Genomic DNA, 72,089 nt, shown 5'->3' with positions numbered 1-72,089 from the left:
TAGTTAGTGGGCAGATCACTTTATTCTCTCTCATAGGTGCTTTGCTAGGTGGCTGCAGTCTTCTCTATCTTGGTTGTGGACAATAGGCTGCACACTTTTCGTCTCCGTCATCACTGTCACCATCAAGGTGTTATCATCATCATTTGGCCTGATTTGGTGCTCTTATTGATACCTTGGGCTGCGTGCAGGGAGTGAGCAGTCCTCATTGTATTCAACTTTCTTCTTTGTTCAATGCAGATCTTTCTTCCCTTCTTGCTTTCTCTTCTTCTCTCTTTTGCCCTCTGTGTTTGTGATTCTCTTCCATTGCGCTCTCATAGGATAGTGTCCTCTCATGGGACTTGTTTACTTGCCCTAGCACCCTTTTACAATCATAATCATCTAGAGGATGCAGATCATGGTACAATGTACAAATCGCATTGCCAACAACTTCAAAATGGTAGCTCGGATTGCGATTTTGATGGCACCAACAACTTTGAAAGGGGGGCAAAATTTCAGTTTGATTGTGAGTGTGATTGGCAAGCCCTCCTCTTCTATCACGGTCTCTTCCTTAGGTAGAGAAGGAAACTTGTTGCCCCTCTTGTCATACTGCGTGATTAGTTGTTGCTTGGCTTAGAGCTAATTCGACAGCCCTAGAGTGGACCAAAAATGGTCAACTTGGCTGGAATGATTCTTGCTCAGCTTCTCTCTACCTTTTGAATGGTTGCCACCGCCCTCCACTAGCCCCAAACAGCCTTTCCTCAACTTGCATGGGCAAGTTTTCCAAGTAGCCTTCTAAAAGGAATTTCCAACATTAAGTAATTAGTTTTCAAAAATAAACTTCTAAAAATCAATTAATTATCCATTTAACCTTGCACAATAATTGGCTGGTGCCCATCCCTTTGGAGCTTCAAGTTGTTCCCAACATTAATTGGCCTTAGACTGGCATTAATTAATTAAATTAATGCCTAGTCCTAGTGTCACAAGAGGGCATTTTAAAGGCCTATTTAATGCACTAGGTTGAATTAACACCAATAAACCACAAGTATTTGTCTAGTATAACTCAATATAACTTTTGCCAATTTCACCTACTACACACTTAGGGTATTTATTCTGTCACCGTAGCAACTACTATACCTTTAGGAATTTACTTAACTTCACTCATTTTTTCTTTCATTGCCTTTTCACTCTAGCTTTGCTTGGCTTTCTTAGCTTAGCAAAGCATCTCAATATGAAATGCTAGCATGTAGATTGCTTCTTGCGGTAATTACATGTTGGGTTTTGAATTTCATCTTGACAGTCAGCCATGTATTGTCCTTCTTCCCAAAGCAGTGGTGCTGCCTTGTCAAGTCTATGCTTCTTAACTCCACAAAGCTTGTGTTTTCCCTTCTTTATAACCACCACCTAGAAGCTGAAATTGATTTCCCCTAATGGCCTATGGTTTTCTAAGGTCCTCTTCATGAAGTGCTACAACACAATTTTTAGGCTCTTCCATAGTTAATCTTTGAAGTTATAAAGATGATGCTTCCTTCTTCCAATTGCAGTCGGCTCACATTGATTCATGGTCACGACCAGCTCTTAATCAGCATGACACAAAAAAGATGATCACGGTCGGCGGCAACTATCATCACAATACCATAGGGGTCACATTGATTCCCACCTTTAAACTCAGTCAGCTCAAGATGATTGCAATAATACAACTCTTGTGCATAACCAAGGATAGCCATCACTTGATGTAGCACAGTCAACAGGGTTAATCAACCTTTTGCTCCCCTTCTTTCATCAACAAATTCCACTACCACTACTACTGTCGGTGCTCCCCATGATGCTTTCCTTTAAGAACTAACATTGCAGGTATGCGTTGGTCTTGATTGGGACAGAGGTATGGTTAGTTGGTGATTCCATGGTGGCTTCATGATCTCTGTTAGTTGAGCTCTTGTTTCTTCAATTGGCATGGAGACTTCCCCTCCCAAGGTCAAGCTTTAGGCATCTCTTTTATGCTATCAGGGTGGCTATTGCTTTGACATAGCTCTTCTAGCTGAGGTGTTTCTTCATTGACTTCTTCATTAGGTCCACATAGCCGACATTAGCTTCTCCTCTTTTGGCATCAACTTCCATGTATCACTATCACTATTTGGGAAAGAATGAGCAGCTACATAGCTCACGTATTGCTTCTCCTATTGCTTGCCCTTCTTTCTTTTTGTAGCGTTGTTCAATGGCGTGACTAATATGTTTGCAGCACGTACGCTTTGGCAGCTTGCTCTTTGTGTAAAAAGTGCTAGCGACTATATCAGCATTCTTGTTGTTCCATTCATCATCTAGGAGGACGGTGGCCATTTCTTTAGATTCATCTCCCTAGCAAATTTGGGGGTTGTCACAATCTCACTGAATTTATCTTCTTTTGTAAGTTTGTCAAGGAGAACAACCTTCTTATTAGTGTCATCCAAATGATTGTTAAGAGTGGTCAATTGTTCAAAGACAAGGCTGAGGTGTTTGAGAGAATCAGTGGGATTATATGGTTGGCTGTACAATTGCGAACAACCTTCTTATCAGTGTCATCCAAATGATTGTTAAGAGTGATCAATTGTTCAAAGAGAAGGCTGAGGTGTTTGAGAGAATTGGTGGGATTATATAGTCGGCTGTACAATTGCATCTTCGAGAACAATTTCGAATTTTTTATATCACCTTCAAATGTTGGAGCAAGAGTATCCTGTACCTCTTATACTGTTTTGGTAAGATCAAGATGATGGAGCAAATTGTTGGAGAGGCCAAGCCCAATGATGGTTAGTGCTCTCTTGTTCTTTTCAAGCCAATCTTGATGAAGCTAGGGATCCTCTTGAACATTTTCGGTTTCTTCATTGGACACAACCTTCCATGCGCCTTCCTGCATAAGGATGAGCTGAATCTTTATTTTCCATATCGAGAACCTGACATTGAAGAACTTCTAAATGGTGATGCAATATCTCAACATGCTGATGGTGGACATCATTGTTTGCTGGTCGGTGGCGGCACTTCTTTTTCTTCTTTGTCTGCTGCTGTTGCTGCAGTACTTCAAAAATAGGCTGGAGTTAGGCAGCACATACTGAGATCAGAGTTGGGGCAAGCCTGTTTGAGGCATTTTACAAATATTCCACCAGTTTGCAGCAGTTTGTAGGGGCAGCATGCTAGTGGTGATGACCAAGAGGAGTAGGAGGCATTCACACAGGTGACAGTGGCCAGTTAGTGATGCTGGCACAGGACAACTGCGTGGCGCAGGTAGTAGTGGGTGGTGCTGCTGGCTGAGGTGGTGCCAGATGAATAGCACACATGGCAGTTGGGCGGTGCAAGTAAGGTGCAGACAGGGTGGTGTCTCAGGTGCACAGGGCAGTGGCATTGGCGAGGGAGACAGCGCGCAGCTGTTCAGGGTGGTGGCAGAGGCAGGCAGCGGGCTGCTGTCAGCTGGGTGGTGTTGAGAAACCACTTCTTCAGTTTACACACTTCATTTAGGGTTTCGCACTGACAGCCCCAAAAAGGGCTGGTGTCCACATTTTGGCCACTTTTTCAGTGGGCGCCTACATAGTGGTGCACCACCCTAGTCAGCTTATGCCTATAAATAGGCAATCACTTCATTCATTCCACCACTCTCTCTTCAGTCATTCTTGTTAGCAGTCATGTTTGTCATGCCTTGTCATCTCCTACCTGTGAGCCTCAGTCTGAGTCAAATGAGGACTTTAGGAGCTTTGACTTGTCTATCACTTGTTTTGACGGAGGAGGTAGCTCATTCTAGAGCACTCAGTTTATTGCATTTCAGTGCATTTTCTCCTCCAGTCGGGATTTTATGTGCATTTCCCGGGGTAGTTTCTGCATTCTTCAGCCTGCCTCACCTGCCGGACATTGTCCACCCTTTCCGGGATTTTTCTGAGCATTCCTGGCATTTTTACCAGCGTTAAATGCTGGTCGGACATATTTATGGCCTCAAATTTCAGGTCGGCCAGTTTTTGGGTTTTTTTGGCTATTTATAGCCATTTCCCACTTGGCAGTCAGTTGTATTATCATCTTCCCTCCTTCTTTGGCAGGTGCACACTCCGACTCCGTCATCTTCCTCCGTCTTCGGTGCTGCCATCATCATCAGCCTGATGTGGTGCCCTCACTGACGCTTCGGGCTGCGTGCAGGGACTGATCAGTCCATTTCAGTGTATTCAGCATTCATTTCAGTCAGTGCAGATTTTCTTCCTTCATTCCCTGCTTTCTCTCTCTCCTCCTCTGTGTTCGTGTTCTTCTTCCGTTGCGCACTCTCACAATTCTTCACCACCTTTTTCGGTCACCACCACTTGCCTTCTCTCACTAGCTCCTTCCACTGCCCTCACACCCCCTTCAGGAGGACATTGCGGTTCGTGGCTCGTGGCTGCCTTCACCCTTCTCTTTTGCTTTAGGCGCCCTGTTCTAGCATGAAGCCTTGCATTTGGAGCATCTTCCACATGGCGTCACAATCATCTGCTTGGCATCAGCACCCTTCTCCTTCAGGCTCCACCTTCACCCGTGTTTTTCAATCTGGAGGTTTTCTCCTTACTTGGGGTCATCATCTCCAGCTTGGCATCAACATCCTAGTCTCTGGCGACAGTCTACATCACCTAGCGTCAGTGATTTCATCACTCATCTATCTTAGGGGTTGCTAGGACTTGCATTTTTGCAGTGTGGCTCCTCCTCCATCACTTGGCATCATTCATCTGTCACAGAGGCTACTAGGACTTGCGTTTTGGTAGCTTGGCTCATCCTTCATCATCTGGCATCATCATTATCCACTTGATATCAACATTTGGGCTGCTCTCCCTGTGCTTGACAGCTTCAAGACTTTGGGATTTGCGTTTTGTTGCCCCTTTGAGTATTGCTTGTCAACATGAGTTGCTACTTCACAAGGCAATTCCATGCACAACTCTTTTAAAACATTGCCCTTAATCCATAGTAAGCAAATCATTGCACATATCACATAGGACGTTTTTACATAATAAGTTATTCTAATAAGTACATCAACGTCAAAGGAGCTTCAATACTCAATGTCATAGGCAAGGGCTTCTTCATGCAATCTTAGACTTAGAACTTGCAAGTCAACATAAGTGAATCCTTGGTTGTTCTAGCCCATATTTAGGGTCTCCATGAGAAATACCAGCCTGTTTTTATTAAAAATGATGTACAGGGCTGCTTTGTGGTAATCGAAGTTTTATTTGAAGGAGAGATCTTATGGTTGCTGGGCCTCTATGCTCCGAATGACCCTTCATCTCGACAGGATCTTTAGAAGACTTTGCAGAGCTCCATGTCACTTGGCAGAAGGGGTTTTTTGATGGGGGATTTCAATATGTGTGTTGACTCTTCTCAGTCCACTTCAGGGCATTCGGTGATGGATGCTCCGGAAAGTCGGGTGTGGAATGCCTTTGCTCTTGAGGTACTTAAGCAAGATCTCTGGTCTTGGCTCCACCCTTCTTCTACAGGGTTTACTTTTCATTCCGCACAATATGCAACTACATGGTCGCGGTTGGACCGAATGTATATAATGCAGGATGATGATTTTCTTCTTGAGATGCTGGAAATGAAAGTCTTGCAGCAATATGCCTTGTCGGACCATTTCCCTCTCCAGCTTGAGATACTTGCACAACCCATTGCACCTTTTATGCAGTTGCAGACTCCCTTTACGTTTCAACTCGTCTTATTTGAAATATCCAATCTTTCAGGGCTATATGCAGCAATTGATTGAGAGGTTTTTATTGGACTTCGCCTTTGAGGGCTCGGCTTCCTTTGCATGACTGCTCTCTAATGTGCAGCGGGTTGCTCGGCAGTATGGGATCCACCATGCCTCTATTTGTCGGCGGCGTCGACACGCAGTGGAGGACTTACTGGCTTTGGTTCGTTCGCTGCTGGTGGACACCCCAGATGATTAATTTCTGCTATCACTGGCGATGCGTTTGGCTGATCTTATTAAAGAATTTCAGTTGAAATCTTATCAGCAGACCAAACTGTACAACTTGACTAACAGTTTGCAAGATAGTGCTTGTCAAACTCATAAGTTCTTTCGCGCCTTGCATGTTTCTCCTGCTCGAGAAAATATGACTAGACTCCAGGATTCAGAAGGTCGCATGGTCACTGATCCGCAGACCATTGTCAATATGTGCAAGAATTATTTTCTGGATCTTCTTGGTTCTTCTCCGTCGCCTTCTGACCAGGTTACGCATGCACGCTCAGTCTTCTATGATTTGGTCCGCCATCAGGTTCCACTTGATATGCAAGCTACTTTGGAGGCAGATATTTGTGAGGAGGAGGTTATGGATGTTTTGTTACACCTGCCTAAGGATAAAAGCCCTAGTTGGGATGGTCTCACTAATGAATTCTTTGAGAGCTCGGCTACCCAATTGGTGAGGCCATTGGCGGCTATGTTTCAGTAGGTTTGGGAAACAAGGGTCATGCCTTCCTCATGGAAAGAAGGCCTTATCAAACTGCTTCCAAAGGTTCCTTCGCCGTCAATGTTGCAACATTGGAGACCAATTTCTTTGATGGGTTCGATGTATAAAATCTTTTCCAAAGTGCAGGCGAATCTGCTCCACAAGCACCTTCCAGCTATTGTGCATCCTCTTCAATATGGTTTCATTAAGGGCCGCAACATTCTGCATGATATCTTAAATGTCCAAATGGCTATTGACTATACAAGGCATTCTAGTCAGGAAGTGGTATTGATTCAATTGGATTTGGAAAAGGCTTTTGACTATTTAGACTAGTCTTTCATTGCAGAACTTATATCTGCTATGGGTTTTGGTACTCGGATGTCTCGATTGATCTACACCATTAGTGCTGCGGCTTCTTTGCGCGTTATGCTCAATGGTGGGGTTACAAAGCCATTTGTCCTTGCACGCTCGGTGAGACAAGGTTGCCCTTTGAGTCCTCTCTTCTTTGCCCTGGCGATCCACCCGGTTCTTTCAATGTTATCTTCAATGGCAGCTTCTACTCAGCTGGCCGGATTGTCTCTTCCTTTGGGACAGCACTTCATTAGCCAATCTTTGGCTGATGATAGCTTTATGATTTTGCGTGCGGACAAGGACAACATTCGCAAGGCATTAGATGTTTGGACGCTCTTTGGTCATGCTTTTGGTCTTCGCATCAATGCCTTCAAATCAGCCATTCTCAGTTGCACGAAGTTTGATTTACAGTCATTGGGCTGACAGGGTCAGGTTGTTTCCCGTGGCTCCATTGTCAAGCATCTTGGGTACTCGTTGGGTGTTGATGTTCGGCCAAAGCAACTACTGGAGTGGATTTCACACAAACTGGCAGCTAAGTTTATGTATTGGAAGTCGCAAGCGTGGCCCTTCCATGTTTGCCTCAAAGTGGCTCAAACAATTATGCTGCCAATGCTCACATATTTCTTGCCATTGCTGCCGTGGACTCCTACTACTTTGAAGGCTCTCACTCGCCCCATTCGTTTCATGTTATGGAAGAATGATTCATTGCACGCAGGTATTTCATGGATTTCGTGGTCACATACATGTACCCCCAAACGCCTAGGTGGTGGAGCTATTTTGGATGCCGAAACTCATATACTGGCACTTTGTTGGTCTCTTTTTCGTGCTGTGTGTGTGGATCATCACCCGTGGGCCATTATAGCCCATTATTTTCTTGAGGACAGCAGGCTTCGGCATGGTAATACACAACTTCGGAGCTCCTGGTGGCATGTCCTTAATGCAGACTCTCAGTTTTCCAGTCCGTCCTCCTCTTTGTTACTGCATTTGGTCAGCTCCTGGAAAGTGGTGCTCCAAAAGGCGCGTTGGCATCCAGTGGGGTGGAGGACCGCTTGCATACTAACTCCTTTCAACTGGAATTGTTGGCAGTCTCGAGATTACTTTCATGGGAAGACAAACATGAGCTCAGATCAAAATTTAACTGCATGGCCCGTTTGGGTGTGACTTCAGTTGCGGATGCCACCCTTGCCAGTCGTAATGTCTTCGCATCGTTTCGTACTGCCAGGAAACTTTTCAGAATCCCGCGTGGATACCGTGATTTATGGGAACAGCTTTTGTTAGTGCTTCAGGGCAGACAACCCTTTCCTGCCCTTGCTGTGGATCGTCCTTGGCAGGACTGGGACCTTGCAGGCCGGTTGAGTCTGGAAAAGGCCTCTGCTAATTAGGTGTATCATCTTCTGATTAAAGATCATCAATGGCTGGGTGTTAAAGCTAATACTGTATGGGGATTGCAGAAATCTCAGTCATGGTGGAAGGCAACTGTGATGGAGGGCTGGTTGAATAAGACACCTTTCAAATGTAAGGTCTTTCTTTGGCGGGTGATGATTGGTGGTCTTCCTCTTGCCTCGACCCTTTCCAAGCGTCGAATCTCGAATGGCAATTGTTTCTTCTGCACCACTCATGTGGAATCGGCCCGACATCGATTTATTTCTTGCCCGCTCGCTAAGAATATCTGGTCGCTCTTGTCACAGGTTTGGCGTGCGGTGGTGGGGTCCTCACTTACCCCTTTCGATTGGGTTTTTGTGCGCCCAAATTACCCCACACCGCCACAGTTGCATCGTCCTTGGCAGGGCTGGGACCTTGCAGGCCGGTTGAGTCTGGAAAAGGCCTCTGCTAATTAGGTGTATCATCTTCTGATTAAAGATCATCAATGGCTGGGTGTTAAAGCTAATACTGTATGGGGATTGCGGAAATCTCAGTCATGGTGGAAGGCAACTGTGATGGAGGGCTGGTTGAATAAGACACCTTTCAAATGTAAGGTCTTTCTTTGGCGGGTGATGATTGGTGGTCTTCCTCTTGCCTCGGCCCTTTCCAAGCGTCGAATCTCGAATGGCAATTGTTTCTTCTGCACCACTCATGTGGAATCGGCCCGACATCGATTTATTTCTTGCCCGCTCGCTAAGAATATCTGGTCGCTCTTGTCACAGGTTTGGCGTGCGGTGGTGGGGTCCTCACTTACCCCTTTCGATTGGGTTTTTGTGCGCCCAAATTACCCCACACCGCCACAGTTGCATCGTCCTTGGCAGGACTGGGACCTTGTAGGCCGGTTGAGTCTGGAAAAGGCCTATGCTAATTAGGTGTATCATCTTCTGATTAAAGATCATCAATGGCTGGGTGTTAAAGCTAATACTGTATGGGGATTGCGGAAATCTCAGTCATGGTGGAAGGCAACTGTGATGGAGGGCTGGTTGAATAAGACACCTTTCAAATGTAAGGTCTTTCTTTGGCGGGTGATGATTGGTGGTCTTCCTCTTGCCTCGGCCCTTTCCAAGCGTCGAATCTCGAACGGCAATTGTTTCTTCTGCACCACTCATGTGGAATCGGCCCGACATCAATTTATTTCTTGCCCGCTCGCTAAGAATATCTGGTCGCTCTTGTCACAGGTTTGGCGTGCGGTGGTGGGGTCCTCACTTACCCCTTTCGATTGGGTTTTTGTGCGCCCAAATTACCCCACACCGCCACAGTTGCATATGAAGATCTTATTCCACCTTTTTAGATACTGGGGATGCTGGCACAATTGGACCCCACTCGGAATGCCTTTCTTTTTGATTCGGCCTCTAATGTACCGAGACACATTGCCAGGCTTAAAGGTCTCTTGCATTGGCAGATAGATCTCATTCGGCACTCGGACTTGCTCCCTCGGGAGGACTTACTTCCCTGGCATATGGCAATTTCCTCTGGGTCTTTGCCATGACTTGTGTAACTTTTTCGTGGCTTCGTACTAGGATTTTACACACGTTGGCTTAGAGCCCTCGTGTATCTTGTAATCATGTAAACTTGTACCTTTTTTTCGTAATTAATACAATTACCTTTTAGAGAGAGAGAGAGAGAGAGACGAAAAAAAAGAGAGAGAGAGAGCATTTACGAGAAAAAAAAAAGAGAGAGAGAGAGAGCATGTGCTCCAAGCTGAATAAATTGATGTGATAGTTAATGATATGAAAGTACAGGGCTAGGGGTTTACTTTATTGTCTTAGGTCTCTCCCAAACCTTGACCCTAGTCTTTTACACATTGAGGTGTGTTCACATCCTAAAACATAGTAATGTGTGTTCACACACGAAGGTGGTAGATAACTAACATACTTTGCGTGCTGTGCTTCGTTCTTGATTTGTTAGGTGCTTGTTTTGCGCTATTGTCAGCTGTGTGGTTATGTTTTACTCAGTTGGTGGCAGTCAATTGCTGTACCAATTGTGTTTTGAACAGCAGCTCTGGTGTGCTTTTTGAGGCTGTCTCTGTGCATGCTGGATGGTTTTGTGCATCATCAGCTTGTCATCAGTGTGGTCCCTAGGCTTAGTATCAGTTGCTGGTAGTTCAGGCTCGAAGCTTGGTCCTTAGCCAAAGGTTGCTATTTTGCACTTGTACTTGGGCAGACTGCTCCAAGTGGCCTCATGTAGTCCTCCAGTAGGGAACCACTGTGCTGGGGTTTTTAGGGGATGAGAAGGGGGGCTAGTGGGGGGGTGGGTTTATGAACTGATACATTGGTGACTCACTCACTCCACTTTACACCCTTCAATTTCTTTTGTTGTTTTTGAGTTATTCAATTGTACTTTTAAGCCTATCGTATATGTTCATTGTGGGAGACCAGCACCCATTTCTGAAGGTAAGGTTACAAGAATCCCTCTATATCCTCAAAGGATAACATGACACTCTTGCCTCAGTCTCTTTCAAGTATTTAACATAAAGTTGTCACTAGTGCATTAAAAACCTTACTGTAATTGAAGGTGGGCATAGAATTTCTACGTTGCAAACTCCTTGAGCCTGCTTGAAATCTGAATCTGTTGTTCCTCATACGGTTAAGTTATTGTGATGTCTTTAGCCAAGAGGCTCTGAGAGATACCGTTGATCGGAGGATGCTGTGGTGGAAAGAAGTTGAATAGTGATATCTGAGTCTTCTAGATATGGTCTCTTTCTATGAGAAAATAACTCTGGACTCTGATAATTGTCTTCTGGTAAATACTGCTTGTAAAAGGTCATGTTTTGAGGTGGTGAGTGCATGTACTACCAGTCAGATATGAATAGCTTACTGCCTAAAACACAGTCAGAAAAGCTTTTGCTTTCTGTTGAGATTCTGAGAATGGTCCTAACTCTGTGAGTAGTGTAGCCATCAAAGTATGGCTCTGAATAATTTCAAAGAAGTATATAACATGAAAATTTGGTAAAATAGGATGCTAGGTGATTATTTATGGCAGTGTGCAGGTGCATAAAAATGAGATGTTTTGCTCAAAGAATATATGTTGTATATTCAGGTTATGTGTTCAAGTATTTACAATTTATATGTACATAAGGGTATAAAATGAGATGTTTTGTTCAAGGAATATATGTTGTATATTCAGGTTATGTGTTCAAGCATTTATGATTTATATGTACATAATGGTATAGAATGAAGTTGTCAAGTACAATCCAAATGCATTCTTGAAGTTTGAGGATTTTTTCTTGATTATACAGGTACTAAATTCTTTGTGGTAGCCGAGCCAGGTGCACAGGGATTAGACTTTTTGCTTAAAAGCATATACGATCTGTATGTAGATTATGTGCTCAAGAATCCGTTTTATGAAGTGGAAATGCCCATAAAATGTGAGCTTTTTGATTTGAACTTGACCCAACTCATTCGTAAAGAGAAAAATATTTTGAGCAGTAGATCATAATGAGCACTGAATCAATTCACCCAAACTGTTTGCTGGCTTTTTATTGTAGAGCTTAGAACTGTTTCAGTTGTAAAACTGGAAGATTTACTTGATTAGAGGCTTGTGGCCTTTAAGCTCACTAGGTTTTATAATTTGCTATTGGGGCAAGTGAACTACTTGCAAGGCCTCTCAAGTATGACTTTACTGGAAAATGTCTCTTTGTATGTGCAAGAACCTGATGCTTCAAAGTGCTTTGCTTAAAGGTAAATCTTGTAAAGTGGTATGTGAGCATGTATCATACATGTATGAGATTATAAAAAATTACCTGTAGTACTAACTTTCATGGCATAAAGTTCTGTGCCATTTGAGTTAAGTCGTGAGTCACTTCCAGTCTCATATCATTTACTGTTGAAGCCAGGTGCATGTGCATACATATGTAAAAAGTAGTACTAACTTTCATGGCATAAAGTTCTGTGACATCGGAGTTAAGTCGTGAGTCACTTCCAGTCTCATATCATTTACTGTTGAAGCCAGGTGCATGTGCATACGTATGTAAAAAGTAAGATTCCCGTCCTTGAGAATGAATTGCCTTAGCATTTTACAAGCACATCTGTTGTGAACATCAAATGAGTCATGGTGGCTTGTGGTCTTTAAGCTCACTAGGTTTTATAATTTGCTGTTGGGGCAAGTGACCTACTTGAAGGCCTCTCAAGTATCACTTTACTGGAAGATATGCCTTTGTATGTGCAAGAACCTGATGCTCAAAAGTGCTTTGCTTAAAGGTAAAGCTAGTAAAGTGGTAAGTGAAGCATGTATTGTGCAAGTACGAGCTTTTAAAAAGTTACCTGCGGTAGTAACTTTCTGACATAAAGCTCTGTGACATTTGAGTTTAGTCATGAGTGACTTCCAGTCTCGTTATCATTTACTGTTGAAGCCAGGTGCATGTGCATCCATATGATACTAGTCACATTTGATTAGTGTGCCCTTGAAAAACGGTAAGAAGGTCAAAAGGCGAACAAAAAATGTTTTGGGGTTGAACATAGTAAAATTAGCCAGTGTAGCCATATGAGATGAGGGGAAGGTGAAAGGAAGAGAGAGAACTTTTTTTGGATCTCCAATGATAAGGAAATAGAAAAATTGTGTCATCTATCACCCATCTTTTTGTTTCAACAATTTCATTTGAAAATGATTTAAAACAAATGTTCTAGAGATTTTAAATCGCTAATACGATGATAAAGAATTGATTTACCTCTTTAGGCAGCTAGACCTGTTTTTCAACATGTCCAAGAATAAGTATTGAATTGCTTTTGATTTGCGACCTCAACCTTACATTGGTGCTAGAGATGAGGCCTTCCAAACATGCAATTGGAGGTTCAAACCTCGGGGCAAGCCAAATGCTAAAATTTTGATATTCACTACTAGGAAAAGAGGATGGTCAAGCGAGATGCTAAAATTTGATATTCTCTACTAGGAAAGGAAGATGAACGAGTTGTATGTGGTGGATCTCCCATGCATATTTATTTAGATCGCAATACTAAGGTGGCCTTGAGAGGGGTGAGTGGTAGGTTGGTGGTTTAGATTCATTTGTTGTTAGGGTGTAGCGAGAGAGTAACATCGTCAGGTGTGTGGTAGGTTGGTGGTTTAGATTCATCTGTTGGTAGGGTGTTGTGGGTTTGCACACACTAGAAGTAGAGTCTCTACAAGAGTAACATCGTCAGACTTTTACTAATATGTAGGAAGAATAGCATGTAAACTTGAGAAATGGTATTGATTGAGCCCAAGGTGAAGTTGATTGTACTTACGTTTGGCAAATAAATTTGGAAGCCATATAATTTAAGTTCAGCCAATCATTTCTAATGTACATGCAATCAATAACGATCCTCTCAACATAACAAATAAACTTGGGAGTTTTTCAATAATCGTATTAGTGCAATGTAGTTGTAGTTAGGTTTGTAGCGCTCAAGTAATCAAGTCCATGCTAACTCTTATAGCCACAATCCTAATCCTAGTAAGGTCATCCACCTACCAACTTTTTTTAGACAAGTTTATTTAACATTGCTTTTAGGCAAGTCTTGACCATCATTATTAAAACTCTCTTAAAGTACTTGTTTTGTTTAATGCCTTTTAAATTATATTTTCATTAAACATGTTTATTAATGTAGTAGTAAATTTGAGCTTTCATCAAGACTCTTGTGATGTAATACCCTTTCTTTGCCAATTTTGCATTGATGCAAAGCAATGGCCTCGAAATTGTTGTCTATTTGACCAATGCAAGGCTCAAGCAAATTTGGTCTTATGAGGTGGTCCCTATTGCATGGGTTGAGATAAGACCCCATGATTTGGCTCACTAGGCATAAATGCATGACTTGTGTGCCCACACTTAAAGGAACCTTTATTCTGTGACCTCCCATTGAAATCTCTTATACATGGATGATTAATATAAATGTAGCAATCCTTGCTACTAGTTCAATAGAGTTTCAAGAATGTAATATTTATTACAAACTCAAGATGATTCAATACGCCTTTGCTAAATCTAATGTTATTTGAGATAACTACTTTGTGACAATTCAAAATGATTGAGAGACAAATTGCCATTTTAGGATGTGGTCTTTCAAGCTTATATTAATTTAGAATTACCTTTTTTTTTTTTCAAATTAGGGTTCTACCTTTAGGGTACCTATTTACTTGTGAAAATGCTACTTTTAGAAAGAGACAGCTAAATCTCAAAATTTTGATGTTTTGTTAATTTATAATTTAGTCGATTGAATTTAAGTTTTAGAATTTTAGATAATGAAGATAGCATAAAAATATACCAATATAGACAAACACAAGGGAATGGGTTCGTTTGTGAAATGGCATGAATGTGTTGTGGCAAAGGATTTAATATGGGCTTGAGGCCATGTGCCCACTTGGGCTTGATGAGATGGGGGAGCTTTTTCAGAGACTCTTGTTCCTTTGACATATGGCACTTGCAATTGTCTGATCATAAGGAATGGGTTTTTATTTCTCCTTGTAGAGAGAATAATAGATTTATAAGGAAAACATATAAAATCAAGATATAAAATTAGACTAAAGGGTCTAGGGTGACCTTCAAGAACCCTATCCTAGTTATGAAGAGTTCCTACAATTGATTGTGAAAAAATATGAATGAAGGTGCTATCTTTGGGGTTGGAAAGCTAGCAAAGGGGTTCTACAACCTTTATAAGTAGTTATCTAGAATGTAAGTGCTTGATGGATGCTAAGAAATGGTCAATTGATTGCAAGACAAGATTTTCATAATACTCCACATGGATCTTAACCCAAATGGTAGCTTGGATGTCATGCATTGATTATGAGTAGGTATATTTTACTTTGATTGCTATTTCTGATTTAGAAATTAGATGCAATGTCCCAAAGATAAAGGTGCATGCGTAAATTAAGGGTTACAAAGTGTGAGGTAAAATTATAGAGTTTTGGTTGCTTCTAAATACTATGTTATAAAACACCAAACAGACTTCGCCTTTAGATTCATTTATGCACTTTTGACCTTAGGTTAAAACACATTTGATTGATGATTTGATTGCATCCAAGATAGTGTGTTGATATTGGGAGACTCTAGACATGAGCCTTTGGTTGAACTTGGACCTTAGTTTGCAAGAAACTTAGGTGTTAGAACCATTTTTTTGCCAAGTTGGACACAACTTGCACTATCTTATGATGCAATGATGTGCTTAGTAGTTACTACTTCAGTGACTTCATTAAAAGTTTGGCATAGAGGAACTTCCCAACCCTCATAACTCACTTATAAGCTAAAGTACTAGTCTACGAAAAAATAAGGAGGCTTAGCTCTAGACTACATAAATACTTGCTATCTTTAGTAAATGTTAGTTGTAATCACACAAACATTACCATTGCACATCATAATGTGACAATCATGTATAATGCGTGATTTATTTAATAACGATAAATGCTAGTACTTGGCTAACTTTTCATGATATCTAACATATACCAATTAATAACATTGAATACACTTGAGATGGCCATATTTTATACATGTATACTATCACATGAGTAATCAATAAAATAGTTTAGTATACAATGGCTTGCAATATATGTAAGAATGCATTGATATGCTCTCTTCTATAGTTAGGGATTGTGGTGGACAAATTCTAAGAGAGGAGATTACACATAAAATCATCCAACAAAAAGAGAACTTACATTGGGGGACATTAGAATTACCCCAATATTCTTTATAAGAGTTTTATATTTAGAGTCTTCAATGATACATGCATTTTCTTTTGATTAACCACCTAGAGGTACACATGGTTGAACATAAAATTTAGGTCCCAAATATCGTACAACATGCATATATTTTAACATAATTGATGGGAGATTCTTGAAACATACATATCAACCTTCATTACCTCTCCAACAAGCAACTTAATGAGCTAGTAGACAATGAATTGTTTGAAGAAGATGAACATAGAAAGTAGTAGTGGTTAATCAAGCACATAGTGAAGCATGTCATCCACATGACAATAGTTAGCAAGAGAATCTACACATTTTTGAAGGGAAGTTGGATTCTAGGTAGGTGAAGTCCCAAAAGGAGAGCTAGTGATGTCTTGGAGGGTTATGATAAAGTGTTAGAGGGGAAGAGGCTAGATATAATAGCAAGTTGGAGGATACTGGCACTCAATGAGTGAGGTATCCAAAAGAGTTGATTAATGCACATCACACGACATGGTTGAAAAGAAGTTAGGGAATCATGGATTGCATTTGCTTTTGATATTCTTACATTGTAGAATGAAGTGGACTACAAATTGTACTTCCTTAGAGATGGTTGATGCTTTCATCTTGGCACTTTGATTAAAATCCTCCTTGTAGCTCCATTATCAAGGTTGCTTGTGTTCTTTGCCTAGGATACAAGATGCACTACCTCTTATTTTGGTAGTGCAACACTCCATCATCAATGTTCTTTGTGCAATTTGACATCTAAAGTCATTAAAGATCCTGAAGTTTAAAGGACCTTATCAACATGTGTTTTAGTTTGTTGTTTATATATAGTGAATGACATTGACTTTAAGGATTAAGGAGTATGCATTAGCTACACATTTGTTTCCAATATCAATTTTGTGATTTTGATAGAGTTAGATCTCTTTAGCTCCTAGTAAAGGTAGAAAAACCCCACAATATGCACTCACACTTGTCAAGCATGTAGGCCCATAAAGCAAGTATGGTTGCAAATGACACCATTCACATGTAGCCCAAATATATGATTCTTACTCTCTCCACGATGCACCAAGAGGAGGAGGATGTTCTCAAGTGATTCTCTTGATAGTTTTAATGTAAGGATTGAACTTTCATTCAAAGGGATTCAAGGAAAGGATGAACATGAGTAAAGTAGGGTTTGGGTGCCACATCTTCCAATATGCATTGTGCTAATGGGGTGCTAATGAGGAGTGTAAAATTAACACTTAATAGTAGAAGTTGAAAGAGAGAGCTAAAAACTTTTGAGTTGTACTAAAGTATGTCTTAGATATTTTGGTTAGATACAAATGTGAAACATACATTGATGCCTCCTAGGAAGGCTAAAGAAGATGCTATGTTGTGTTTGGTGATGTAAAATTTGAGGAAAAATTCTCTTCAAAGACATCAAAAGTAAAACAAATATTGGCACCTCCTTGGGAGGCCAAAGATTATGATATATTGTATTTAGTAACATTTTGTTAGAGGAAAAGTTTTCTTCAAAGACAACACAAAAAAGTAATGTAACTATACAAGCATTCTAAATTACTAAGGAGCTTGCAAAGCATGACACAAGAAGAACCTACTTTTGCACGATGAGAGGGTCGTGTCGAAAAAGATATTATGTTAATGTGTTCAAACAATGATACAAAGGAGTTGTTAACTTCGTCAATGAGCTAGGACGAGACGATTCATGCCAAAAGGTAATGGGTGAGCTTAATTAAAAATGGAAACATAGTAAATGGATTATTTTGCAAGATTAAAAATCTTTTTAGAGGGAAAACCGACATCCAAAATGGAGGAGTTTCATAATATAATCTTATATCCACATAGGATTTGAGGATAATTCCACTTGGAAAACAAAGGGTATATGGCAGCAGAGATCATTATATTATACTTGCCATGTGGAGGTAGAATATGGCCATTGCAATCGAGGGTAATTCCACATGCAAAACAAATATATAATAGTGCCCTTATTTTTTTCTTGGCTCCCCTAAACCAAGTAGCACTTTAATTCCCACTAGCAAGGGCTTCGTTTCCCTTTGCTCACAAATAAAGAAGAAAATCATATTCGCTCATATCCCCTAAGTCTACCTCTTAACTCGAGAAAGCTAGAAGTAATTTTTGAACATAGATTCACCATGCCACTTTACAACAATTGTAAAAGCATATGCCTTAATGGGCAATGCTTAACAAAAGTTTTCTCTCTCTTGTGAAAAGGGATGCTTATATGAGTCCCATGAAAAGTTATACAACCACCAAAATGTATACATAGAGATGGAGGCTATTTCCACATATCTACATACAAATTGAGGCTATTTTCACACGGAAAACGAAAGGTACCTCAGATATGTCGTACAAAAAGAGGGGGTTATGCTGTATGTGTGTAATGTAACCCATATACCCACTGCCCACTGCCCACATAGGTAACTCCACATGGAAAGCAAAGGAACTCCCCCCATATTCAAGGAGGGAGATTCCCTTGATTTTTGTTGTTTCTTCGTTTGTTTGCCGCGAGTCTTTGCTTCATTGTGTTTGGTGGTTGGCCTATGCGGACGATTCCCCTCCTTCCCAATTGCCTATATGTTGTAATCACACTGCAATCTGAAGCAGCAGCAGCAGCCATAGGAAGAGGAGAAGAAGAAGAAGAATAAGCAGAAGAAAGAGTAGAAGGAGCAGAAGCAGAATCAGAAGAACTACGACAAGAAGAAGAAGAAGAAGAAGAAGAAGAAGAAGAAGAAGCAGCAGAAGAGGAATCAGCGCAGCAGGCCCCCAACAAGGAGATGGGCTGGGCTATCGCTCTCCACGGCGGTGCTGGTGACATCTCCCGTAACATGCCAGAGGACGCCCGACGCAATGTTGAGCTTGCCCTCCGCCATTGCCTCGCCCTCGGTGTCTCTGCTCTGCAAGCTTCTCACCCCGCCCTCGACGTTGCCGAGCTCGTGGTAGGCCCTGATCTTCTTCATTCAATATCCATTTCTTCTTCTGAATTTGAATTTACAGTCTGTGATTCTATGCAGGGTGAGCCTTTTGTTTGTGTCTGTGCACTTGGCATTGGCTTTTAATTGAATAGGATTTTTGCCCTCGGGAATTCTGTTCACAATAAACTGAGGCTCAGCAGCCTAGTCTGAGAACAGATCGTTGTCAAACTGGTGAATTTGAGGCCATCTAGCTATATTTTATGTGTCAAGCAGTTGGTGCAATCTGGGAATAAAATCTTCAGCATTTCCACTATATCAATTTAAAAGTGGTAAATTTGAGGCCGTTATAGTTGTATCTTGGCTCCAAAATTTTACACAAGGCTGCAAATATTCAAGTGTTTAACAGTTCTCACACGTGAATTATTAGCACTTGTAAATCTAAGGCTAAGGGTTTCCCCAGGTCAGAGCTTTAGAGGACAATCCCATCTTTAACGCAGGCAAAGGTTCAGTCCTCACTACAGACGGAACAGTGGAAATGGAAGCATCCATAATGGATGGGCCTACAAAGAATTGCGGGGCTGTTTCAGGCTTATCAAGCGTTGTGAATCCGATTTCTCTGGCAAGGCTGGTGATGGAGAAAACTCCTCACATCTACCTTGCATTTGATGGAGCTGAAGAATTTGCAAAGAAACAGGTATCTCTAGGTTTCTGTACATTTCATGACATAAAAAGGAACCAGCAATGTTTATATCTAATATTCAGCCTTTCTCCTAGGGTGTTCAACTAGCAGATCCTGAATATTTCATAACAGAGGCTAGAGCGGAGGCATTGCGCAAGTTCCTGACAGAGCAGGTCTCATTTTTTTTTTTCCTGAGCATTCACAAATCCAACTCCTTGTTGCAGTGTTTTAGTGCTAGTTGCTGATTTGCAAGGGTGATGTGGTTCTTATTGCATCTCAGCTGGATCCCAAAACTACTACAGAGCCCACAAGTCAAGATGCAACTACTTCTGTAGGAGGGGAGGGAGTACATCTGGCTGGCCAAGAGTTTGTTGGTGAGACAGTAGGATGTGTGGTGGTTGACAAGCTTGGGCATTGTGCAGCGGCCACATCCACGGGGGGTCGTACCAATAAAATGGTAGGCAGGATTGGGGACACACCCCTTATTGGAGCCGGCAATTATGCCAATCATCTCTGTGCTGTCTCTGCAACAGGCCTTGGTGAATACATAATTCGTGGCATGGTTGGTCGAGAGGTGGCAGCAATCATGGAGTACAAAGAATTGCCCCTCAGAGAAGCTGTTGATGAAGTGATTGAAAGATGTGTCGAGAAAGGCACCACAGGGCTTATAGCAGTCTCAAACTCTGGGCAAATGACAATGGCCTTCAATACCACAGGGATGTTCAGAGCTGCTGCCAATGAGGACGGGCATTCTGAGGTGGGGATATGGCAGGAAACAATTCCTGCTTAGAGATCACAATCACTTTTGCTAGTCACTGAGCCATCAAGTTACTGCAGTATATCAGCAAGTGTAATTCATTGCTATTTAGCAATAAAGACTGGTCACTCCAGTCAGTTCATTTAGTGCATCAGCAAGTAGGTAGTTACATAATACAGTGCTATCCAATGCTCATGTTTAGTCTTTCTTTCTTATAATGCAGTATTCTAGGCTTTGTGTTGGCATAGAAGGCAGTCAGTGCACAAAAATGGCACATCATTTTGCACTGTTTAATTTTTTTCCTCCTAATGAGAATTCAAGAATGTCCGAACATGCTGTCCCCAAGATTAATAAAAACTTCACTCTATCCGCAATGAACAGATAGAGAAACTTGACTAAAATTGCTGATGTACTGACAATCAGCCCCACTGATGCTTGTTGGGTGAGTGTTTATCCCATGGAGCAAACATACCTTTAAATCAAAATACAAGGCAATCTAGTTCTAGCATTACAATCTTTAAAAGTGAGTTAAAAGTATGGCAAAATCTCATAACAAATATCCCTAAAGTCTTGAAAATTTCGAACTTGTTTGTTCTACAAGTTCTCCTCAACAGTATTGGGTTTTGGTAAAGGTCTATCAAAATGTCTGGGCTTGCCAATGACCTGATGGGTGAGCTGGTTTATGCCAGCACTGTGTGTGGGCATTCCGGCTGAGTCCGACTCCCAAGGAAAGATCAGCTTTGATTTGCCTCACTTGTACCTTAAAAATCTTGCATGCAAAGAATAAGGTCTTGGGTCACTGTGCAACATTTTTTCTGAACTCAAAAGCGAGCTCCCTCAAACTTTCCAAATTCCGAAAGTGTTATTTTCTCTGTGCTTATTTTTCTTCCAGTGTTTCCGTATGGGAGTTCAAGGCTTTAAAAACCGATAGACCCATCAATATATTTAACTTCAAGTGGTACTATGAAGATCCCCTGAGGACTTGACAGTACACATGATGTCTCTGCTGTTTGAAAATGATGTAATCAAAGAAGAATTTTCAGTCTGTTTGCATAGATAGCGCGGATCTGGTAAGGTGCTAAAGCGGACTGGGAGGACAATCTCAAACGCACTAGCATGAGTGGGCTCCAGAAATTTGGCGGAGTGGATCACCTATCACATAAAGGGATTGTCCAAAGTGGCTAGACGAGGAGCAGAATTTGCCCCTCAGAAGCTACGCATGATCCTCACCAAGAAGAAGCTGATGGCAAATAGGAGGTTGGTATTAATAATACCAAAGATTCTTAAGAGCACACCTGGAGCATCCAAAGAAAGAAGAAGGAGCTCCCATAAGGGTGAATCGATTCTCCCAGTAAGAATGTCAACCCCCTTCTTGCAGAGACTAATATGCAGAGTAATGAGGCAGAGATGGAAACATGCAGTTGAGCTATGGAAAATGGAAGGGCGATTTCCTATCAAGAGCTTGGCTTGCTTGTTGCTGGTCGACAGAAATTACTCTTGATTTTGATTTTGCCTTCGTGTTTGTGCATAAATCAAGTGAGCGAACCAACGTTCCGTGGTGGCCTTCACACCACTTGGCCTTCGGCCAATGTATGTATCGAGCAATGCCTATCTAGGCCTCTTGCTTTTTCTGCAGGGCGATCATGGAGATGATCCACCCTGCATCAAACCCCTAACAGAATTCAGACAGTCAGTGTCGATGCTTTACCTGCAGTCCGATGAAGGAGGCGATCCACCCGTGCATCAAACCCCTAGCAGAATTCAGACAGGCAGTGTCTATGCTAGCAATACATTAGCTCTCAGGGCGATGCAGTGTACCTTCAGGACACGCATTGGTGGGCGATCTAATGAAGGCTCGGCTCGTCCAGTTTTTGGAACAATACGTCCTTTCTAGATGACCCACAATTTGTCATGAGGGCGCGCTTCATGTGCGGAGGAAGGCCAAAAGGGATGATGCAACTCCTAGTTGGATTGAATGCCCTAGAGCCCTCACCAACTTTACAAAGGACCATGGCGAAAATTCTACTTGTGAAAGGAGAGCTAACATTGGTACCGCTTCTAGAGTTAGAAGTGATCTCCTCCTTGCTATGGTACGACGGCTTATTAGTTGACACGCCCGAAAGATTAATTTTAAGTGGCACTAGAAGGCCAATTTTGTTACAACAATGAGTCACTTAGTGGCTAGCATGGAAATAAGTCACATGATGATTGGTTGCCCGCGGTTCAAGTCCTACTAATCTTTTGGCTCTCACTCGCAATTTTTTCAACACTCCTCTTTGTCATGTAATAGAAGGCTTTTCCTCAACAATGCATTTACCTTTTTTGGCTTCGATTGCTGGGGCAAGTCTATCAATTTGTTGAGAATTTTTTTGGGGATGGCGAGGGGGTTTGTTAGTTGGCCAGAGTGCGAAAAACCACCATTTGAGCTTTCATGGAGAAAGAACACCCTACCTCTTTATAGGTGGCAACTTACTAGTGATGCCAGGAGGCATATTCCACGGTGGATTCCGTGCCACGGTGGATTCCGTGAGGTTTTACGGTGGATTCCGTAAACTTAGATGACCGGGGCTCATACACAAAGAGGATTCTTTGTGCGAGAAGTTGATGGGGACGCCTGTCCTTTTCGGGCGTTTCATTAATTTAGTGTGCACATGGGTGATTCCATAGCGGGTGATTCCGCAAAATGCATATTAAATTAATAAATGTTTATGAGTTTAGAGTGCGCACTCGTAATAAATTAAGGTTAGGATTTATTTCTAACCAGTTGATTTATTTATGTAGCTGAAGACTGCTAGGTATTCACTTTTGTTGGTTTAATTGTATTATTTTACTAACGATTGTGAATGCTTCAGTTGATGTGTAGAGATAGCAGCAGTGGCGGAGGAAAGCATTGGAGTTTAGCGAGTATTCGACCTATGGATTATATTTTGATAGGCGCCACGCCTATATTTTGTTATGTCTATTGAGGTATCGATTATTTATTATTATTTTGTATGCGTCTATGCGCACGTATATGTTATTTCTATTTGGACATTGAGATTGGGCGTGCCAGACTCCATGGGCACCGTCCATTAGCTTTATTTCCTATTTTTGTAAAAAGCAAACTCAAAAGCTAAAAGCTTGTCATATTTTTGTAAATTGGACTATTATTAAGCATGAAGATGGAAATATACATAAAATACATGCTTTGTGAAGCGCTCACACAAGGCATGGGGGGAGATTGAACCCAATTGGTCTCTTGCTTCTTGTCGTTCATGCTTTTACATTGTTTTTTGTGCAAAAAGGTAGAGTTCATTGTTTTTGGGGACCTTCCGGGATTCACTACGTGAGCATACAATGACCGATCTGCGCACCAGTGGTATCAGAGCCGAGCTGAGATCAAGAGCTTCCAATCGCTACCATCTCGTGCGAAGGCGGAGCTCCTGGAACGATCGGGCTCTACAGTCAATCTCGTCGCGAACCGTCGATACAGGCAGACTTCTGGCGATCAAGAACCCCTGTTTCTACTCTCAGATCGCGAAGGACCAGGCTGTACAGGCGGAGGACCACACAATCATCTCCTTCACCAAAGTCGTGGATATACAGTAATATCTTTCATATCTACATTCTTCAAAAGCTTAGTAAGATAGCTTAAAAGCTTAAGGGAAGCCTCATAAGCTTCAATATCTGACATCGAGGTATAAAAGGGGCCCGAAATTTTCGCGACGGCATCAAACGGCTGCCCACATCCTCACGTACTGCGCCGTTTTTCAAAGAAATTACCCCCCTTATTAAGCTTAAGCTATTAAGCTTAAGACACTAAGCTTTCTGCAAGTCAGACAAGACAATCAAGTTAACAAACTTCAGGTCATGCACTTCCGAAGTCAAGTTCTGCAAGTCGACTGTAATCAAGTCTTGCAAGTTCTGCAAGTTCACTAAGTCGGCTAAGTCTGCAACTCTGCAAGTCGGCTAAGTCTGCAACTTTGCAAGTCAGACTAGTCAACTGGAGTCAGAACTGACTAGTGCTCAAAACTCCTAGAAGGGTTGTTCTTGCGCAGAAACTCTGAACTGCAAAGTTGTTCATGGCAAGGTATTCTACCAATACGCAGGTTCGCTGAAGTATTTTCAGCATACGAAGAAGGAAATATTGCAGATTTTCTGAAGAAATACCCAAAAACACATAGCCTTGTAACCCCGAATTTGAGCTACGCTCATCCCGCTAACCTGATTTTGAGTGAGAAAGGTCTTTTGAGTTTTATAGGATGACGGAACCACATATGGATGATCCTATGGCTGAAGACGACCTACCTGAGCCTACCATGGAACAAAAGCTGGATCTAATCATGATGCAATTGGAAGAAGAACGAAGGGCTAGGCAAGCATTGCAAATGCAATTGACAAAATTACAAAGAGCGTCTACCGACAAAGAAGAACCTCAAGCTGAAGATTTGATTCGACGTACCATCGACGCCACTCTTGAAGCTCAAACTATTCGCAAGGAATCAAAGATAAGTAAACGAAGTTTCAAATTTTGCACTTTCAATGGTATACGAGAAGGAAAGATTGTTTTATCATTCATTAGTCAGTTTGATGACTATTTCCATGAGGAAACCTATCCAGAAAAAGATAAAATCAAGTGTGTTACTAATCATTTGGTAGACAGAGCATCACTTTGGTGGACTGTAGTACGCAAGAGCATAGAATGTCATGCTACTTGGGAAGATTTTAAGAAGAAGTTCATGCAGAATTTCTTACCACCGCAATTTCATGAGAAGGCTATCAAGCAATGGGATTTACTTCAACAACGGGATCGTGAGTCTATACCACAGTATACAGAGCGTTTTTGGAATGCACTCCTACAGCTACGCATGCTTGAAGACGTACCAGAGACGACACATAAGCGAAAGTATATGTCTGGACTTCTTGGGCATTACTACGCTGAAGTGAACATGTTCAAGCCTGCTACCCTTGAAGACGCCATCTCACTAGCTCACGACATTGAAGATAAGTTACCCGGTAGAGACAGACGACCACAGCAATTCCAAGCCAATGGTAATTATGGATCTAAACAATTCAATTCCAATTTTAGAAGATTTAATCCAGGTCGTTTCTCTTTACCATCTTTTCGCAAGAATTGGGCTAAATCACCTGCATTACCATCCAATGTCAATCCAAATTCTAAGCCTATTCCACAAGCAAATCCAAATGTACTTAGACTTTCAGTCATTGCAAATAATGTAACCAAAGCCAAGCCAATAGTATGGTATAAATGCCACCAGCCGGGACATCTCGCAGCAAATTGTCATTCAAAGAAGCCATCAGCACATATCAACTATCTTGGAGCCATGGACGAAGACGAGCATGAGGATATGCCTGATTTCACTGAAGATGAGGACGACATTACTACTATTTCCGACACTTTACCAGGTATGCCTACTCTACATTCATTATTGACTATGAAATGTTTGGTGCATGGAAAGGAAAAGACTATCTTGCATGATGACGGTAGTACTCATGACTTTATTTCAGCAAAATTGGTAAAGGAATTGAAATTACAGACTGTACCTACGCATTACCGCATAAAAGCTGCATTTTTAGGCACTAGGTATAATGGTACACAAGAAGTCCAAGATCTAGAGATTCAAATTGGTTCATACACTGAAAGAAGAAATTTCTTAGTTGTTCCATTACAGTCAAGTGACATTATTTTAGGAATGCCTTGGTGACACCAGCATAACCCAGATATAGATTATTTCACACACACAATGAATATTAATTTTCAAGGAAAATCTATTACATTATATGGTATGTATGCATCTAATGTTTTTCCACTGCTTTCGCATACTCAAGCAAAACGTGCATTACGCAAGAGTACTAAATCATATCTCATTTGGGTGAATGAATTGCAAGCAAAGGAAAATCATATACACCCTAGGCATAAGGAATTTCTTGCATATTTTAAGGACTGTTTTGCAGAAGACCTACCACCAGGTTTACCTCCTTCACGACCAGAAGACCATAAGATTGATTTAATCCCTGGTACACAACCACCTTGCAAAGCACCATATAGACACAATCAAATAGAGCAAAAAGAAATCCAGAGTCAAGTTGAAGAATTACTAAATAGAGGTTTGATTCGACCTAGCAGTTCTCCATTCGGTGCACCTGTACTCTTAGTCAAGAAAAAGAATAATATCTATCGTATGTGTATTGACTACCGAGCTTTAAATAAGATCACTGTAAAGAATAGGTATCCTATTCCTAGAGTTGATGACCTTATGGACAAACTGCAAGGATATTCTATATTTAGTAAAATTGACCTTAAGTCTGGATATCATCAGGTGAGGCTAGATAAATCTGACATATTTAAGACTGCATTCAGAACACAGTTTGGCCATTACGAATTCTTAGTCATGCCATTCGGATTGACTAATGCACCTGCCATTTTCAGTAGAATGATGAACCGTATCTTTTTGAAATATCAGTACTGTGTGATTGTTTTCTTTGATGATATTTTGGTGTTTAGTCAAAATGAGAAAGAGCATTATGAGCATTTGTCATTAGTTTTTCAGTTATTGAAAGAAAATCAATTGTTTGCAAATCCTGAAAAGAGTGAATTCTTTAAGACAGAAATTGAGTATTTAGGTCATATTGTATCATCTGAAGGAATTAAAGTTGATCCTAAGAAAATTGATGCAATATTGAATTGGCCTGTTCCTAAAAACGTGCATGAGTTATGCTCATTCCTTGGTCTTGCTAGTTTCTATAGGAAGTTTGTACATAATTTCTCATTACTTGCTTTACCATTAACCAAACTTCTCAAGAAAGGAATTGTTTATCAATGGACTGAAAATCAACAGAAATCCTTTAACTTACTGAAACATGCATTAACCAATGCCCCTATTTTACAGTTGCCTGACTTTAATACACAATTCTTTCTAGTTGTGACTGATGCTAGCGGATCAGGAATAGGAGCCGTACTAATGCAAGACAATCATCCTATAGCATATTCTAGTTCTAAGCTGAAACCCTCTGAGTTGAAATATTCCACTTATGACAAAGAACTATTAGCAGTTGTACAAGCATTAAGACAATGGAAACACTACTTAATGGGTTCAGAATTCATGATAAAGACCGATCAGCAAAGCATTAGACATTTACTTAGCCAACCCCAAATCTCTGACCGTCATATCAAATGGGCTTCCTTTATTCAAAGTTTTCATCCTATCATTCAATACCAACCTGGAAAAGAAAATGTAGTTGCTGATGCATTGAGTAGAAGATATGCACTTCATAATATTTCTGTCATATCTTTTGATTCTTTGATTGCTATGAAAGATACATATTACCAGGATATTACTTTTCATTCTGATTGGAATAAATTAGTTTAAAATAATTTCATTCCTGTTGATTCATTGTCATATAATGATGGATTTATGTTTTATGAAAAGAGATTGTGTGTTACTATTCCATTCCGATCTTTTGTTTTGAATGAAATTCATTGTCCCCCATATCAAGGTCATAGAGGTATCATATCTACATTACGTATGTTAACTGAAGATTTTTATTGGCCGCATATGGATGCAGATGTATCTAATTTCGTTTCTGAATGTTTGATTTGTCAAAGAGTTAAGAGACATCATGGTAAACATTATGGATTACTAATGCATTTGTCTATTCCATCTAAACCTTGGGAACAAATTTCTATGGATTTCATTACTGGTTTACCAAATACTAAATCTAACCATGACATGATTTGGACAGTTGTAGATAGATTTAGTAAGCAAGCTTATTTCATTCCATGTAAGAAAACTTTAACAACATCGCAAGCAGCACAATTGTTTTTGAAAACTGTTTTTACTAACCATGGATTGCCAAAAGTGATTATTTTAGATCGTGATTCTAGATTTTGTAACAAATTTTGGATTACTTTGTTTGCTAATCTAGGCACAAAGATTGATTTCTCATCTGCATTTCATCCAGAAACAAATGGACAAACAGAAGCCACAAATAGCACCATTCTAGATCTTTTACGTGCATATACTATCTCTAAACCTCAGACATGGGACACTCATTTGCATTTATTACAGTTTGCATATAACAATACACCACACACATCTACAAAGAAAGCACCGTTTGAAGTTATTTATGGATATAGATTATCTACACCTGTTGCATCTTTGTCTAATAGAATTCAGAGTGCTGATGATATTGCTAGTATACATAATAGTATTTTTGATGAGGTTAAGGATATGATTGCTAAAGCCCAACAATCATATACCAAACAAGCTAACAAGAAAAGACAAGCTATGAATTTCAAAGTTGATGATTATGTTTGGCTGAGAATAGAAAAACGTAGACTGCAAAGTGTAGATAGACATCCAGTTGTCAAATTAGCTCCTAGATTCTATGGACTATTTAGAATCATTCATAAAATTAATGATAATGCATTCAAGTTAGAATTACCATCTCATTGGAAAATTCACAATACATTTCACATTAGTTTATTGAGACCATTTAGAGGCCAATTACCTATCCACCCTGTTTATGAAAACCCACCTTTATTAGAGGAAGAGACTGAAATACTTGAACCAGAAGCTATTATAGACACTGACTTTATAACCACTAGAACTGGCCGAAGGTATTCTAGATATCTAGTAAAATTTAAGAACCATCCTGTAGAGGAAGCACAATGGATGCATGCTAGAGACTTAAATGCTTTCCCCACTCTGCTAGCTCCACATTGAGCTAATAGCAATTGAGGTCAATTGCTATCCCACCCCAGGGGTATGATGCCAGGAGGCATATTCCACGGTGGATTCCGTGAGGTTTTACGGTGGATTCCGTAAACTTAGACGACCGGGGCTCATACAAAAAGAGGATTCTTTGTGCGAGAAGTTGATGGGGACGCCTGTCCTTTTCGGGCGTTTCATTAATTTAGTGTGTACATGGGTGATTCCATAGCGGGTGATTCCGCAAAATGCATATTAAATTAATAAACGTTTATGAGTTTAGAGTGCGCACTCGTAATAAATTAAGGTTAGGATTTATTTCTAACCAGTTGATTCATTTATGTAGCTGAAGACTGCTAGGTATTCACTTTTGTCGGTTTAATTGTATTATTTTACTAACGATTGTGAATGCTTCAGTTGATGTGTAGAGATAGCAGCAGTGGCGGAGGAAAGCATTGGAGTCTAGCGAGTATTCGACCTATGGATTATATTTTGATAGGCGCCATGCCTATATTTTGTTATGTCTATTGAGGCATCGATTATTTATTATTATTTTGTATGCGCCTATGCGCACGGATATGTTATTTCTATTTGGACATTGAGATTGGGCGTGCCAGACTCCATGGGCACCGTCCATTAGCTTTATTTCCTATTTTTGTAGAAAGCAAACTCAAAAGCTAAAAGCTTGTCATATTTTTGTAAATTGGGCTATTATTGAGCATGAAGATGGAAATATACATAAAATACATGCTTTGTGAAGCGCTCACACAAGGCATGGGGGGAGATTGAACCCAATTGGTCTCTTGCTTCTTGTCGTTCATGCTTTTACATTGTTTTTTGTGCAAAAAGGTAGAGTTCATTGTTCTTGGGGACCTTCCGGGATTCACTACGTGAGCATACAGCGACCGATCTGCACAGCAACTAGCCCCTCTATCCTATTCCAATTTCTAATATTAATCCTATTCTCATTAAGTGTCTGCAAGCATTTGTGAACATTACTTAGAGAGGTAGGAACGTGCATAGGTATGTGTGACGAAGGTGCAATTGAGGGCAAGATGGGATGTTGGTGGCAATACCTCCTCGTCCTTTTACTTCAATAGAAGAAGGTTAGAGAAGTAATAAGCTATATAGAAGAGGAGAATGATATACTTCAAATAGATCATACGAAACTTACTGCTATCATCCATATGCACCTAGCTTCTATTGTTGGAAGTGAGTACCCTAGGGTGGCTAACTTTCAACGAAAGGAGGAGTCCTTGTGTGAAGGATACCAAGCTCTAATCGATAGGGAGGAGCCTAACGCACTAGTTAAACCATTCTCTAAGGATGAATTGTATCATACTTTGTTGATGATGAAATGTGGGAAATCCCCCAAGATAGATGAGCTCCCCTCTACTGAAGTTTTTGAAGACGTGTGGGAAGAATGTGGTAGTGATTTTGTATCATTCACCCATCATTACTGGTGGGTGGGTTAACTCCGTAAAGGAGCAAATGTTGGCCCAATAAAGCTCATACAAAAAATTTGTTGGAAGGGTCAAAGTGTCTTGTCGGAAACCTCTGACCATGCTCAACTTATCCTATAAGCTAGTGGCTAAAGCTGTGGCACTTCAGGTGAAGATCTTACTCTTCGAGGTGATTCACCTATAACAATATATCTTTGAATCTCACTACAACCATAGGTTGGGCATTAGGAAGTGACCAAGATGTGGTGTTGGTCAACATGGACTTTCATTAGGGAAAATATGGACTCAAAAAGGGCACTGCACGGGTCGATATGCGCAGCGCCTCGTAAGAAATCAATTAGGAATACTTAACCTTGGATTACTCTCTCTTCCATGGTCATCTTAACATGTTATTTGGTCCCTTGGCTCCCCAACATTCATAGGCTCCACCCTACTTTTTGTTGTAGACTCCATCTAGAAAGGAGGGGGTCTCCTTTTCTTTTCACCCTAGTAATTAGCCTTTTCCAATCACTCTTTTCAAAAGTGCCATATTAGTCATTTTTAATATGCATTTTTGCATTGAATAGCACGTAGAGGTAGTTACATATCTCTTTATGCCTTAATACTCCTCCTAAAGTGCAACATCAACAGGGTAGATCAATTATGACTTGAAAAAGTGATTTTTTCCCTCTCTTAACAACTAGTATTTTCCACGTGTAATGGTGCTTGATCATATTTATACACATCTAAGCATTTGCCATGCATTGTTTTGCTCTCTAATCATTCTAAATCATTATTATTGCGACAAACTTACTCTACTCCATTCTCTCACCTGACTTGCATTTTCTAATGGAATGGCTTAGGGACATTAGTACTCGAGGAAAGTGAATTTGCATGTTTTAGTGGATGAAGAGTATGCTCTTACAAAGATCCCTTATAGCAAGCACGGCCTAGATGCAACAATTGCTTCTCCCAATATAGTTTAGAGGGAAATAAAAATATCAATGTTTAGGTAGATGGTTCCTTGTATCCTAATGACCCTAGCACTAAGTTAAATCCACCTTTGAATTCCACTTCTTTGTTGCTCACTTTTGTTAGGGATGGTGAACAAGGTCTACTAGGCTATTGTAAATGCTTGGGTAGCAATCTTCAACTATATCAATATTATCAATCAACGTTATATAACACTCACTAACCTTTGTTACAATCCCAGGGTTCTCTAAATGTGTTGCAAAAAGTTTTTCAAGATCAGGAAAACAAAGGGCAAAAACTTGAAGAAGAATTGAAGTAATGCAAAGACAAGGAACAAGACATGGCAGAGGACATGTAATGAACTTCAACCTTGGAAGAGGAGAATGCTTCATTGAAATCATGTTTGGAGAAAATGGAGAAATATAAGAACATTGTAGAAGAAAAGTTACAAAGATGAAAGCAAATTCCCACACGTTACAAGGAAAGAAAACTTCGACTACTATCAATGTTGTGACTATTCGTGATCTCCTATTGACTAAAAGTCAATTTAGAAATAATTATATTCCTTAATAGTGAGTGCCTTTTTCAAAGAAAGTTTTTTGATGATACCAAAGGCCAAGGTGAGGGTCAACAATTGGAGCTTCTAAAGGCGTTCTTAAAACGCAAGCATTTGATTGCAATCTTAAGAGACCCTTGATATCGAGCTCTGTGCCTTGTTACTTTGGATGAGATCCTTAAGGATGTTCTAGCTTATTAGTGGAAAAAGTTCAAATCGCATGTGATATAGTTAGGTTTAGCCAACAAGGTTACGAGGCCATATGCAACTTGATAGAAAATACACTAGCTCGCACCCAACAATATAAAACATATGGTCTTGCCTCATCCATTTTGACTTAAATCCATGCGATGAACACGAAATGCATCAATTGGAGATTTAATCGGATAATACTTTTTTATTGTGAAGCATATGGAAATAGAAGATAGTAAACCCAGAAAAATTATTTCCTTTGAGTATGATGAGTTCAATAATATTTTTGTTGACCTAATTAAGTTGTAGTGCACAATGACTCGTTTTTACAAGGTGCAATGTGCAAAAGGTATTGACTTGTGATATAATATTAATAATACAATCTAATGCACTTATATTGTAATATGATTATGATATAGTACATTTATCATAGGCAATTGTTCAAATTTGGAGTTCATTGTGTGAAGTTGGACGAATGCTAGATTGTAAAGGAATGTACGTTAAAAAGAGTAGGCCTTATGCTTATGAATTATGTGATGACCTGTGCTATAGATGAAACACTCGTTCCTCCATTTAGTGTGTAGTCGAAAAAGGAAATTTAGTGGCTATGGAGTCACACAACATGCTATTTTGGATTTTTTGGTGAATCCCTTATCCTTACATAATTGCTAGGCAAACAAATGGCGAGAAGCTTTGTGTGAAGCATTAGAGAATTTAATGTCAATTGGCACTTGGGTGGTGATCTCAAAACACTTGAGTGCATGTTGAATTGTGACACTAAGGTAATGGCATCACTACCGTGTCCATATTGCATGAAAACAAACAATTGTTCTAAGTCATTGGAACATGTCACATGGAATGATGGAGCACTGGCATGCAATAGAAAGGCACCACCACCAATAGGGCACGCTTGGACATGAATCAGAAACCCATATTCCCTGTTGACATCAATGACATTCATTTTTGCACTTTACATTGCCTCATGTGTATATTTGACAAGCTCTTAAAGTTACACATAAGTTATGTGTACACAAATGAAACCTCCACCCAGGCACCAAGCATGTGTGGAGGCAAGGTTAAGATCCAAAAGGACCAAAAGGCATCAGTGCTAACTCATGACATAGTCCAAAAGATATCTATGAGCAAGGCAAAGGCCAAAAGGTTCCTAAGTAACACGACTCGTTGAAGTGGGAGATTTGGAAAGATCTTTGTCAATGTAGTACGGACTTAGAAAGAAGTCCCAACATTAGGAATGCTCGAGCCAAAGTTTGGTATTTCTTTGATAAGCTTGTGTCCATCATGCTGAAATCCTTAACAAATCATTCAATACGATCAAAATTCCATCAAGTAGTTGATAATTTTACAAAATCTATTATCAATGCATGGGGAAAATAGACATAACCCATTACAGGATACCAAATTGACTTTCTTGTACTTTATTTTGTGAGTATAATTTAGTGTTGTAAATCTAATGTTAATAGACCATATTTTTGTAGCATATATTTTACACCCATGGATCATACTATTCAGATAAGTATGGGTCCTTGGAAATGTGGAGCACACAAGGAATGGAGAAGTCACATTATCGTGCTCGTGGCACCTATTTTAAGAATACTTTCCATGGAGGAGGTCACAAAAAAACTAGCCACCTTGTTGAAGTGTTCAATTGGTTCTATAGATACATATTCAGTCATTCAGTTACATTAGAAAATGCAAGGGCCGCAACTTTAGAAAAATATATTAGAAATGAAATATGAGCTCGCAACAGTGAAAGACAATGGACCAACAATGCAACAAATACACATGCTGCCATGCAACAAATACATATGTTGCATGGCACAGTAGAAGACGACACAATGGCTCTAGATGGGCTTGCAATCCACGTGTAGATCCTTTTGTTTTTACTTCAATGAAATGTAATTCTTTTATTTGTACATATTCTTTCACATCTGTTAGTGAGTTTTTAGTAATGGTGTTCTCACATATACCAACGGAATGTACTTAATGCTTATCATACAACTTCTGTGATAATCGCTGCAAAGGTATGTACGAATATGTATTTTTTCTTCCACTATCGAAGCACTACTTGCCACTTGGAGAGTACGAATTGCGGTGTCGAGGGGTTGTTGGGGAGGTCTAGGGCATGCCATGGGATTGAATTTAGGTCAGGCATGCAATACAGTAGAAATTTGTTATCGAACTCACTGCCTACCACTTGAAGAGCCCAAATAGCAATGTTGGAGGTTGCCAAGGTGCCCGAGAGCTACAAGGTAAAAACCCCCTTAGACACCTTGGCAACCCCCCAACATCGCTATTTGGGCTCTTCGAGTGCTACGTAGTGAGTTAGGAAACAAATTTCTAAGTATTGCATGTACACGATTGAATTGGAACAATAACAAGACACCATGTTTTTGACACAAGTCATATGAAAAGGAAAATATATTAATATATAACTTGGTTTTACAATGAGTAGATGGCTTCAACTGCTTGTTTCGAACATCTGTTAGTTGTAAGCAATCACCCCTCCACAACATTATCCATATCTCCACTTTTGGAGCCTCAAATGCACTCCCCAATGTGACTAAGTTGACCATCCTCCCACCTAAGCATGTGCCAAACACATGTCTCACCAGCTCCTTCTCTATAAGGATGATGCTGTTTGGATTTGCAGCGATGTTAGAGACATAGAGAATCTTTGAAAGCTCTCATGGATGGTAGGTTGGACACGAGTGGAAGGGGTGAAGTTAGCATGCACATCTTGGAACCATAGGAAAATTCGTTAGATAAATATACTAAACTAAATAAAGACACACACGAGCTATTAAATTTACCTCTTGGGCTTCATTAGCCTCAACCTTGGCCTCCTTCATTAGGTCCAAGCTAGATTTTGCTTCATCAATCGCTAGGAGGATGACACCTTGGGTGCATGCATGGGGAGTCTCATGGCATCCACCCTAGCATGGATGGCCTTGAGTTCTTCAATGCTGACAATGGCTTACTTAGTGGTGTTAATTGTAGCCATAAGAGCATCGATTGCACCCTTGATCTCTTTAAACTTGGGGGATGATACAAGAGCCGACAAGTACTACATGGTGTCTAGTGGGAAGTCACATGCTATTGCAAGCATGGAGAGTGCCTCATCCTCCCGCAAACCAAATATCTTCTCCACATCGTGGAGAGAGGCAAACTCTGTGAGGTCGACAAAAATCTTAGCCATGTGGGACCCCTTTGCATTCGTATCCTTGCTCTCATCCACCTCCTTGTGGACATTGCAGTGGACTTGGGGCACTCTTATAGGGGTAGATCCCCCAGAGGCTCCCTCACTATCACCACCACTGCGAGTGGCCTTTGCACATGAGTCCTTGAGGGGGGCAACCACAATGGCTTTGGTGAGTAGCTCGGGCTTAGGGTCCTTGGCATCTTCCAACAACCCAACAATTTTACCCACATTGATTGGCACAAGATGGGGATCATCTTACTCATTTAGTAGAAGGACAAATGTGGTAGTCTAGGAGAGGAATTGCCAATCAAATGGCACAATCTCGAGTGCCTTGGCCTCTTGGCTAGTAATCTTTTTGTAAAAGGCACGGGTTAGGTTCTTCAAAAATCTAGCGACGTGCTTGAATGCATCATCTTCATTGATGTACTTCAAAAGATTAATGGGAACCCAATCCTCTTGGGATCCCTCCAATGATACCACGAACTCATGAAAGTGGGTGTTCATGTATTCCGTGGGCCCTTTGAGACTAGTTCCATTCCAAAGTATTGTGCCATAGTAAGAGATGGGAGGGTTGAAAATTTAAAAGAGATCTTTACAACCTTTGAATTCTATTTTCTCCAAGAAGGCCATGAAGTTGCTTAGTTGGGAGTCCATGCTTGTGCACAATGGATGGGAAGGGATTTAGGGTAGGAATGCTTAGGTGAGAGAGAGGTCAGAAGCAAGCTATGAAAAGTGAGAATGAGCACCCAACGAACTCATATATATAGGGTTGGAGATAAGACCATTAAAAAAGTATAAAAAATAAAATTTTGAAACACGAGCATTGAAAAGCTAAAATCCAAAGAAGAGCAAGATTCACAACCAAAGTAAAACCAATGTAACGAACAAGCACAATATATCATTCTTCATTTTCATTTCCATCATCAAATTGTACATGGGTCTCAACTCCATTCAAAGCTGTAGATAACGTGAAAGATTTTTCTATTCTCTTTCCCACCTACACAAAAATTAAAACTCTTATGCATGCATCAAAACATAGAAGATCATAGATAAAATCAAACAAGCATACCTTCCTACGTCCAACTCTAAAGCTAAAATGATTAGTATCCACACTCCTTGTCTAAGTTAAATGTTCATGGACATTAAATAAGCTCCAATACTTGTTCATCGAGGCTTTCTCCACCAATCCATTTGGCATATGAATTTCAATGTCAAAGGTTGGTCCACCATCTTTGTTGGACTCTCCAGGGATCTAGTTGCTTGCTTTTTTCATTCACCATCGATAATGGAAGCACACATACGAGGAATAATGTGCAATTAAATACTGAAATGTAATGCTATTGCCAGGGACCTGATATGAATATACATAAGCTCTATGCACACCGTCCACCTAATCCCAACCTTCTCCGAACATTTTCCAAAAGCCTTTATCACAAAGGGGTTAGATGGATGGAAAATTGAGGTGGTTGAGGGAGCTTGAAATACAATAGAAGTGGCAATTCATGCATGAGGAATAACCATGGTTAATAGAGGTCTGCTCAAAGAAGAAGCACTAATGGCTCAAGTTATATAGAAAAAAGAGGCCCCATCACTCAATTTCTTGAAGCTTGAGAATGGTGAAACCTTAGTTGAATGCAGGGTGCTTTGCTTTAAGTGCTCTTGGTAAGTTTCCATCAATTTATCTAGCCTAGCATGTAGCTCTACATTTTCTCTCAAGGCCCTAGCTTTTTCTCTCTTGAGTTCTTCACACAACTGTTCCAAGGTAAAAAAGTTCCCTTTTGTGATGGTTGCTTGACCTCCTTGCTCCTGAGTGCTACTTGTGGAGTCATCAGGTTATCAATCTTTCTGGGAGACTGCTTCTTCTACTAATCTCATGTTTTGCAACTTAGATAGCTTAGTTTGCATAGCTTGGATCATGTTCAACATCAATTGCATTTCAGATGGCCCTAGCTTTTTCTCTCTTGAGTTCTTCACATAACTATTCCAAGGTAAACAAGCTTCCTTTTGTGATGGTTGCTTGACCTCCTTGCTCCTAAGTGCTACTTGTGGAGTCATCAGTTTGTCCATATTTTTGGGAGGTTGCTTCTTCTACTAATATCCTATTTTCCAACTTAGATAGCTTAGTTTGCATATCTTGGATCATGTTTAGCATCAATTGCATTTCAGATGGTCCCTTGTCAACCTTTCTCTTTCCTCGATTGGATGTTTCTCCTTGCTCAATTGTGTGGAGTGTGTCAGTTTTGCTAATGAGCTCTTGCTCCCTCATGTATAGGTCTTCTTCCTTCTTGCATAGTTCTTCTTCCCTTGTATATAGGTCTTCTTGGTTAGATAAATGTGTGATTGTGAGGAGATCCTCATGCTCTTTTAGCTGCACTGACTGCTCTTATTGTGTAGATTTTTTAGGGCCTCCATTAAGTTTGGTTCTTCCTTGTTTTGCCCAACATGCCTTGGTTCTCTTTTAGCTGCACTGATTGTTGCTCCTATTGTGTATATTTTTTAGGGTCTCCATTAAGGTTTGTTATTCCTTGTTTTGCCCAATGTGCCTTGTTTCTCTTTTCTCTTATAACTTCCTCTGTTTTGTCTTCCATTGCAGCATCTATCTCATCCTCGCCTTCTCTTCCACCTTTTCTCTATTTAGCTTCTCCTTGTTTTGATGTGCCTCTTTCACCTTGATCTCCTCCTTGCATCTATTCCTTCCTTTGCATTGTGGTGATTTTTATTATGGTGATAGGTGGGCTTGCTTCAGAAGGGCCACTATCTATGCTCACCACCAAGCCAGCCATAAAGATTCTTGCCATGGATGCACCTAATGTTGTGCATATCACTCTAGTAAGAGCCAAACCATAAGTGATTATGGCTAGCCTTAATTCTAAGCTAGTCACCATTATTGGGGGTTTGTTCATTGCTTTTTCCCTTGAAAGTGAATCCACCACATTATCAATCCAAAGATTGCTCACATTTTGCTTAAAAATAGTCCTAGACAACATGTCCTCCACGAGTCCCTTTGGAATCATGCTAGCTGATGCGTTGGGCTTACAGTATGTGAACATGGAGTGGAATAACTAGGCCATGGCTCAAAATTCCTTATTTGGGTTGCACTAAACAATATTCCATCATTTTTCAACCCTCCTATTTTTCATTCCACCTAGATGCCACCCCACCATCATGGCTTTGTTTGTGGCCTCATACTTTTCATCCCTCTTTTGTAATCCCAAGGTTGCCTCCACAAGTTCAAAATTGAAGAGCACTGGGTAAAGCTTGCTTTCCATTCCTCTCCGAAGTTGACCATAGCCCCCCATAGCCCTTTCTTGGCTTTTGAGTCAAAGGCTTTTATGAAAGTCAAGCATCCTAACACTTATACCAGCCCACACTTTGCCTTAAAATGAGTGCCCAACTTACAATCTAATATGAGTTTCTTGGCCAGGGTGCTATTGTTGAATAACTTGCCTGAGTTTCCCAAGAGGTGGAACTTCAGCCCCCTAGACTTGTACTATTGGGGGATGAAAGTTAAATTTTTGTTGTTGCTCAAGGGTGAAGACATTGTTCTTTTCATCATACTTGGTGTCTCTAAAAAGTTCTACTCCTTGCTGAGGTGCCTTAGTAGCCATTTGCACAAAGGAAATATCCATGTGAGGTCTTACATGCTCAAATGAACAATGGAAGTTAACAATGAAAGCTCAATTTTAGAGGCACGAAAAAAGATTATTGGCGCTAGCACTTTAGCCTTAGTTAAGATTGACATATTTAGTTCGACACTCCAGTGTTTGATTTTGGTGTTTTTGTGTCTTCAGTTTTTTGTGTTCATTTTTGTATCTCTAGTTTCCCATGTATCCCCCTCACTAAGGTCGGGGGTGGGATAATTCTAGGTGTGCCTTTTATGTTTTTTTGAAGAAGAATAAAATAAATAAATGGCATGTATGTGCACATGGTAGCTATGTACAAGGTATATGCTACGTTATGAGGTTTGTAGGAGTCAATGGAAGAAATGAGGGTTATGTTTCAATGCTACATAATGATCCAATATATACCAACATGTGTTATTTAGGTGAGGACATCTAGTCACCCAAGTTCATCCTATTGGGGCAATATGATTATCCTCCTCACTAAGAATTCCATCAAGGTAGGGGTGGAGCAAGATGTTCTCCTCAAATGGTCGATTGCAGGTCATTGCAAGGATGTGCAATGATGTAGGGGCAGCGTAAGTTGATCATATTCTAATGTCTTGATGGCATGGCATTGTTCAACATTGGTCATGATTGCATACCCAAAGCAAGTACTCCCATTGCACATGCATCGTGAACCACTTTTGTAGAAATCTAGACTCGGATGCAGCTAGTCAATCCAAGTGCACGAGGTTGTCAGGAGGAGTGGTCATGACATGGCTACACTGGAAAGAGGTGATGAGATAGCCCTTAAGAGATTTTTCATGTGATATTTTTGTGGAGATGCTCTCATCAATATAGGGGAAATTTGTGAAAATAAATTTGAAATCTTCCCACAAGTAGGGTAGGGAAGCAATGGGTTGGTCTCATCCACGAGGCCAAGGTATAGCAGTTGGGGGCCCACCTAGTTCAATTATGGCTACAATCTAGACGTCTCCTACATGTGGGATTTATCCCATGGATTTGTTGTTGCTGTATGTGAGGTTGGTTTGTAGCCTTACAATTTGTTTTCGAGATCCACCTTTGTAGTTTGGTTTTTGGCCATGGTTTTAGGTTGAGCAAGCTTGAGCATTGTTCTTTGTGCATTTGAAGCAATTGCTTGAGTAGGTCATGGTTCTTTTTTGTAGAGGTCGTATCAAGTTAGGGTTTCATCATTGGTGATAGTGTGCCCTTGTTGAAAGTCACGATGATCCGTGTGTAATGCCACACAAAAAGGGATCATGGACACGAGGGCAGGGGTCAGTGTGCTTAGCCATGCAGTACTTTGGGATAACCCACCTATATCAAGAATGCTAGGTTCAATGTTACAATGGCCAATGGAATGAAAGTCAAGCCATTTGAGTGCTAAAGAACTAGCCGTTGAAGTTCGCAGCAAGTGTGCAGTATTTTGTGAACTTCATAGTCATGAAGGAAGTGGATTACGACATCTTGTTAGGCCGACCTTGGATGCACAATGCACGAGTCATAGAAGATTGGGGCAACTATCTTGATCTTCCTTGGTAATCGAATGGAAGAGATAAGGGTAGAGATGGATACTTGGAAGGCTACACCAACTGACTTAGATGCCATCTCAACCATGCTGAAGGGTGATGTGCAAGTTAGAAAATCATATGAGCCACTCACCAAGTATATCCCTTGTCGAGAGGATGAGTGAGATTGGATGCACATGCTAGCCACAATTGATCTTCCATTCTCGAATAATGAGAAGTACGAGCAAGCCACTAAGGAAATTGGTAGGCCTAGTGACACGTCCCTAGTACTAGTCTGCATGATGGCAAGGAGCTTGCATAGACAACCCAACCCTGTCAAGGTATGAGTGGCCACTATAATAGAAATTGAAGATGAAAATGAGGAAGTCGTAGCTCTGGCCTACCTACAAGTAACTGTCACCGCCCAACAAACACATACATTTGATGCATTGATTGATGAGGGTGTTGATTTTAATATCTTGACTCATGATCATTGGATCCAAATTGGTAGACCACAATTGTAGCCCATTAATGCAAAACTCAGCCCATATGGGGGTCGATCAAAAGCACTTCTGGGAAAGTGCAAGATTGCTATCTCTATTGAGTTTGAAAGCTTGCCTACGATCTTCTGTGTTGTCAAATAAAAAGGATAAGGGGGTGTGGAATCACTATTAGGACGTACATTTAAAAAGCAGACACTGTGTAATGTCCACTACCAATCACAGTGTATCCATCTAGCCATTGACAACATGTGAATAATCACGGCTTTCAGCAAGGGTGGCACGGCCTCATCAAAGTTTGCAAATCCACCAGTAGAGCAACCCGCTACTAAGCCTAAGGAGGGGGACCATGACTTGTCACAACCCGCCAAACCTCAATGTCAGCAAATTGCTGAAATCAAAGCTAAGGCCCATGCACCACAATTTAAATGGATGCCTAAACATCAAGGGCCACCACCTAAAAGCACACAATTGCAACCTTGCAAAGCTAGGAACTCATATTCAAAACCTAGGAGACAGAGAAGGACTTGTAGGCATCGACGAATGGTCAAACAACGATGGGTTCCCAAGATCTTATTGCAAGCACAATGCTACTACAAGGGTAATGCTTGGATATGGGTACCTAAAGCCAAGTTGTCCAAGAAGACCACTCAAACACCACCCTCAAACTGGGCCACACCAAGTCATGTGACAGAAAATGCCTCAATGCCACAAATGACTCAGGCTCACTGTGAAGCCCATAGAACCTCAAATGCATAAGTCGGTAGAGACTAAACAAGTCTATCGACCAAAGCCGCAGCCTGCTACTCACACATTGCCTCAACCTAGTCCTGCTAGTATCCCTAAAACCTCACCATCATATAGTAGCTTGACATCCACAAATCCATCCAAGCCCATCGTGCAAGAATCCCGACCACACTTTCAAGAGCAACTAAAGATGCAACCATTAGTTGCCAAATTATTTGGTTCAGTAAAACCCCAACCACCTGCAAGCCTTAGACCCTCTTGCAAACGAAGATCAATCCTCACTTTGGTTGCAGAATTCATTGAAAATACGGGGGATGGCTTGGTTGCCTGCCTTTGATGGTTGGATGCCACATTTACCACACTTGCTAAAAGCTATGCTCGACTAGACCTAGGTCTTTTGGGCGAGCCTTTAGCAACGGAGGTACATACATTGCCTTGCTCATGGGAGGAATCTGAATTCATGTTTATTCAGGCTCCCCAAGCAGTTGAGGAATCAATTTCCATCGAGATATCATGAAAACATGCACGGAAACAATGCCTTATTACGTTTTATGAGGACAAGAGTACATTCGTTGCCACTAACCAAGAAATAGAGGAGTTGAAGTAGCTTGTTGATATCGATTCCTCTTTCTTGAGGAAATGGTATGCTCTTCAACTTCAATGGGAACTAGTGGGCTACCAAATCATGACTAATTCTAAGCAACACCTTACCATCAAGACCTCGGAGTATGGACCCACTTATGTAGCTCCAACCTCATATAGGGTGTTGACCACAATTTGTAATTGACCCTTAGAAGAGCACCTCCTGAGCCATATGTATTTAGATCGAATTTTGACTAAGGAGCAGTTACAAATTGCCAGTCGAATCAACTCTAGTGACTTCCTCACGGATGCTCTCACCTACATCACTCAAGTAGGCATCCATCCTTTCGACATGGATCGCTATGCTAGTCTAGAATACAATTTGACCTTCTATGCTTGGCTCATGCGAAAGTAAAAACCACAAGCATGTGTTGAATGCCCTTGACCTCTCAAACCTTAATCCTAGGAAGGATCCTTCTCAATTCCAAAGGGGAGAGGGTAAGGTGAAACAAACATGTAAACATGTAAGGTGAATGGAACATGCAAGGAAAAAGCCTCAAACAATGTCCAAAAGCAGAAAAGAGTGGATGAAAATCAACTCATGATTGAGGAAGAAAGTCATAAATTTTTTGGAATGAATGGATTTCTCAAAGGAAAAAAATTCTCTTTTTGTACTTAAACATTTTATTCTTTCCACAAAAGCATAATCAATTTCGGCTCACCTTTCAGCAAGTAATTATGTTAAGGACAATAATGGTGAACTATGGCTTCATGACATGCACCTACAATGGTAGGTCAAGAGAAAAGTAGGCAAAGTACGGTCTCTCACTAGAAACAAGGGCTTATAATCAATTCAAATTTAGACATATCTTGAATTTGGAAGACATAGTCATGGAGGAACCAGTCATCAAGAAATTGGTGAATCAATGCAAGCCACATAAGTATGTGGAGAAGGTGGGCCAAGCTGTTGACTATGAGAAGTGCACAAAATTCCTTTGGATTTTCAACAAGAATCGCGGCACCGTCAGGGTGCATCTAGAGAATGAAGCCCGCCAAGTAGAAATCGAGTTGAGCCCTGAGTTGCTATAGAGAGCACTTTTCCTATCCAAAAAAGTGGAAAGATGGCAAAAAAGGGACATGTACGACATGTTGGGAATAGAAAAAGTGATAGTCCACACAAACAATGATGGCATCAACCTAGGTGACATCGTCGATCACGAAGTCTGAATCCAAGCCAAAATGGTGCATGCCCTATTCTCTAGCCAAAGGTACAACACATTGATGAGTGGAATCAACGTGCTAATGCTAGAGAGCATCGTTGCCAAGTCCTTCGATGAGGTGAACCTAAACAAATTCGTGAGGAAGGCGATAGAAACATCAGCAAAAGCATTAGCCACCATCAGAAGACCGCGGGGGGAGAGTCCTCGGCCTCCAAAGCTAGGAAATCGTTGTCCTCAAAGGCCTCTACCATTGGCTTCAGAGGGGACTTGATGGCCATCATAAGAGAGGCATTGAGGAAAGCACAAGAAGACAAGGTAGTCGATGAAATGCTAGACAGGTCACCCCTACGCTAAGAACAAGGGGACTCTAGCGAAAGAACAATGAGTGAGGAAGAAGGAGAGTAGTAAGCACAATCTACTCGAGGAGGGGCCAAGAAATCGAAGAAAAAGGCTCCATAGAAGAAGGGCGAAGAAGAGAGCAGGAAGAAAGAAAAAATAGATTTGACAAAAGCCCAAAGGGAGCCTAAAAGTACCGAAGAAAAAAGAAAAAGGATAGAGATGAAGGAGACGAAAAGAGTAAAAGAGAAATCCAGGAAGGCTGAAGAGGAAAGGAGGAGGAAAGTAGAGCACGAGGCTAAGGAGCTAAGGAGGAAGGAAGAAGAAGACATAGCCCTTTCCATCCATCTCTCAGTGGAGCAGCCTTCAAGGGAAGAAGAGCTGGTTGCCATTAGTCCACCTAGATGTGAAGTCCCAAGCACCAGCTCCCAAGCACCCAAAAACTTGCCACCCCTAGTAATCAAGGGTAAGGGTAAGGGCTTAATTAACCCCATCCCATCCATCCTATTGCCCGCAACCTAGTCATTGCAACCCAAGGCTCTTCTACCATGGTGGACGCCAACAATCTTGTGGCCTAGGTGTAGTTCTTGGTCAATAAAGAGGCAACTCAAGGTGCAAGTGTAGAAACCCCTGTGACAGGAGCAAAAAGACAGGCAGCTCTGCGGATGCAAAATCTAGACGGGACCCCAAAAGGTAAAAAATAGAAGTATCTACAACCATTGGTCCCATTACATTGCTGTGGTCTACATACTATGATGACTATGTGCAAGAACTCTTGTCACAGCTGAAATGGGCAAAAGAAGACAAGAAAATAGCCATCGTTGAAGCAATTGTAAGTCAAACTACAATGTATGTTTGATAGAGCTAAAGGCTTCAAGCAAAAGAGAGTTGTGGCTTTTCATGACATCTTTTCACCTATGGTAAAAATAATTATTCTTCACACTAGGCTTGCCCTAGTGGATAAATAAGATAGGATTGTATGCAACTAGATGTAAAGACAACATTTTTACATGGCAACCGTTGTGATGAGATCTACATGCAGCAATAGCTAGAGGCTTTATGGAAAATAGCAAAGAAAAAGAGAGACGATGGCAGCCTCTCAATTAGAAAGAACTTGTCAAGTGGCCATATACAAAAAGAGATCAAGGAGCTAAAAGAGACCCTCAAGGCCAAGGGAGGAGAAGAAGAGAGGTGGCAAGAAAAACTTGCGGCAGAAACACAAAGCCTCATGAGCCTACAACACAATTATAATGAGCTAGTAGTGGTGTATGAAGGCCTGCAAAAGGAAAATGAAAAGATACAAAATGTCGCAGAGCAGCTAGCAGTAGAAGAAGAAGAGAGAAGCCAACATCACCAAAAGCACATAGAAAATCTAGAGGAGAAGATGGCCTGAGAGCTTGAAAAGCAACAATGATTGGAAAGAGAAATTGAGGAATAGGAGGGGAGGCTAAGGGTGCAAAAAAAAGCAAATGAATGGGTGGATAGGAGCGAAGAAAAGGTGAGAGACTTAGAACATAGGCTAGCCCTTGCAGAAGGCGAAAAGTGACTTTAGAAGCCCAACAACATACCTTCCTCCACTCTCTCTTGGAAGCCACGCAATCTGAGGAAGAGGAGGTCGTTGAGTCATTAAGGAAAACGCTGGAGATCACCCGCAAGGCTCTAAGATATGGGCTGCACGCCCAATCGCAAATTGTAGGGCCCAAAGAAGCAGAGCCACCATAGCACGGGGGACATAAGAGGCAAAGGCCGACTAAAGATAGACGGCCAAGTTTTGAAAGGGGATAGTAAGACACAACTCCTTTAGTGGAAGGTTTTAAAGACAAAACCCTACTTCACAAGAATGCCGCCTCCTACCACTCTTTTTTGACCTCAACATCGGCAAATATATATGTGCAATGGTTGGATCAATGATGTCCAAAAGAAAAAAAGCACGTTGGTCACACTCATTGCACCTAGGAGTCCTTAAGTTAGAAACTTTTGGTGGCTTTGGTCGGTCAGCTCCGTCCCTGACCCCCTAGCCCATTTTGATTCCCCACATCATGCTTAGGGTGCATCAAGAGCAGGACATACCTAGGGAGATCACCCACACCTACGGTTAGACCTACCTCCCTAAGCCACACTCACCGCATAACCCTTATGCATGAATCGGGTCCTCAAGTGTGGGACAACACCCAAGCTTGCATGTGGTTCAGCCCAAACTCCTAGTTCCACTAGGATGAGCACAATGCACCATATGGTAGGGTAGGCACACCCCGACATAGTGCACCGGTTGCTCAGTTCTTTCTAGGACCAATCCCCATGAGACCCCATCTACATCAACTCACACGATCGCCTTTTAAATCATCGAATCTTCATCATCTCAAAACCACAAGTGCCATCGAACTGGCACTTTTCTAAGGAAGGGGTAATGTTACACAACTTGTCACCACCAGGCAATTGAAACGAAGTAGAGAACGACCAAGGAAGCCCAAGTCAAAAAGTGAATGAAGAATCTTATTCTACCCAGGTAGCAAAAGTGGAGGAGAAAGCAAGGTACTCTCAAGGGCAAAGAAAAGCATCGAAGATTCTAGCAAGGTGCTCAGAAAGAACGCGGGGAAGCACCAAATGTTCTAGCAAGGCTCTCTCAAGGATGAGGGAGAACCTCCAAGAGCTCTTGCAAGGAAAGTGTGAGGCGCAATGTAATTCATTTTATGAGAGTGCTAGGCTCCCTCCTGTGCAAGTTGTATAGTCTAAACGAACATAGATGAAGGGATAAGCCAACTTGAAGCCCATTATTATGCTAAGAAGAATGATATCTATAGTAATAAATTACAATAAAGAAACTATATATCGTCTTCAGATAGAATGAAGACAAAAATTAGCATCTATTTGTTATGTAGAATATGATGAATGCTATTAGAAGAGAAAAGGGAACACATGATGATGTATGGTATGTTGATTTAGGTGCATCTAATCATATGACTAGTCATGCCGAATGATTTGGAGAGATATAAGATTTACAAAATCTAGGTTATGTGCAGACATGTGATGACTCAAAATATCCAATGTCACACATTGGAAAAGTTACTTTATCCTTGTGTGATGGTTGAACAAAAAGTTTGTCAGATGTATTACACGTGTCATCGTTCACAAAGAGTTTAGTATTTGTGGATCAAATAGTAGAGCAAGGACTACAGGTTTGATTTAATATAAAAGGCTAGTTTGTGGAATATTTTAATGATATGTGCAGGTTGGTCATAAAAGGAAGTAGAGTTGGCCACATGTTCACTATAGATGTTGGAATTCTTGCTATGAATAATAATATCTATGCTAAAGAAAAAGGAGTGGTTGTAGATATTGAAATATGGCACTAATATATTGGCCATGCAAATGTGGAAAGGTTGAAATTAATGCAATCCAAAGGGTTAGTTATAGGGTTGTATGCTTTTAGAGTTGCAGACTTTTATAAAGTGTGTGAAGCATGTCAAATTAGTAAGTAGGTAACAAAACCTTTTTTGTATAAATAGAGATGTGAGTAGAACTATAGTTGATATTGTGCATACAAATGTTTGGGGGCCTACACAGAACATATCACTTGGTGGCAGAAAATATTTAATCACATTTATTGATGATTGTTCAAGAAAGATGTGGGTATATTTCATGAAGGAAAAGAGTGACGTATTTTAGCACTTCATAACTTTTAAGGTTGTTGTTAAAACAGAAATAAGCTTGAAAGTTAAGTGCTTGAGGTCAGATGGAGGGGAAGAGTACCTCTCTAATGAGTTCAATGACTTCTTGAGATCCATAGATAAAGAGACAACATGTATACTCTATAGCAAAACGGGGTTGTAGAAAGGAAAAATTGACATATTATAAAGGTTACATGAGCATTGATGTGGCTGAAAAGAATATACAAAATATGTTTGGTTTGAAGCTCTTCATACTATTGTCTATATTATGAGTGGAATTGTCACATGTACAATTCATGGGATGACCCTCAAAGAATGCTTTACAGGCAATAAACCCGATGTGTCACACTTGAAAGTATTGATTGTATTGCATATGTCTATGTGCCAGATGAGTTGCAAAAGAAGCTTGATCCAAAGGCTCAAAAATGTATTTTAATTGGATAATCTGTAGAGTAGAAAGAGTATTATTATTATAACCCTCTCACATGTGAGTTCAAAGTGAGTAGGAATGTTAATTTTTATGAGAGATAAGCAGTTGCTATGCATCTAGAGGGGATGCATGGGATGATAATGATGATCATGATAGTTATGTGTAGAAAGAAAAGAAAAAGTCACATGGCCTTAGTGGACCAAAAACATCATCTAGTACTACATCTATAGTTAGCCCTTGGTCTGGGTGAAAGAAACCCTCCCACGAACAGAAACAACCACAAAACGGAGGACAAAGCATACAAATTCTATATGTATGGCTCCTCTATTAATCTCAAAACTAAAAATAAACCATAAATCTCTCTCTTAATAATGAATAATTTTGTCATCTTCATCATCCTCATCCGTAGCTTCAACCATTATGCACAAAATAAAGAGCATAAGGGAAAATAGGAATTCCTGCACAAAAGATAGAGGGGAGAGGAGAGAGAAAGATTGGCACCATTAAGGGAGAATGTGTGTCTTGGAAGAAATGAGAAAAAGAGGCACATAATCAAACGTGAACTCCACCCCACCTTTTCCCTAAAAGACACACAACCCTTCATATTTTTTATTATTTCTTTGATTTTTTTGATACATTTGTATTCATAAGGCTTTAGCCTTCACATTTCAATTCTTCTAATCTTTTAGAAATTCATGCATGTACACTTTTGTGTATACCATTTATTTATGATAGTTGTGGATGTGGACCCCTCATGTGTAAGGGTGTATTTTAGTGCTTTTGCAACAAAATGAATATTATTCCCTTTACAAAAGATGAAATTATGATATATGCATGAACATTTTTATGAACTATTTTTTATGCTTGTTTTGGTGTTATCATTTTCTCCCACACTGAAACGTGAAGCATCGTGAACCTTGTTAAAGAAGAACCACTGTCTAACACAAAACACGTCCAAAATTGTTAGCAAAACAACATTGATCACAAGGCCTAGCCATGGTAGGGTATAGGGACTCCAAATCCATGAAGACCAGAGTAAGGGAACTCCTTGTTAGGGGTAAAGGTGCCTCCGCCTAGCCACCCATGTATTACTACACTGACAGTACCTGCCACTACATGCTCCGAGTCGCACCGTCACCGTCACTTTATTCTTTATTTTTTTAGTGATAGTTTGAATAAATGAAGGCCCAGTCACACATTGTGACTGTTGGAGTTCTCGTTTTGTGTCTCTCTCTTTCTTGCTCTTGCTCTCCCGCCATAGCTCTTCCAAGCAAGCTTCAATCCTTCTCACCTTTCAACTGGTTTTAGAGCATGGTTGCTTGAGAATTTCGACTTGGTTTTGGCGTCTTCAGCTTCCTATTGATTGCCTACACTCATCAGGTCTCCTTCCCGACAGCCATAACTGACTCTCTTGAGCTCTCGTCATTCCCCGACTTCCCGAGCACCTTCTCGGCCGCTTTGGAACTCTCATGACATTCTAACAAAGGTATTCATTCATCTTCTTCAGGGTTTCATGCTACTTACATGTCTAGAAGTCTGAGAAGAAAAAGGGGGCATCACCATTGTATCTTGCTGGCTCCATATCTTGACATAGGCCTTTGTGGGGCACCTTAGGCTTGTTCTGTGCCTTCTTTGGCACCCCCTTGAGCTTTTACCACCTTGACTAGCACAAAAACATGAGAAGAAACCCCATACGATTAGCATGAATTTGAGCTAGTTTATGGCATTCCTTGACCAACTAATCCCAATCATTGGTAGCCTCATTTGGGCACTATACACTTGGTTTATTAGCATTTGACCAACTGATCCCGAGCCTTGGAATTGAGCATTGATGTGATTTAATTCATGTTTGGGACTATTATACACAATTTACAGGTAGCCCATAGTAGTGCTACATTAGCATTTTATGTCTGGACCACTTTGGCATTGACATTGGTTGCCTGGTTGGTCCCGAATGCTCCTCGAATGCTAGGGGAATGTATACCTCTGATATGAGATGCTTTTGGGGTTGGATTTTCTTAGTTTGTTGACTATTTTATACAGTCCACAAGTAGCCCAAAATAGGGCAGCCCCCTGTCATTACATTTTATGCTTATGGTACATGCTCATTTGATGCCCAATTGGTGCCTATACATATGGGAAAGTATGCCTATGGTTTGCTAATAATTTTGAGCTTGGATTGAGCCACTGTTTGCTCAGTTTTGGACATTTATTTGCTACTGGAATATTTAGGATTGAAGCTCATTTTCTTATGTTTGGATATGCCTATTGGATTCGGGCTATGTCTTGGATGTATACATTGATGTAGTGACTCTAGGGGTGTGGGTAATGCAATCTTGATGGATTACAAATCAATGTTGGTTATGGCTTGGGGTAGTTAGGTAGAGGTATGAGAAGAAGCCAAGTCCAAGAGCCACTCACACCTTAGACATGTAGTCATTTAGGACATATTTCATCATGATGTCTCTAGAAAGACCAAGCTAATAAGGATAAAGCTGATTCGAGATGTCTTGAATATTGTGTCACACACTTATATATTGACTACCCTAGGAAAAAACCTTCTAGCAATTGTGCCATTTGTGTGGCACTAGGACTCTTCAGCATTAAAATACCAAAGTATGATGCCACCCTAATTCCCTTAAACATCATGACACAAAATCAAGCCATGTAGGCTGGCATTTCCTTACCTGGGCCTAGAAACTTGGACACAATGTCCATAGGGAAGAAAAACTAAAAAAGGAGGAAGAAAAAAGTTGAAGCTATAAAAAAAAATAGTGCCACCACACTCACCAAAGGAAATCATGTTACCAACGCAGAAGCTAAAACATTTGCTCTCCAAAAATGAGAGAGAAAGGAAGTGCACGAGTTGAAGGGTATCCCAATCCCAAACAACAACTAGAGATCGTGGATAAGGTTAGGGACTATGTAAAAGAAGTGCAGGCGCACCTAAAGGACATTGTAAAGAAGGATTCTTAACCTAAACTGATTTAGCCTAATTCTAGCCTATGAACATGAAATTGACAAGAAATTGGCAAGAAACCATAGCTAGAATTGTCATTAACTATGAAATGAAATTGTTACAAGGGGAGAAACAAACCAAACTTCTTATTTCAAAATAGCATGATCCCAAAATTTAGTGGATGCTCCCCTATTTATAGGTAATCCTAATCTAAGCCTAGCAAGCCTTAAAATTCCTACATTACAAACCATCCCTTCCCGAAAAAGCTTTGTCCTCAAAGCTTGGGAATATAGAAAGAATTACAATGAAGGTGATGGCTGTAAATGGCTAAAAACTGTCCAAACAGGGCTGTTGTAGGAGAATGGCCATAACTTTTGAAATACATGTTGGTTTTCAGCATATGAGATGTCATAATGAAGTAGACATCATATAGTACCTTCCCCAATCATAAAGCTTGCAAATTGATTGAGATAAGTCAATTTATTTTATGACAGAAATTTCGGACTGCAAGTTGCCTTGACTTTGGAATGCACTTTTACGTATGTAGTAACCATAGGAAAATCATTAAAACTATCCAAGAATCATGCATATCATCTATACCTCCCGGGTCAAATGGGAAACCACCCAAGAACTCATGATTTCCATCATGAATGCCTAGATCATAGGGAAACGATGCATTCAAATCATATGACATATCAGCACCATATTCAAAATCATATACATGAGAATCAGAAGAAACATCATTAGGTAGTTGCAGTCCTTGATCAACTATGGGCTAATGTAGATCAACCATGGAATCATAAGAATCATGACCAAGGATGGGATTATGTATCTCATCAACATGATTATCCCAAGGTAGCTCATCATCATATGGATATGCATTCTCATCCATTTCTGCAACTAACTCTCCTTGTGAACTATCATCACATATCTCTGCATCCTCATGTTCTTCATTATCCATTAAACTCTCTTCTTCATTTTGATCTTCATCTTCTTCACTATCTTCATTTTGAAATTCCTGCTCTTGGTCTGGTATTTGATCATTCTCTTGTATATCTTCTTCAGCTTGGACCTCTTCCTCATCTTCTTCATTGTCATCATCATCTTGAGTGCTGTCTTCTTCATCAACTTCTTCATTTTTCTCTATGATGTTAACCTCTTCTGTTTGCATTGTATACGTTCTTGCATTAGTTACCGTAGGCTGACCATAATGAATTCCTACATTACATGGTTCATGCTGCCCATAGTCAACTAGATGTTGTTGGAAACAAGATACATGATACTCATTCCTATAAGATTGCTCTTGGAAGCATTCAAGACAACTACATTTAACATTGCAATGCTACCCATAAACATAGGCATCCCCATAGGTATGATCATCATCACGCTGTCCAAAATATTTTGGAGTAGGTTCTAAAGATGAAGCATGATCTTGATATGCATATGTCCGTCCAAAATATCCTTGCTGCTGCCCAAATTCATCAAGCTGCTGGCCATGAGCATTTGTATGATTACTCTCATGATCAAATTTTCCATAGACAAAACCACCTTGTTGCTGGCCAAAACCGTTTGGATAAGGATCACCTTGATCATCTTGGCATGAGGTATGGCATCCATATTTCCCAAAAGAACTTCTAAGACTTTTCCCATTTGAAGAAAAAGAGACATAAGATCCATAGTCACTATATCCATGAATTGGAGCATCATGGGAAACACATCCATAAGCATTAGTGCCATTCTCTCTTTCATGAGATATACCATATGTATAAGCATCCTGTTGAACATTTGACACTTGTGCAATGCTCCTATCAATGATGTATATGAGCTCTTTAACCTTCAACTTCATTTCCCTTACATCTCTGACCAAACTGTCCAGTGTAACCATGCTGTCCCGATTATCCCTATGCACTGCTTTGGCCATATCTTGAAGAATATAGAACCAAATAAGGCGTTTGATGGCTCTATCCAAATTCTATGATGTCTAGCATACAATAGAGATCCTGGTTTGAATTCTAGAGTGTCAATACCCCATTTTGTAATATATTTTTTCTAAATCCGTCCACAATAAACAACACCCTGTTTTACCCTGTTTTGGCCTTGTTATGTCCTGTAAACCATTGCATACTAACTCAAAAGCTTAGAGCAACATGTTGGGCACTTGATAGGACCAATTAGGCATCATGTGACTTGTATTGAGTGGGAAAGTACACAATTTTTGACTCTCAACACTTGTCCAAAATCACTGCAAGTTGTAGGTGTCAACCATTACCAAGACAATACCCCTTTGTATGTATCACTCCAATGCATTCATATACATTGAGATACATTCTTCTTTTCATTTCCAATTCTGAGATGACATACCATGTGCATACATCATTCACTAGTGTTTTGAAGAAGAAAGAAGTCCAAATGCTTTGCCCATTCCTGTCATACAATCATGCTACAAGAACACTTGCAAGAATGCTTGCCAAGAATGTTTGTGGAAGACATCCAGCGCCATCAATGCTTGATGCTTGTATTATTGAAACGAGTCCAATGGAAAAATATAGCTTAAGAAAGCTATCAAGATGCTAGGAATTCAAAATCTTAGTAGGCTTGAAACTCTATATGCTGCCCACAATTCATAGCAAAATTGAAGCTTAACATGCTCATGAAATGATCCAATGTCGATGGATAGGTTGAAGCTGAAGTGGAAACTCAATGAAAAGAACTCAAATAAGACAAAATCCCTTTGAATTAGATCGATTATGATCAAGATTTCATCAAACCTTTATAGTCCCCTACTGCTCCAATTGATCAAGAGTGTAGGAAGACTCCAAATCTTCTTGCTATGCTTCAATCATTGAGATAGAGCACAAACCATTGTTAACCTTGAATACTGAAGTAGATAATGAGTCCCTAAAGAGATTTATGCTGAGATCCCCTTGATTTGAAGAAGATTCAAGTGGAATTTGATGTTGCCTTTCTTCCTATAGCTCAAAGAAGATGGTATTCCCAAATGTAGTCGGTGTCGGGTCAATCTTGATCAATGTTAGTGGTAGAATGATTGTAGAAGCTTCAAATAAGGTCCCGGAGTTGTAGTGGAATAAAAACCTCTTAAATAAGCTCAAGATTGAACCAAAATTTGAAGAAGAATACCCTACTACACCAAAAGAACTCAATGTCCAAGTTGGAAGAAGAATCCAAGTGATAGAGTAGCAAAATGATCCTCAACCATTACAAACATCTCTTGAGAGAGATAATAGAGTGATCAAAGAGCAAGTAAAGCCTTCAAATCTAGAAAAAATTTCCCAAATCTTCAAGAATATTTGAAGATCAAGCTATCCACCATATCCAATGAGTAAGGAAGCTTCAAATCCCTACAATCTTGCCTCAATGTTGATCAAAGAAGTTTGCCTTGGTGATGAAGATCCTTCAAGAGTTGACAAATACCAAAAGCTTCATGAATTTGTTGGAGAAATCTGAAATTTTCTTGCTGTTGTACCAACTGTCATATCTAGGGTTTTAAAACCTCCAAGAGCTCAAGAAATATGAAGTGCCATGTATCTAGAGATCAAAGAAGATTGAGACAAGATCAAATAGCTTTAATACAAGGCTTACAACCCTTTTACTCCACCTAATTTTTCGTTGCCATATCGGAGTGTGTTTGTTGGTGCAAACAGTGCAACAACACACTTTACTTGCTGGAAAAAATGGAGTAACACCAAGCTAAATCATACTCAATGCAAAGCTCTCATCTCAAGGAAATGATCTATGGTAGCCATATGAACCATCAGGGCACTGGAGGAGAGATGGAAGAAGATTTCTTGTCCTGAGCTACAATGGAAGCTTGAAGAGAGAGAAAGAACCCTGTCAAATGAAAAGTAACCAAGATTTTTGGTCTTCACTAAAGTCGATAGGCATCTTTTTGTCAAAAAACCTCCAAAAAATGGCCTATATATTAATCATGACATGCTAAATGTAGTTGGAACCCACCATTATCCACTAGATATTGCTAAGATCCTCCATCTTGCATGCCAAGAACCATCTTCTTGACCATGGTTTGTGACGGTTACTTCAAATCTAACCATGGTTCTATGTAAGTCACCCCCAGATAACTAGACACATACTTCCATGGTGACAGATCAACCAAGTCTTGATGTAACCAGCTCCTCCATGATTAAGACCTCCCCAGCAAGATCATAACCATGAAAATCAATGTAACCAAGGATCAAAGACATAAAGCTCTAATACCATTGTAAAGAAGGATTCTTAACCTAAACTAATTTAGCCTAATTCTAGCCTATGAACATGAAATTGACAAGAAATGGACAAGAAACCATAGCTAGAACTGTCATTAACTATGAAATGAAATGGTTACAAGGGGAGAAACGAACCAAACTTCTTGTTCCAAAATAGCATGATCCCAAATTTACTGACTGCTCCCCTATTTATAGGTAATCCTAATCTAACCCTAGCAAGCCTTAAAATTCCTACATTACAGACATAGAACTAGTCATCGGGGATGAGATCAATGAATTCTCGAGTGTGAGTATACCTGATTCTCCTACATATATGGGGACAAAGGATAATATGACACCACAGATGTCACCATAAGGGTAGAATAAGACTGCCACAACAAGGTAGCCTACTCACGACCACTAGCAGAAATCCTATGAGGAGTTCAAACTAGGAAGACTTATGGGTAGCTTACTTGCCACACTCATCTCAACCCAATGTCCTTGCCACTTCTTAAGCCCAGTACTATGAGAAGCTCTGAAAAGATGGATTGAAGGATCTAATCAACCAAAGATAGCCACCTTATTGAGCCAAGATGCAGACACATACATACCAATCCTATCTCTAAACCCAATGTCAAGGACCCCACAAGTTAATAATTTTTTGAAGGGAATAGAAATGCATGCATTCCTCCCTATTGTTGCACTAGGTGATACAACACAAAAGTGAATCATTGAAATCAGAGTAGTGATGATTAATGTTCTAAGTCATGTGGTCCTACAGGCTTCGGGTAACCCAAAGGTAGAAACAACATGATTTAATGTCACATTAGCTAATGGGATGAAAATCAAACAATTTAGAGTGTTGAAGGATTGGTTGCTCAAGATTGCAAAGGGATCCAATTCTTTGTGAAGGTCATAGTCATGAAAATGTTAAACCATGATATCCTATTAGGCCCTGTCCATGGATGCGCAATGCCTGAGTGATCGAAGATTGGGGAAATGGGTTGATGTTCTTTGTCAATCACTCAAAAGTAGTTAGAATATAGATTAACACCTAAAAGACTTCACCCATCGACTGTGATGCTATCTCTACACTGCTTAGAGGGGATGGGAAGACTGTGCCCAATTATGGAACTCTCATAAAATACATCCCTTGCCTTGATGACATGTGAGACTGGATGCATATACTAGCTATGATTGCTTTTACCTTCTCATATGATGAAGATGAGTATAAGCATACCACAATCAAATTGAGCAAACATGCTAAGCAAAAAGGAACCACCAATGTTGTAGGGGATTGACTACCATTAGTCCCAATCTGCATGATGTCCATAAGTGTTGAACTGGTAGCTCGTATGACCTGTCATGTGCCTAATTGAAAAATATTGAGTTAATGAAAATCCTAGAGTATCTCAAAGAAAGGATGTAGGGTAATCCCCCCATAAAAATCTCAAAGCACTTGAGGACCTTTTGGAAGCCCGATGATCGAATTGGAAGAAGGTACATGAATTGACTCCTTGAGAAAATGAAAGCATTGATAAAGAAGCAAACACTGATTATGAATTCTCTAATGTAGAAGATATAAAGAGCACCTACATGGATTGTGAATTAGGGGATGAAACCACACACCTAGACCTTGAAACGATCAACTACAACATTGACATATAATTGAGCAGATTATCATCAACTCTAAACCTACAGAGCTCCCAATGTTTCTTGTCAATGGAATAGACAAAATGGATTGCGATCGTACTTGGTTGGAATATCTAGGAGTATTGGACAGTGAGTGAACAAGACTCAACCAAGGTGATTTGGTGATGCGTTATGAGGTTGGAACCACTCCAAAGCTTCCATATAGAGAAACACTCTTGTCCAGTGAAGATTGCGAGTTTAACTTTGAGTAAAAAATAAGCTTTGATAGTGATCCAAAAATTCCCTTGCCCCCTAAAACTCATGCTCCAATAGGGATCTTTTAGTCGACTTGTGGTGCAAATGGTTGAAGGAAGAGAGGAGAAACAATAGAAAATATTCTAATGCCAAGAAGCAAAAGACTACATGATCTCCAAAAATGCTTCATCAAATTCAAAAAGGGAGATAGAATCATGGTGTTGTTGTGGAAGCTAAACGGCAAGGGTAGGCTAGTGAACTAATAGAAGGTCTAGCAAAGGTCAAGAAAGTTGACTTAGCCATGGAAGGTGAGAGACCCCAACATGTGTTCATTGTTGTCAATGACCTAATCGAGATGAGGAGACTAATATCATAACCATCTTACAAGTGTTCAAAGATGTGCTCACCTAGTCACTCAAGGAGCTCAAAGGGGTAGACCCCAACATCGTCACTCACAACATTCCCATGGTGCCAATATGCTATGAATCCCAAGCATGCACATGCAATCAAAAAAGAAATTGATAAGTTACTAATTGTTGGATTCATTTATGTGATTGTGCACATGAACTGGATGTCACCAATAATGATAGTGTTGAAGAAAAATGGCAAGATCAAAGTGTCCATCAACTACCAAAAATTAAATGTAGCCACAAAATGAGACAACTACCCCCTACCATACATAGAGCATATGCTAGAGAGAGTTGTAGAAAAAGAGGCCCATAGTTTCCTAGATGGGCTCTCTAGTTATAATCAAGTCCAAGTCCACTTGGACAGCAGGCACAAAATGGAATTTGTCACTAAGTAGGGAGTATTTTCATATATGGTAATGCCATTTGGATTGACAAACACCCATGTTGCCTTTCAACAGCTAAATGTGCACGATATTCAAGGACATGCTCCATAAGTGGTGGGAAGTGTTCATAGATGGCCTATATATCCACACCAACTAGGCTAAACATTTGGAACATTTGAGAGCAATCTTTGAACATTGCAAGCAGTATGGTTTGTCTTTGAACACGTTGAAATGTCAATTTTGGGTAAAACACATATACATCTTAGGACATGTGGTATTGAAGAACAACATTGCAATAGACTTATCAAAGGTTAGAATTAGTGTGGATTTGCCACCCCCAACAAACTACAAGGGAGCTCAATGCTTTCTTGGGCACAAGAAATATTGTCGATGGTTTGTCCTAAATTATACTCTAATTGCATGACCCTTGTACAAACTTTCAATCATTGTCTAGTGGATTGAAGAATGCCAATGTGCTTATGAGGCACTTAAGAAGGATCTAATATCAACACCTATCCTTCAATCCCTAGACTAGAACATAACCTTCCATGTGCACATTGACACCTCGAAGTTTGTTGTTGGAGCATGGTTGTCTTAGCAAACACAATTTTGATTACCCCATGGGCTTTGTCAGCCATCATCTCATAGATACTTAGATAAATTACTCCATGACAAAGAGGGAGGGGCTAGGAGTGGTGTTTCCTATTAAAAAAAATTGACATTATTTGCTAATGACTCCATTCACTTTCTTCATGGATCCTTAGACTTTGTTGTACCTTGTCACAACAAACCATGTGCTACAAGAGGTATAGCCCAATGGCTATTGCTACTTCTAAAATTTGACTTTTCAATCTCTTGGGTTGAGCTCTTGGAGTTTCTCTCTTTGAGCTGGTTGTCCACTCTAATTGCCTCGTCAAAGACCCTAGCTAGCACATCTCGATGTAAGCTTAAATTGCTTGCCAAGGCCTTATAGATTTCCTCACTTTGTATCCCATTGATGAAGACTGTGGAGACTGCTCTTTTAGTGGGTCGCTCACCATATGGGATCTTCTTGAAAGACTCCGCACATGGGTGACGTAGTCTCTTATGTCTTCCTTGTCTTTCTGCTTGACATTCATCAGCCTCACTAGAAGGTTATCAGAGTACCCAGGCTTAGAGAATCTCTTAATGAAGAGACACTTGAGGTTGTTGAAGTTAGTCCGCTCAGTAGTGTCTAAACTCCTATACCAAGTCCTATCCTTATCTCTTAGGCATAGACCAAAATCTTGTGAGCATAGAGTAAGATCGATGAGGCTGTTGGCCTTGTAGACTTGCTCGAATTGCTCTAGAAACTATATGGATCATCGTTTGGTTGGTACTTGTCTAACTGCTTAGCTACTAAAGGAATTCTTGATTGTCTCTTAGAGCCCTGGTTGACTACTAAACTTGCAAGCAACGAGGTCACCATTGTAGCAGCGCTCTGCTCTATTGATGAGTTATCTAGCAGTCACTTTATAAGAAGCTTGCTCAACATGAGATCACCTTCTAGTGCTCTCTCCCTCTCTACATCAGGGCATGCCCTATTTCTACTTACTAGGTCTAGTACTCGCTGAATCTCGTGCATTTCTATGTTCTATTGCAAGCTTCTGGCTTGTTGTTCCTGATTGTAGGTCACTATGCCCTGCAAGGCTTCATGCGCTAGTCTCCTCTCCTCTTCAAGGTCCGCTATGATATCCTCGAATGTACTATCATGGTGGTTTGTCCGGGTCTATAGGTTGTAATTGGTGACTAGCCGTTGGATTTCTGTCGAGAAACCACCCAAGTCAAGCTCTCCATCACATCGATGGTTAGTGTCTAACTCTGCCATGTTCGAGGTCTCGTGCTCCACTAGGTTGTCAATGAGATTGATCAAGTCGGGTAGATCCACTCATCCAATGGTGTTGATCCTTGTAGCGTCTTGACTCCTGGGTCGCGTCTGCACTTGGCCCTATACTTGGGGTTCTCGATCACTCGACTACATTTTAGGGTCTTCTTCTACTAGTGGGTTTGTTCTAATTGTGAGGCCTGAGTGAGTTCCTTATTATTTACAAATAGCACTCAATTAAACTCACTTGATGTGTGTGTGTGTGTGTGTGTGTGTGTGTGTGTGTGTGTGTGTGTGTGTGTGTGTGTGTGTGTGTGTGTGTATGTGTGCTCTCTTTTGTGCATTGTGCGAAATCAAGCTTTCAGCTTTTCCTAAGTGCACTTCAAGTGTTGTAAAACAATGTGGGTGCAAATACAAAGTGAAAATTGTAGCTCTCACACTCTCATCTCAATTCTCGGCCTAATGGGGCTCTAAAATCGATTCCTAGCCACTTCCTTTGGTCTCTAGGGTCTATGCTATGTCGTTCAGCTTGCTTAGGTCAAATGGGGTCTGATGGTTAGCCTACAGCTCCAATCATGTCGAATATGCTAATATGAGTGTCAGCACTGTGCTTGGCCATTTGGCTATGATTTCTAGGGTTAAATTTTCATATAAGGCTTTTGGTGAATTCTCTTGTTGCGAGTTGTACTCTCTGTCATCTTGGACATGCTAATTTTATCAATTTTGATGTGTCAAAATTTGGTCTGATTCTGTAGAGTCTGATTCTATAGTGTCTGATTTCAAGAATCAGACATCCAATTTGATAGGTGTATGATTCTGTATGGTCCAAATTTTGCATTTGATTCTAGGATGTTTGATTCTAGGAATCAGATAATGTGCATTCAATCAGATAGGTCAGGCTGGTCTACTTTGAGTGTGTCCAATTCCAAAAATCGGGCAGGGTTGTCCGAGTGTCCGATTTTCAAAATGGGACAAGGTCAGGTCCAAGTGTTGGCGTGTCTAATTTTGGTTGGTATGATCGGCCAATCGAACGGTCTGAGTCTGAGTGGTTCGTGTTTTTGGTTGGTCTGAATTGTAGGCCTTCCGATTCTAGTCTAGAGTGTCCAAGTGTTCGAGAGTTCTGGTCTAGGAATCGGACACCTATGGATCGTGTCCGATTCCATCAGTACCTAAACAACGGGAACAAAAATCACTTCACGCCAACAATTTTTGGCCACGTCCGCTAGCAAGATTCACTAGGATCAAAGGTTAGATGCATAAAAATGTTTCTACATACCTAATCCAAGCAATAAACTCTTGTGGCCTTCAATTGATTTGCTGGAAGCACCAAGTCTTGCACAAGCTCTCAAACCCTCTCTCTCTTTACTGCAGAACTTGAAAATGAGGTCTCTCTTTGCCTCCCAGGTCTTGAACCCTTGTTAGACTCAACCTTAATCTATCCGATCACTCCCTGTGCCATTCTAACATATCCGAGCACTTGCTTTTTCCATTTTTCTCCTTGTTTGTGTCCTATTTGGGCCTGTTCAACAGCAAAACCCTAAAGCTTTTTCCTTCAATTTCTTGGTCCTATCCTACTCTAAATGCAAAAAAAATAAAAAATAAAAAACTGAAATGCTTCCTCCTACTTGCCTAATCATCAAAAAACCAAAATACTTACTTATTGCAAAGATTACAACCCAAAACCTCCTACCTATCTCAAGCTCCGGTTCCGGGATAAAACCCTTACTTTGTCGCTTGATTTGAGATGCGCAAGTGCTCAAGCTTGAATCCGTTGGTCCCAAAAATGGAACCAAAATGTAGAGGCAAGAGCTCACACTCAACCACCAAGACCCACAGACCACTAATTGTTCAAGTGTTTCAAGCGAACATCTATTGCTATCTCTCACCTAGCCGATGCCCCTTCGATCCTATTGGGGTGTAGTGAGCTTACCTTGATGCCCAAACGAGTTGCCTCCTCCCTCAAGCACACCGGTAGCTCCATGATTTGTGATTTGAGCTCAAGCAACCTCAAGCCTCCACCTTCAAGCTCCATCCTCCATAGCTGCGTGTAAGAGAAGAGAAGAGAAGAGAAGAGAAGAGAAGAGAAGAGGAGATGATGGAGAGCTTCTTCTTCGTGATCCCTCACCCTCACACACTCACTCTCTCACACTCTCACACACTCTCTCTCAAACACACACAAGCAAGCAAGAAGGAGAGAAGAAGATGAGTCCACTTTTCCACAAACCAAAGAATAAAATCTTTATTTACTTTTCAACTTTATATACAAAACCATAATCCCTTTTGGGCGGTCATCCCCTTATCCCCTTTTTTACATGGCCAGTCGTGGCCTAGGCCCTCTTTCCCATTGTCCTCCTATCTTCCTAGCTTCCTTCCTATTGCCCATCAACCTTTACAATTTACACAATAGGAGGGAGCTTGGCGCTCTTTTACACAAAGTTTTAAGGGCACCTTGCATTTAAAAATGCACTTTTTCCTTCGACTTAGCTTTTGAGGACGCCCTTGCACTTTCAACCATTTCCCTTCTTGCCTCTTCCGTTGTGTCCACTTTCCTTCTAGGTCAAATCTTTTAGGTCCCGACTTGCACTTTTTTTACTTTTTTCACTTTTTCTTATGCTGTGGTTAACATGGATGAAACCCTTACTTTGTCGCTTGATTTGAGGTGTGTAAGTGCTCAAGCTTGAATCCGTTGGTCTTGGCAAAAGGAACCAAAATGTAGAGGCGAGTTCACGCTCAACCTCCAAGACTCACAAACCGCTTATTGTTTCAAGCATTTCAAGCAAACACATATGGCTATCTCTCACCTAGCCAATACACCTTCGATCCTACCAGGGTGTAGTGAGCTTACCTCAATGTGCAAATGAGTTGCCTCCTCTCTCACAAGCACACCGATAGCTCCACGATTCGAGATGCGAGCTTAAGCATCCTCAAGCCTCCACCTCCAAGCTCCATCCTCCATAGCCGCACACGAGACAAGAGAAGATAAGATAAGAGAAGAAGAGAGGAGATGATGGAGAGCTTCACCTCCAAGATCCCTCACCCTCGCACACTCACTCCCTCATACTCTCACACTCCCTCTCTCAAGCATACACAAGCAAGCAAGAAGGAGAAGAGAAGAAGATAAGTCCACTTTGCTACACACCAAAGAATATGCTTCTCATTCAATTTTTGAGTTTATATACAAAAATCTAATCCCTTTTGGGCGGTCATTCCCTTCTTTATATGGCCATGGCCTAGGCCCTCTTTCCCATTGTCCTCCCATCTTCTTATCTTCCTTCACATTGCCCATCTACCCTTACAATTTGCATAGGAGGGAGCCTGGAGCTCTTTTACAAAAGTATTAAGGGCGAGTTTCAAGGACATCTTGCGTTTAAAAATGCACTTTTTCTTTGACTTAGTTTTTTAGGCCGCCCTTGCGCTTTCGACCGTTTTCCTTCCTACTTCGATTGTGTCAGATTTCCTTTTGGGCCGCCTCTTTTCAGCTCTTGACTTACACTTTTCTACTTTTTCCACTTCTTCTTGTGCTAAGGTTAACAGGGTCTAAAATGGCCTCAGATAGTAAAAAAAGTAGCAAAATTTTCCTAAAGGATATATTTGTAGAATGTACAATGCTTTGCTTGTATACCAAAACTCACAGCATTCTGAGATTTTTGCTCTACTCTACTTCTGGTGCCACCATAGGCATTATCCAAGAGAAAGAGTAGAAAAATAGGAGAGCTTCTTACTTGTTGCTTGCTTGAATCCTTACTTTTTCTCCTCCACTTTAGCCTTCAAAAGTAGCCTCTCTTAGTTGTGCCACTCTGATACCATGTCATGAATCATGTGGTGGGGAGACTTGCTTGAGCTGCTGCATCAAACACACACCATACACACAAGAGGAATATTACTCAAGAACACAAGTCGAGAGATGGAGGCCAAAACATTTTCTTGCTAGTTTTTTCTTCCTCTTTTACACACAATACAATATACACAAAGAATAGATAAGATACAACATAAAGGGAAGTGACCTACTAAGTCAAACAGTGTATAATTAACTATACTAATCGATTAGCACTATAATTATACTAGTTGTAGGTATATGTAAAAATCAAATATAATAATTAACTTACTACTAATAAGTTAGTGGCTATGTGAGGATTTTAATGACTAATGATGTGCTAAATGTAGACGTGTAAACCCATCTAACTAGGTGGTCCATCATTAATGTCCGCACATGTTGAGTTTGCCATCTCAAATAGCCTCATCTCAAGTCTATCTTAGTGAATTATTTAGTCCCCTTAAACTCATCTAATAAATCATCCACTCATAGGATAGGGTACCTATTCTTGATGCTAATCTTATTCAAATCAATGTAGTCTATACACATATAGAAAGTACCATTCTTCTTCTTAACCAATAAGATTGGAGAGGCATGTGGTGATAAACTAGGCTCAATAAATCCCATCTTCAATAAGTCTTTGATCTGATTGGCTACTTCTTACCTTTCACACTTTGAAAGCCTATAACAAGGTTTGTTAAAAACCTTTGAGTTGGGCTCTAGATTAATAGGATGATTCACTGCTTTTTTGGAGGGAGAATTGTAGGTGTCTAAACTAAGTCTTTATACTCCTCTAATAGAGCTTTAAGTACTACATACCTTGCTAAATTCTTAAGCTAATATGTAATTTCCTTATTGAGATGAAATACAAAGATTCAAGAGACCACTTCTTAAACTCTTCCTTGAGTTGTTTGGTTGTGATAAATTGAAATTTTGATTCATATTGAATCCCTTCCAGGTACACTAGCTATCTATCACTCAAAACTCCATGTATAACTGAGAGAAGTCCATCGTTATCTTGCTTAATTGCTTTAGCCAATCACACCCTAAGACAACATCAATAGGGAAAATTTCTAGAGCTATCAAGTCCACCAATACTTCATAATTCTTAGCATTGAGTACATTTGGGTGCTAATCTCCTTATCTCCATAGGCCACTTGAATTTTAATTGAATGCTACAAATAAGTGGGAAGACATTTCAATTGATCCATGGATGATTTGATTATGAAATTGTGTGTATTGCCATTTTTCACTAGAATGAAAATATATTTTCCATTAATGTTCCCTTGTATTGAAAGTGTACTTGGGCTAACCTTTGCCTTTTCTCAGAGATATTTAGAGGCATGGTCAGCTGTATATTTTTACCCATACTTAAAACATAAGCCTTTTTCTTTTCTTTCCTTGAATAGGCCTATGGAAATAAGCTTTTGATTGCCTTGAGAAATAGGTCATCTTGATTTTCTATCCATTTATCTATTTTTTGTTTTATCACTAATTTTTAGTTTGAAATTGATTTGAGGTGAAGGGTGGATAATATGATACTCTTGAGCTCCTACCAGGCATTTGTTACTACCATAGGCATTTCCAACTTGACTCTATTTTAAAATAGTATTTTGGCTATCCAACAATAGGCTGAAATACTAGCTCTCTTCTGTACTTTTTTTCATAAATTTCCATAAGCTCTATAGCCTTGAAGAGAGTCGTATAGTTTTGGGCCGTAAGATCCATTGATAGAGTAGGCTCTAAGCCATATATGTACTTATGGAGCTTTGCATTGTCACTTTACTTTCAACATATATACTGAGATTTAAAATTTGATTAACGTACTCACTCATGATGAGACCCTTTTGCTCCAAACCATACCACAATCAGGCATTTTTTTGTTTCTCTATTGAGAATAGATGAATACTTGAGCCATAACCATTTTAAGTACTTTCCATAGATCCACAAGCTAAAGTTTCCTTTTGATATGTTGTGACCATATGTGGGAAAAACTTCCAACCGTAGTGGAGCCCCAAAAGGAACACCAAGAAAATAGGGTTTCTACTGCAAGAAAATCTATCTTGTAACATCAACAAGCTTTTGTTTCATTCTTTAGAGAACCGCAACAAGGAACAGAACACCACGAGCAAGAATTCTTCACACAGTATCATAGAAACAATTCTCCCACGGCTTTAACTTCAACAAAATTCATCATTCTCTTCATAGAATTAATAGAATTCATCAACCAACAAACATAACACAAAAGAAACACCACTTTGAATGGAAAAATATCACATATGATTCATCTTCAAAGATTCCAAAGCTTTCTCTCACAATTTCTCATATGTAGATATATTGTTTAGCATAGAATTGGCTTTCTCTCTCTCTCTCTCTCTCTCTCTCAATCAATCAATCAATCAATCAATATTACATCATCTCCTCACTACAATACTCAATAATTACTCATAATAACTCTTCTTTGGTCATGGATGCCCTTTCTAAAAGGCGTGTCTGATATGAAAGGTCACCACAGCCACTACAGTGACTCCTCACAGCTCACTACTGTTACTTCACTCTAGTCTTCTCTTGAGTCTTCAATAGCTACTTCTTCCACTTCCTTGAGCTCTTTTGCACTTGAATTCACCTCTTTCCAAGGCTAGAAAACTTTTCCAAAGTCACACATACATTCCACAGAACACTTATAGCATAAAGAACAGAATAGAAATAGAGGCTCTATAGAAGCTCAACAGAGGGTTACAGAAGGTCAACAGAAAGCATCAAAACCACATAAATCATACTAAAATCATTCCAAACTATCAAAAACCATTCAATGATCTTTCAAACATTCTCAATTTCCATCAATCATTAATCCATGCTTTATACAGAAGAAAAATAGGACAAAATAGAAGCTAAACAGAACCTATCAAAACATCACAGAGCCTCATATCTCTACTGAAAATCATCATGAGCTTCCAAAACATAATCAATATCATGCAAAACACTCTCAACACTTCCAAAACAATCAACCATCACTCAAGATCCATAAAAAATCAACCATTCAAGGCCTCAAAAATAACAAAAATCAACCAAAAAACCAAGTCATTTCAGCATTCAACATATCCCCACACTTAATAAGGGAGCGTCCTCACAACCTAACAAAAAGGGAACACAAGTTAATCAAAGATATCAACTTGATCTTCTTTAGTATGTTCAATAAACCTCCCAACCATGACCCCAACTTATAACTTGTATCTATAAACGAAAGGAAAACCCTTTATCCATTAGCATATCTTATAAACAATAGAAAATCATAAAATTTTTGTAGAGGATATAAAAGGTTGCCTCCATTCATCAATCAGATAGAATCATGAACCACCATCCATTAGCTTCTCAATTAGGTCCATCTTCATCGTCAACTCCACATAAGAGGATAATACACCACACCACATAAAACATACACAAAACTCACACAAACACAATACTAGGTAGTTTGAATGGCACATGCCCCCAAAAAATGGAGAGCAAAGAAAAAAAAATTCTATTAAGAAAAGATAATACAATCAAGAAAAGGCTTCACTTCGAAGTAGGACAAATATATTTCTTTTTAAATTGCATACTAAGCTTGAGACGCTTGAGAGCTTTACTCTCATCTACAAAATATTGAGGTACATTCTGTGGGAACTCTAAACAACACATCCTTTCCATCAAAATAAGGAACCTGGTAGGGAAAGCTTGTGAAAAGTAATATATGATATCCATTTGAGCAACAATCACGTCCACATTTGGATTTATGATCAACTGCGGGATACTCTTTTCAGTATTCAGATGAGACTACTGATGCATGAAAGCAAGATACTAATAGAAGTGGGTAGCAAGGCATACAAAAGTATCCTCAGATTGAGAGCAAAATGAAGATAAGAAGTCGAACATGTAGCAGACGTTTCCTAGGACCATGGAATAAGAGGCTAGTTAAACACTGGTCTTGTCAAAGAATCATGCGATGTCCATTGCCTTCAACGAAGAATATCACTGTTATATCCAGGTGTATCTAGCACTAATTGGGGAGGAAGGTTAATAGAATCAGATGGAGATGGTAATGGGATAAGAGGGGAACATTGCAAATGTGGATAAGACAAATCATAAAATGAAGGCAAGTGAAGGGATAAGGAAGATGGAAGAGACATGGAATTCATCAAAAACATTTGAAGAGATTCTGCTGAGAAAATAGAAGGGATAGGAGGAACTATAGGAGGAAGTTCATAAGGAGTAGAAGAAAATATAGGATCAACAATAAAAGGATAGATAGTAAAAACAAGAATATGAGGGGATCCAGAAGGAGTAAAGGATAAAAGAGGAATAGTGTCAGGGCTAGAAGAAATAAGGGAAACATATAAAGGAAAATGATAGGACATGAGAGAATATGAAAGAAGATTAGTAGGATCCAATGAATAAATAGAACAATGAAAATTAAGGGTCTGGAAAAAGGAATCGGTAAACAATGGACGATCAACAATATAGCTCAACAATTGAGTTTGCAATTGCTGTATATCAAACTTATAAAAGACACTTTGTAAATGCTAAGGTTCTAAAGCATCATCCTCTAAAGGCAGATGCCAAGTATGCCCTCTACACCAAGACGTCTGCTGATGATAAGTCTTCAAGCTTTCTGCTAATAAGAGCTCCACTGAATGAACATACATGACTGCTTGCAAAATCACATCCCCCACATAAACATTTAGATCCTCCTCATCAGGAATTTGTAGATGTCTTGTGAGATTCATAAAATATAATAATTGGGCTTCATGTGAAACTAACTCATCCACAAATCTATCAAAGAGAGCTCTCAACAAATCTACAGTCCATAGAGTTGACCACCCATCCTTTGGAGGTTCCAAATCCACATTGCTTAGAGAAATATATAAGGCAAACCTCTGTTGATTATACTCAATCCAGAAGGAGGGGGGAGGTGACACCAATTCAGCATAGTGAGAAAAGTCATCCTACACACAGTTCATTCGTTGCTAAAGGCGTTCTACCTTAGCAGAAAACCCATCACACAACTTAGCCTTTTGTTGCAACTGATCAAGCTCCTCTGTAGAAGATAAGATAGAAGAACTATAGGAGCTGGAGGAGGAATAGAGAGAACAACAATTTGTTGGTTAAGCTCTTCAATAAGCTTCTTCTATGATTCAACAGTGTCTTGGGAATGTTGCAATTCACCCTCACAAGTACCCAACTTACAAGCTAACTCTATCATGTCCTCAAGAGCTCTGTTCTTTTCTTGAGTTAAAGCCACGTTCTCAGCTTCCAAAGTAGCTACTTTATTTTCTAACTCTGTGATTTGGGCTTGTTGGGAATCCATCAAAGTAGTACCATCAGTCATCTGTTTATGAATATCACGGAGGGTAGCTTTTTCAAATGCCAAGTCCTCCAAAGCTATGCTCATCTGACTAGTCAGGGAGTCAACTTTGTCTTACAATGAATTATAAATCCTTGTGTAAATAGACTGGCAACATGAAGTAAGGGAAGTCTCCAATGTAGACTGGACACCAGAAATCAACTGGGAAAGCAAAGATCCAGCCAACATCGTTTGTAAAGAAGAGGGAATCTATTGATCTAGCTATCCATCCCTTTGGGTAGCAAATAAGTTAGGACAAGAGAGGAATGAAGGGAGGGAACTGCTAGAAATAGGAGGGGTAGTGTCTTGCACAGGAAGGACTAGACATCCCTGTGGTACATCTACATTTAGTTCGAAAGAACCTAGGAGGGGGACTCATCCTCCATGTTTGAATTCGGCTATAACAGAGGAGGAGATGGAATAGAAGGTGGAGGCTACTTCGGAAGAGGAGCAGGATTAGCCATTGGCACACCACCAGGAGGAGGGGCAAAAGTAATAATCATTTGAAGAAAGACACCATGAGAAACATTACTACCTTGACCTTTTTTGACTCTCTGAAAATGTTGATCTATCTTTACCAACATGAATGCAGCCCAATTAAACTTGGCTCCCTCAAGGATCCAAATAGACATGGTAAAAAGCTCCTTGGAAAGACATTTAGAAGCAGGCTTTTTAGACATTAATCTGTATTGCAGGAACTAGCATAGTTGCTTCCACACCGGAGAGGAGATATGAGCAAAAGAAGCCCCAAAACTAGTAATAATTTTGGTGGACACCAAAGGGGTAGATGTCTCCTTCTGAAGAAGTGAAAGGATCTCCTCGACAGTTAATAACTGATTACCACTAAGTAAAAGGAAGCAGAAAGAGACAGACATAACGCTTCACTAATATTGGCAGTGGTTGGAGAGGCAAAAGCATTGGTCATAGACCAAACCAGACTGTTTTCGGTATGACACTAAGAAAGAGTAGCAAAGCTTGTTATCCACTGGAAGAAACTTAAGTGCTACAAATGAACGGAGATGAGCACGGTGAATACAATCCGCATCCAAAAGAAGGGACTAGTCATGCACCGTTAATGGCACATGTTGGATCACAATCGGGGGAGTAGAGGAAGATGCCATTCAAACTACACAGGATATCCACACACACACACACACAACCAAGAAAAATAGAAAAATTCATGCAAAATCCAAACAAACCACCACTAAGAAAAATATAAGGCAAAGAAATAGATGAACAGACAAGACTGGATCAGACCTCCCCAAGTAATCCACATCTTACGTAAAAAATTTGACATGACCCATGCACTCATGCAACCGAAAGCTTCATGTGATGAAAATAGTCAGGCACCCGGAAACCTGTAATCAAGCATTCTAAAAGAGGAAAAAGTCAAGCACACCATATCCCAGACACTGACTAGACTCAAAACATAGTCACAAACTTAGACCAATACGACCGACACCTTTGATTAAGAAATCTCAATCCCCGTAAACGTAGACATATACCTAAGGTGCGGTGAAGTGAGCGGGTGATCGTTATTGAATTCATTTTTATTTTTGTTTAGATGATCAGTTAAGGTTAGTTGATCATTAAATTAATCCGTTAATGTAGGATGAGTCGTTTGCGTAGCCCATTCCCACTCATTTTAACTTGATTGGACATGGATCTCTACTAATGCAATTCTATTTTAGAAAATACATGATCTTTGGTGTAAAGTGCATGCATGCGTAACTTTGGGGGGCTCATTTTTAATTACAAATATTAATTGTGTCTGAATAGCGTGTGTGTGCGTGCAATGTGGATGAATTTTAGAAATTAGGTGGGTTATTGTGCCAAAGTGCGTGTGCAACGGCAGGGGTTCCTTTTATAATTAATAGTCGGGTTCATTTTAATTACAAATTTAGAAAAGTGCATTGTGTTAATTTTGTGGGTGCAACGGTCGGGTGATTTTTATTTACAATTACTTGTGTGTTAATGTGCATGTGAAGGAGGAAAAGAGAAAAACTTGGCAGCGTGTGGACACTCGCAAAGTCTGTCGTGCAAAATCCCACTTGTAAAATATCCCAAAGACAAGAAAAATCCATGTACACAACCAACAAGGCAACCAAAGAACAGTTGATCTCCTGACATTTACAAAACACCACACCCAAATATAAAATCGAATAGAGACACTAGAAGGTTTCATAGTTAGATAATTATGTGTTAGGTTTGTGGGTTTTGTTGTTTTTTTTGTAATTATGTTGTTTTTGAATAAATATATTCATATGTTTTTATTTTCTTGATTTAAATATATTTTAAAAGATTTGTGTGTATGTATGTAGAGTTGGGTCTAAGTTAAAATTGATTATAGGATGATTAGATGATTAATATATTGCTTGTTTGTTTTTGTTAGTTTTTGTTTATTTTTAATTGTGTGTGTGTGTGTGTGTGTTTTTTATACTTTTATTCATTCAACCAAATATAGGTGCAAAGCTAAGCAGAGAGGTCCAATTGTTTTTTTTCAACATTTTCCAAAATTGTATTATCCTTTCCAAAGTGGAAAAAGTTTTTTGTTTGTTTGTTTTCTTCATTAAAAAAATAAGATTTTTTGTAAAAATTAATTATTTCAAATAAATGGTAATTATTTGAGTACATGCAAATGATCAAAAAATATAAGGGAATGTGAATATGATTTTTTAACTTTTTTAAATTTTTTGGAAATTTATTATTTATTATTTATTATTATTAAAAAAACCATTTTGCAACCATTTTGTAGGTAGATTGCTGTGAAATCAAAGGTTTCTAATTATTTTCGAATCTTTGGTGACAGCAGCTGTGCACGGATGGCAACTCCACGCCATAGACGAAACAAGACGTGCGTGCTCACACGTGAATAGGGGCATGAATGTGGCATGTACGTAACGTCCGCACAATGCATGAATAGTAATAACCAAGACGCAACAAATGTTAGATATGATCAATGCCCCACCCTCATTAGGTGCTACCAATGATCCATGGTGCTCAAAGTTGTAAGGCCCCCATTATGAGGAGAAGCCAAATGTGAGCTCGGACATTGGTTGAGTCCTGACTTGTATATCAGATGAGGTCTATGTGACCGAATGGCAAAAAGGTGACTGTTGTGGGTCTAATCTTTGGGTTAGACGGAGTGGTTAAGCTGGTAGCAACTCGAGGCGCGTTGCATCGAGTTGTGGTGTAAGGGAGTTAAAAGGGGGCCCCTATTGTGGGGTCCGGGGGCCGCGGAAGCGGCCCCTGGTTGGGGGGTCCCAGGGGGGCCAGCGGCCCCCCTGGCAGGGGTTTGGGGGCAGCACCCCCGGCCCGATGGTAAAGGG

At 40.1% G+C, this 72,089-nt stretch overlaps 2 protein-coding genes across 3 annotated transcripts in view; both read left to right on the top strand.

Moving 5' to 3' along the window:
* Nucleotides 1–11,844, top strand: part of LOC148010642 (SNARE-like superfamily protein) — a 24,431-nt gene extending 12,587 nt beyond the window's left edge. Inside the window, exon 2 of one of the 2 annotated variants that reach the window (XM_087672018.1) lies at nucleotides 11,398–11,844. In XM_087672018.1, the coding sequence (XP_087528144.1) occupies nucleotides 11,398–11,597 (200 nt within the window). In that variant the 3' untranslated portion in view covers nucleotides 11,598–11,844. Of the gene's footprint in view, nucleotides 1–10,768; nucleotides 11,095–11,397 lie in introns of those variants that run through there. The other variant, XM_087672019.1, reaches the window with a different exon arrangement.
* A 6,739-nt stretch (nucleotides 11,845–18,583) lies between these two features.
* On the top strand, nucleotides 18,584–20,809 carry ASPGA1 (N-terminal nucleophile aminohydrolases (Ntn hydrolases) superfamily protein). The gene is made up of 4 exons (XM_087671906.1): nucleotides 18,584–18,745; nucleotides 19,182–19,415; nucleotides 19,496–19,573; nucleotides 19,681–20,809. The coding sequence occupies exons 1-4, from the start codon at nucleotides 18,584–18,586 to the stop codon at nucleotides 20,188–20,190; spliced, it is 984 nt and encodes a 327-aa protein (XP_087528032.1). The 3' UTR covers nucleotides 20,191–20,809.
* Nucleotides 20,810–72,089: the final 51,280 nt, after the last annotated feature.

Source organism: Lygodium microphyllum, chromosome 29 (genome assembly GCF_053477565.2).
Source record: "Lygodium microphyllum isolate KBCC chromosome 29, Lygodium_microphyllum_v1.1.10, whole genome shotgun sequence".
NCBI classification, from domain to species: Eukaryota; Viridiplantae; Streptophyta; class Polypodiopsida; order Schizaeales; family Lygodiaceae; genus Lygodium; species Lygodium microphyllum.
Note: the sequence above shows the minus strand (reverse complement) of the source record. Positions and strands in the feature narration are given on the sequence as shown.

Coding starts and splice junctions, on each gene's coding strand:
- ASPGA1 (XM_087671906.1), top strand. CDS start 18,584: ATGGGCTGGGCTATCGCTCTCCACGGCGGTGCTGGTGACATCTCCCGT. Junction 18,746..19,181: donor TCGACGTTGCCGAGCTCGTG/GTAGGCCCTGAT, acceptor GGGTTTCCCCAG/GTCAGAGCTTTAGAGGACAA. Junction 19,416..19,495: donor AAGAATTTGCAAAGAAACAG/GTATCTCTAGGT, acceptor CCTTTCTCCTAG/GGTGTTCAACTAGCAGATCC.